General features: G+C 41.8%; 1 protein-coding gene across 2 annotated transcripts; it reads right to left on the bottom strand.

Annotated features, from left to right (window-relative positions):
* Positions 1-33,281: 33,281 nt before the first annotated feature.
* Positions 33,282-61,074, bottom strand: LOC144938201 (zinc finger protein Helios-like). Of its 2 annotated transcripts, XM_078866130.1 has the most exons (7): positions 61,062-61,074; positions 57,014-57,067; positions 50,390-50,689; positions 48,712-48,879; positions 41,230-41,349; positions 34,655-34,786; positions 33,282-34,126 (listed from the first exon to the last, which is right to left on the bottom strand). In XM_078866130.1, exons 2-7 carry the CDS (start codon positions 57,057-57,059, stop codon positions 33,351-33,353), a joined length of 1,542 nt encoding a protein of 513 aa, XP_078722256.1. In that variant the 5' UTR covers positions 57,060-57,067; positions 61,062-61,074; the 3' UTR covers positions 33,282-33,350. The 2 variants fall into 2 exon arrangements, with proteins under 2 accessions (XP_078722256.1, XP_078722168.1); XM_078866042.1 differs by lacking the exon at positions 61,062-61,074 and having other exon boundaries at positions 57,014-57,095.
* Positions 61,075-72,089: the final 11,015 nt, after the last annotated feature.

Raw genomic sequence — 72,089 nt, 5'->3', positions numbered from 1 at the left:
CAACCGGCCAGACGTGAACATCGGAGCATAGTTGACTCCGCAGGGAAGAGGGCACCACCAGTACTTTATGGTTTACAGTCGCATCCCAGCGCATCAACAAGCCTTCCCACATGAGGAAAAACTTCCCCGATGTGGGGAGATTGACAGCACATGCTGCTTCTGACAGCCGACGAAGCGGTGCTAAAGCTGCGTCTGCCTGCTGCCGATCCCTGCATTCCCGCAGGGTGAGCCCCAAGTCATTATCAAGCAATACCAGCGGCCCCGCCCGGTTCGTGTCTCCGACGGAAACCAGCGCCACGATCTCAGGTTGCGCCGTGGCTGGCAATCTACAGTACTCGGATCCGTCGCCGCAGGCACATTTAACGGAGGCTGGCAACCGGGACAATGCCTCGGCGTTCGTATGCCTGATTCCTTTCCGATGCACCACTTTATGCATATACTCTTGCAGCTGCTCCAACCAACGGGCCATCTGACCGGTTGCTTAGTCAATGCGGAGTGAGTACTGCAATGCCACATGATCTGTCCGAACAGTGAACTCGCGGCCATACAGGTAGGGCTGAAACTGCTGAACAAAGTGGACGACGGCGAGCAGATCGCGGCACGTAACACACTATCACTGCTCGGCCTGTGACAAGACACAACTTGATAATTGGTTCTTTACCCTTCTATCTGGCAACAAAACTGACACCTTTTTACAAGGAGTCATGTTTGCATAGACCGCAATACCTGCAGTCATAATACAAACAAAAGAACATAACTCTGATAATGTGCACTGTCCTTAAAGTTGATTGATCCACACCCGAGACAGCTTTCCTTAGAGCCTAGTCTCATATGGGTTGGACCAGATGACGCCAAAAGGCGCACAACTCAAAGACAATGCACCATCAGAGTATGAGAGCTCGGGGCAAGCATCTACACTATGGGAACCTCATTTGCCAGTAAAAATAAGGACAGTGCACATTATCAGAGTTATGTTCTTTTGTTTGTATTATGACTGCAGGTATTGCGGTCTATGCAAACATGACTCCTTGTAAAAAGGTGTCAGTTTTGTTGCCAGATAGAAGGGTAAAGAACCAATTATCATATTTTTACTGGCAAATGAGGTTCCCATAGTGTAGATGCTTGCCCCGAGCTCTCATACTCTGATGGTGCATTGTCTTTGAGTTGTGCGCCTTTTGGCGTCATCTGGTCCAACCCATATGAGACTAGGCTCTAAGGAAAGCTGTCTCGGGTGTGGATCAATCAACTTTAAGGACAGTGCACATTATCAGAGTTATGTTCTTTTGTTTGTATTATGACTGCAGGTATTGCGGTCTATGCAAACATGACTCCTTGTAAAAAGGTGTCAGTTTTGTTGCCAGATAGAAGGGTAAAGAACCAATTATCATATTTTTACTGGCAAATGAGGTTCCCATAGTGTAGATGCTTGCCCCGAGCTCTCATACTCTGATGGTGCATTGTCTTTGAGTTGTGCGCCTTTTGGCGTCATCTGGTCCAACCCATATGAGACTAGGCTCTAAGGAAAGCTGTCTCGGGTGTGGATCAATCAACTTTAAGGACAGTGCACATTATCAGAGTTATGTTCTTTTGTTTGTATTATGACTGCAGGTATTGCGGTCTATGCAAACATGACTCCTTGTAAAAAGGTGTCAGTTTTGTTGCCAGATAGAAGGGTAAAGAACCAATTATCATATTTTTACTGGCAAATGAGGTTCCCATAGTGAAGACACAACTTACATAGGCAATAACAACCTCTCTACTCTCCTGAATCTGGGAGAGAACAGCCCCGATGCCCATGTCGCTAGCATCCGTATCCAGCAGGAAGGGAATAGAAAAATTTGGGTATGTTAGGGGCGGCGCTTCTGTCAGACACTGGTGCAGTGTCAAGAACACGTCGGTCTCGGCCTGGCCCCAATGAAACGAGTGCCCCTTCGCCGTAAGCGCATGCAAGGGCTTAACGATGGTAGCAAAGTTCTCGACAAAACGGCGGTAATAGGACATAAACCCCACAAATCCGCGGACTTCAGGCACGGATGTGGGTGTTGGTGAATCACGGACGCACGCCGTTTTGTCGGGATCAGTCGCAACACCTGATGCATTAACGACATGACCCAAGTATTTTATGGAGGAGCGAACTAGATGACACTTGGAGGGTTTTAACTTAAGGTTCGCGTCACGAATTTTCGAAAATACCTGTTGCAACTGGGTTAAGTGCTGCTCGAATGTGCGAGAGAATTTGATTACATCATCCAGATAGATGAGACACAGCTCCCACTGCATCCCCACAAGTTCCAACTCCATCAATCGCTGGAAAGTGGCGGGAGCCCTTTGTAAACCAATCAGTAAACAATTAAAATGAAAGAGACCTTGAGGCATTCTAAAAGCCATTTTCAGTCTGGATTCGGCATCTAGTGGTAGCTGCCTGAATCCCATCAAAAGGTCTAGTGTGGAGAAAATGTTTGCTCCCGCGAGTGCATCCAATGGGCGGGAGCGGGTAGGCATCCTCCAATGTAACTTTGTTCAGCCGCCTGAAGTCTACACAAAACCGCAAGGATCCATCCAATTTCTTAACCAATATAACCGGCTTCCCCCATGGACTCGTAGATGGCGATATGTCAGACTCCATCATCTCCTGCACTGCCCGCTGCACATGCCCCTTATCACTAGGACTCATTCGATAGGTGTTCTGCCGAATGGGTGGTGCATTACCCATATCAATGTGGTGCTCCATCAGCGTCGAGCAAACCACCATTGTAGGGACCCTCACTGAACACATCTGTGAAGTCACGTAACAAAGTCCTGAGCTCCCCCAATTCCTTTGCCGACAGATTGGTGTTTTGCACCAAAAGCGCATCTATCTATGACATATCCTCTGCACTGACCGAGGGACCGTCCAAATGCATATTGTTGATGGTTTGCGCCTCAGGGTCCGAATGCATGGAACTAACATTTGCAAACAAGGTCCCTTCCTGAACTGTAATGGGTGTTTCGGCCATGCTAGGACCTGCAGGAACAGTAGCTGATTCCTGCGTTCGAGCGTGTCAACTGCTGCTAAGCAGTGGTGACCAACCACCGATGTCACCGCGGAGAGAATGAGCTGCGCATCCGACCGGGAAGTGACAAAAGGGGTGCAATATCAAAGCGGCACCAAGGCCTGCACACCAGGTGGGATTGAGACCGTAGTCCCTAAGAGTGCCTGAACTCGCGAAAGCTGCTTCCGTTTCCCGTCTGGATGCAAGAAATACAACTGACCCCCCGACAGGGATTCGATGCAGCCTTTGTCCATCAAAATGCGAAGGAGCATGGGACTCAACAGATCCGTGCCCAGCAAGCAGGGAACAGTGAGCACACTGGAGATCAGTACCGGTGCCCGTACCTCCAGCTCCCCGATGCAGACCGGCACTACCACTTGGCCTTTGATCCTTATACTTTCCCCTTTCGTGGCTCTGTACCTCGCCTGAACCAGCATGAGACGATGCTGTCCCTCCGATAGCAAGTCAAAGATGCACAGGGATATGATGCTGGCCAATGCAAACGTGTCAACCAACACACGGACGCTAACCCCTGCCACCAAGCCTACCAACACAGACGTCCCAGCTGTGTCTGCCACCACCCTTCTGGCCAAATGATGCCAATAAGTAACCATGTCCGGCCACGGGCCCGGACCAGCAGCGGGAATCCTAACCGCCGCCCCCAAGGAATGAGATGCGTGATGGGATGAACATGGGGTGGATGGTTCTAGCCGGGTGTCCGAGGTGTCAGCACTCGCCTGAGTCGGAATAGCCGTGGACTGAGGCTGACGATCCCGGCTGGTCATCCGCTGTGCACTCGTCCTGCTGCGGCATCCACGGGCAATGTGTCCCTCGCGGCCACAGCGATGGCAAATGACTTATCCCGTGACCAGAGGATGCTCTCCTGCCTCGCGAGGTGCCCAGCACCGGGGTCGGCACTCCGCTTCTCGCGGGATCCTGGGATACCACCACAAGGCCGCCACCATCTCTCCCTCGTCCTCCTCCGCCGGCGGCGCGTGTCTGGTTGGGGGACGTGGCAGCCCCTCGACGTCACCGAGATTTCCTGCAACGTGTGCCACACTTCACGCGGGTCCCGCCATTTCTTTATAGGCACAGAGCTGTCGTGCGACCCATAGCGAGGTGCGGGTTTCCTCCCCCCTTGGGATCTTGCAGCAGCTGAGGCGAGACATCCCACCGCTGCCACCAGATGAAGAGGAGTCGGAGACTGGTTAAGCACTTCTTTATTCTTCAAACCACAGCCACACTCGTTCCTCAAACCAACCTCGAACACGCGTTTCACATCCCCTTTTAAACCCTCCATCTCCACCCCCCTTCCGAATCCACATATCTGTCTCTCGCGCCCGTGCATGTGACGTCAGTGTCCTTTAACCCTTGTGCCCAGTCTTGTGTATTTCCGTGCGTGTGATTGGTGTGTGCGATGTTGAGTGCGGAGATTGTGTATCTGTGCGGTGCAAGTGTGTGAGGATGGCTCGGACATCCCCTACACGTACACGTATAAAATCAATTAATAACAAGTGTAAATGTAATTAATGACAATTCTGATTATATAAAACATTACATTACATAGCATGTTTTTCATAACATGTATAATCAATGGATCATCTATTAAACCACTGATTCAATGTAATTGAATACAATGCAGGCGCCTATCAGTAAGCAGCAGAAAAGCTTTCATGTCGCAAATGTGACCACATGCCAACCAATACCATTATATATCTTAACATTATTGATTCCGAAAATAAAGCCTTTACGTTTTGTTCTAGGCTCTTACAGGTCTTGGTTGTGGGCGGCTGAAGGTAATCCAGATAAAGTACTGTGCTGCGCTTACATGTCTATGCATCCGACCTTTATCATCCTCCACTGACCAGCATGGTGAAGTATCTTCCAATAATCCTTGTGAGCTGCATGGTGTGGGGTGGCCCTCGTTCAGCAGTGGATTTACACAAGGGCTGTGCGTGTTGTTAAGTGCTTAGCCGTATTGAATTTATCGAAACATTACTCATGCTTCTGTCTGATCCCCGCAGACCACTCTCCATCACTGGTGACTTTTGTTGTGATGTCATCTTGTGGTACAATGGTCACTGGCCAAAGAAGATGAAATATATAACATTTCAGTATTGGAATGACAATAACACTGGAAGTAAAAAGTGCCATCGGTCGAAAACTTCCTCATGATTTTTAAAACTAATATGGATTGTATTTATGAATAACAATGCTGATTATATAAAACATTACATTGTTTTAAATAATATATTTTATCATATTTTTCATAACATGTCTAATTCATGGATCATACTATTAAATCACTGATTCCTTTCTTTATTCGAAAAAAATTACATTTAAAAAAATTACAGTAGTGCAAATGGTTTACAATATGTCCTTTGAGTCTAAAATATAATAATAAAGAACATGTTTGGTGTGGAATCTGCTCTACATGGATGCACATCTAGTTGGGTGTCTGGGTGCCATCGCTTTGCAAGTTGTGGGTGTCCGAAGAGATAGTATCTGCATAGTTCACCCCCCACTTTAGAATTCGAATTCAATTATATTACAATCTACGCAACTACAGGCGACTGACTGGAGTAAGCTTAATGTTTCTACACTATTGTGTATTCAAAGGTTCCGCCATTAGTATTTTCAACATTTATTTCACATTATTGAAGAGATAAATAAACCCAGACAAAAAAAAATACCATATTTTTTGTCAAAAATTATGTGGGTTGCCTCAACCATATACGAGGCGCAGCCACGAACAGTCACTAACAATGGCTGTACTCCCAGTAAGCAGATACATTATAGTGTAGAGTAAACATTTAAATGCAAATAATTTTTCGAAAAAAATGGATAAGCAGACTGGATCAAGGATGGAACCTTGATAATCACCGTAGCAAATTATTCTAAGAGGATTGAGACTTGCAGGGAACAGAATGGCAAGAGTGGAACCAGGAGAGAAGTGGACAGATTCGCCAACAGTCATGCAGGCATTCAAGAAGGATAATTGGTGTCAAACATGGCAATGAGATGTATTTCTTTTTCTGTTATGATGGGCTTTCTCATCATTTACAGATTTGATTAGTGTGATTCAACAAAACCAGGATGGATAGAGACGGAAGACCATTGACTACTCACAGAAGGGTTTACATTTACAGTACTGGTATCCAAATGCCCGCTAAAAGCGTACAATGATGATTTTGTGCACCAATTATCCATTACGACATGTACCACAAATACTTCCAGACAATTGAGTCGCACTTTATATTGATCTTACCTGCATCATGCACCTTCGTTATTATTCACATTAATAATTTTAAAATTGTGCTTTGTAATAGCAAGAGCTTCAAAGCCTATACTTACATTTGTAATATGAATACATTTGTAGGGCTTGAGTATAGCGCGTCACGCATCCCCCGCCTCTGTTGCTATGCAAGCAAGCACAGTACAGTGGGGTGATGTGAGGTAATGGTTGTTGTTGTGGTTTTAGGCGAAGTGGGTCGTTAAGGGTTGAAACAGGTGTCAGGGTAGCCGGGAGGACACAGGCCAGTGATTGGCTGGAAAGGTAATTGGGCATTAGCTGGCGTCGCTCCGGCGGCGAAAACAAGGCCACGTGCCCCGGGGGGCCAGGGGGCAAGCGATAAGCGGGGGGGTAGAGATAATTAGGGAGATTAATTGGTGTGGGGATATAAGCCAGAGTGCAACGGAGAGAAGGGAGTCCTGTACGAGTCGGCGTCGTGGATGGACATGCAGCAACGGTGCCCGGGGAGTCGCAGAGCAAGTGATAGTAGAGTAAAGCGTAGAGAGACAGTGTTAGTAGAGTAAAGCACGGAGAGACAGTGGTAGCGAGAACGCAGTGAGCAACCAGGGTAGCCATGCATCGGAAGGATGCAGAGTAGGAGAAACCGTAGAGACGACAAGCGTAGCGATAGTGAGGTAGAGAGACGCGAAGCGACGCGGAGCGGAGTGAGGGCACGGAGAGACGCGGAGCGGTGGCGCAGCAGAGAGACGCGGAGCGGAGCGAGGCCGCGCCGAGACGCGGAGCGGTGGCGCGGCGAAGGTGGACTCTAAGAGGAAAATAAAGAGGAGAGAAAGACAACCATTGTACGAGTCCTACAACTGGTGTCAGAAGTGATAACGGACCTGCACCGAGATGTCCAAGAAAGTCATGAAGAAAAATAACTTACTGGCAGCCTCGTCGGCGGAGAGCAGCGATGCGGACGTGATATCTCCATCAGGAGCGGAGACCCCCGCATCGCCGGAGGACGTGACGGAGCAAGTACCGCCGCACGACGAGGTCGACACGCACGACGAGGAGGAGCCGAGCCCGCCGCACGTGTGGAGAGCTGCGATGGCGGCATGGGAGGCCAGGATGGCGGTGCTCACGCAAGAATTTGATCGAGTTCTGCGGTCGATGCGGGAAGCGCCGACGGGATTGGATCCGCAGCCGCACGACCTCGTTACATCTGCGGGGGCTGACGGCGCGGCTGGATCTCCCGAGGCGCCAGGTGCGCCGCTGGATGAGGAGGAGGAACCGAGCTGGTTTCGCGAATTGTATGAAGGTAACGACGATTTGACACCCGAGCAGCGGACGCGGTTAAGGGAGTTGCTTTGGGAATTTAGGGATGTGTTTAGCTCGGGGAAGTTTGACGTCGGTCGTACGACCTTGTTGCGACATCACATTGACACTAGAGATGCGGCCCCTGTTCGATTGAATCCTCACCGGGTGAGCCCGCTGGAGAAGGATTGCATTCGGAGGACGGTTGACGAGATGTTGCAACAGGATATCGTATCCCCTTCGTCCAGCCCATGGGGAGCCCCGATCGTGTTGGTAAAAAAAAAGGGATGGCTCTCTGTGATTTTGTGTAGATTACCGGAAATTGAATAAAGTTTCGGTGGCGGATGCTTATCCGCTTCCGCGTATTGACGACTCATTGCACGCATTGTCCGGCGCTAAATTTTTTTCCACATTAGACCTCTTATCGGGCTTTTGGAAATTGCCCTTGGACGAGGCATCTAAACCGAAGACGGCTTTTCGCACGCCGCAAGGATTGTTTCACTTTAATGTATTGCCGATGGGGCTGCACTCCGCACCAGCCACTTTTCAACGACTGATGGAGCTGGTGTTGACGGGATTGCAGTGAGAGTCGTGTTTGATTTACCTGGACGACGTCATTGTGTTCAGTAAAGATTTCGAGGGACATTTGCAGCGGCTGCGAGTTGTGTTTGGCAGGGTAAGGGGCGCCAATTTGAAGTTTAAACCCCAAAAGTGTCATCTGTTGTGAATTTCCGTTAAATATCTTGGTCATGTGGTCAGCGAAGCGGGGGTCGCAACGGATCCGGAGAAAACTAGTTGTGTTCGTGCGTGGCCAGTGCCTAAAACGGTGTCGGAAGTACGCAGCTTCATGGGGTTTGCGTCATATTATCGGCGATTTGTTAAGAATTTTGCTACGATTGCGAGGCCACTGCACACGCTGACTGCTAAGGGTAAAAAGTTTCTATGGGGTGATGAGGAGCAGCGTTCATTTGAAACGCTCCGGGACGCGTTGGCAGACGCACTGCCGCTCGGGTATCCAAATTTTGCGGAAATGTTTACGTTGGACACGGATGCCAGTGATACGGGCATCGGAGCTGTGTTGTCGCAAACGATTAACGGTGTTGAAAGAGTCGTCGCGTATGGCAGCCGGGTACTGTCCCCGGCGGAACAAAGGTATTGCGTATCGCGCAGGGAATTATTGGCGATTGTTCATTTTGTGCAGTTGAATCGACCATACTTGTACGGGCGACAGTTTTTGGTCCGCACCGACCACGCGGCATCGCAGTACTCCTTGCGGATCGATCAACCCTCGGGCCAAATGGCCCGCTGGCTTGAGGTCCTGCAGGGATACTCATTTACGGTCCAGCACAGGAAGGGTACGCGTCACGTTAACGCGGATGCTCTGTCCCGGTTGCCTCAGGCATCGGGCTCGTGTCGGTGCTCCGAGGGATCGCCGCGTTGTGGGCCGTCGCTGCAGAGCGAGCCGAGAATGGCCGCTGCAGCTAATTCAAACCGGGTTGACGAGACACTGGATACTGAGCCTGGGTTGTTGGGTTTGTCACGGGGGCGTTGGGTGCGGTTGCAAATAGACGATCCGTCGCTTACCAGGATGAGGCTACGGACCTCTCGCTCAAAACAGTCGGATGATTGGCCTTTTCTCCGACTCATTGACGACCTCCTGGTCAGATGGGATGTCGTCTTACAAAAATTTTGTATAGTGGTGCCACTGTGTTTACGAGGGAAACTCATTTCCGACACGCACGTGCGGTTGATGCACTTGGGGGAGAAGAAAACCGCTTTGACTTTAAGTAATGATTTCCATTGGCCGGGGTTACAGAATGACGTTCATTTGTACGTTAAAGCTTGTCACGAGTGCGCACGGCGGAAGGCGCCAGCCCAGCCATATCGGGTATCATTGCAATCGATACGTGTTTCGCGGGTTAACAAAATTGTGGCCCTTGATATTTTGGGACCGTTCCCCGTTACCCCGCGGGGTCACAAATACTTGCTCGTGGGGGTCGAATACTTAACTCGGTGGCCTATGGCATGGCCGTTAGTGGACCAATCAGCGGGATCAATTGTGGAGGCCTTTCTGCAGGGTTATGTTTTCGATAAAGGGGCCCCGGAGCACCTGCTTACAGACCAGGAAAAAAATTTTCGTCCCGCCTTTTGAAAGAGGTGTGTGACGCATTGGGTACGAGAAAAATCCGGACATCCCCATACCACCCGCAAACCGACGGGATGGTTGAGCATCTTCATCGAACATTGACATCTATGTTGTGCCAGCAGGTTAATTCGGCTCAGACGGATTGGGATTTACATGTCCCGGCGGCTTTGGCCGCTTATAGATTGGCCCCACACGCTTCTACAGGATATTCGCCCTTTTATCTGATGTATGGGCGTGAACCAGAAGCCCCGGCCTTGGTCAGGCTGGGTGTGAAATCTAAGAGCAAGTCGCCAGTGGTGGCTGTCCCCATGCGCAAGTGATTGGATCGGTTGAACGAGGCCAGGGAGGCCTCGCTGTGGAATATTGAACGAAGGCAGGCAGCTAATGAGCGTCTGCATGGGGGGCAGCCTCTACGGGAACCATGGCAAGTGGGGGACAAGGCTTGGTTACATTGTCCGATGGTGCCGGTGGGCACGTCACCAAAGTCCCACCGGCCCTGGCAGGGGCCCGTTGAGATTGTGGAAGTTCGTCGGGATCAAAGTGTAAGGATTCGCTACGGTCGACGGTTGTGGCACATTCACCCGTCACGGTTGAAAAGATATGTTGTGCCATATGATGCGTCATCTCTAATCCCGGAACGGCCTGTATTGGATGTGTCCGACGAGTGTCCTGGGGGGCGATGGGAAGATGCACCTCAGCGGTTTACCCCCCGTGTGCCTGCAGGAACACCATCTTTGAGGCGACGGACACGCCGGGACGCACAAGGCCGTGGGTGGCTCTCGTCGAGAGATGGACAGGGGGATGGAGATGGACGCACGGTTCGGGCAGCATGCTGCCCTGTGGTCACGGACGGGGATGCCCTAGCCCCTGTTCCATTGAGTCGGGGTGACGGACCGGCCGCGGGAACACGTTCACGACGATTAACTTTTACTTAAATTTCTGGGACTCGGGGTTGTATATATATATTGTGCATCTGTTGAACTTTTCGTGTACTGTGGGTTTCGCGTGTCGCGTTGTTTTAGCCTTGAGTATAGCGTGCCACGCATCCCCCACCTCTGTTGCTATGCAAGCAAGCACAGTACAGTGGGGTGATGTGAGGTAATGGTTGTTGTTGTGGCTTTAGGCGAAGTGGGTCGTTAAGGGTTGAAACAGGTGTCAGGGTAGCCGGGAGGACACAGACCAGTGATTGGCTGGAAAGGTAATTGGGCATTAGCTGGCGTCGCTCCAGCGGCGAAAACAAGGCCACGTGACACGGGGGGCCAGGGGGCGAGCGATAAGCGGGGGGTAGAGATAATTAGGGAGATTAATTGATGTGGGGATATAAGCCAGAGCGCAACGGAGAGAAGGGAGTCCTGTACGAGTCGGCGTCGTGGATGGAGCTGCAGCAACGGTGCCCGGGGAGTCGCAGAGCAAGTGATAGTAGAGTAAAGCGTAGAGAGACAGTGTTAGTAGAGTAAAGCACGGAGAGACAGTGGTAGCGAGAACGCAGTGAGCAACCAGGGTAGCCATGCATCGGAAGGATGCAGGTAGGAGAAACCGTAGAGACGACAAGCGTAGCGATAGTGAGGTAGAGAGACGCGAAGCGACGCGGAGCGGAGTGAGGGCACGGAGAGACGCGGAGCGGTGGCGCAGCAGAGAGACGCGGAGCGGAGCGAGGCCGCGCCGAGACGCGGAGCGGTGGCGCGGCGAAGGTGGACTCTAAGAGGAAAATAAAGAGGAGAGAAAGACAACCCTTGTACGAGTCCTACACATTTGTTAAGGAACATGTCCTGTTCCATATGGAATATGTAGCCGAATTTGCGTGATAAGTCTGTTTTACATCTTTCCCCCTTAAGCCCCATAGATCCCGTACCTTCGACGAGTATGGTTGATTACGTTCGGTGTGAAAGAAGTTCATACATAAATCAGTGGCATCATTCTTGCCAATGTAAATGATTATTCCATGTAGAATATTTTTACAACAAATATGTTTATTCTACCCCGAAAGGTCTACTGAAATACATTTTTATTTCTTAACTCCTGTGGGGGTGTTCTCTTAGACATGATAAAGCATGATGTGTAATGTTTAAATTGCATTCAAGTAAGTTTGCATTCACAAACAAGGGTAGATTCGAGTAGTGGGAAATACATTTTGTTTTTAGATGCAGAGTGAGAAAGTTTTTAACTGGATGCTAAGTCAAAGTATTACAAAAAGGGAATAAGATACTCTTGCATCAGGTTTCTGTTCTGAATTTGTACTAATAACTATAATTCAAAATTCCGCATTTAAGGCTCACAATTCACAGAAGTGCTGCCTGTAGAAGTATATTTAATCTTAAATATGTTGCCCCTATAAATATAGAGGAATATGTATTTGAAGAAATATACATCTAGAATGTATTTGTTTTTATATAAATCTACGTGTTATTTGACGACTTCATTTGATCTATCCTAATCAACACATTTTGTACTCAATGCGTTGTTCATGTTTCCCTTACAAATGTGAATAGTTTTTTAAAAGTAATGGAGCATGAAAGGCATGTGTTAGTAATGTTAATCTCTAGACCAAATTCCAATTTTTATTTACGCAAAACCCCCACTTCAGGGAATTCCCTTAATTTGTGGGTGAAAAGACAACAATGACGCAAACTCCTTAATCCCACTGCAGACCATCACAGAGACTTTTCTGAATTACTACGTTTCATTTATGCTACATTTAAATATGTATGTTGAACTTTTTTGGCACCGTACATAGTCAACCGTGTTAATTGGAGGTGCAGGGGAAGGACAATAAACTAAACACAAAAAGCAGTTTCAAAGAGATATGTTTCCAATCTTGATTTAAGAGTGCATAGCTCCAGTGACTTCCGAATATCGGAATAAGAGCGTTCCAGACGGTCGCAGAAGAACATCCAAATGTTCCCTTGCTAGTAATTCCCTGAAATGTTAAGGGCCCTCACTGTTTGTTAGCACACACATATCAATGGTGGATCCTACCAAGCTGATGTAGACATCAGATACTAATGGCCAAGCATTCATTACTGCTCTTAAATTCTCAAAAATTGCATAGGTACACTGTTATCCTCTTGTAATCACAATGTTTGTGAAGTATTCACCTATAAATCAATATAAATAGTATTCTCCCATTATCTTCACAATGTATAATTTCTGTAATAGTATAAACATGTTTTAACGTTACCTAGCACGTTTTACAATACCAGATTGTGTTCTTCTGTTAAAAATACGATATCATAACTTGCCCTTTTGAGCCTTAATAATGGTGGCTTCTAAAATTTCCTCAATGTCCCAAATTATGATTTATGGTTTAAAATTTCTCTTGACTTACACTTTAAAATTGCCATTGTTATTTATTTGAAGGTGCAATTCGTATCAGAGGGAAATCCCCTAAAAGTAAATACACCACCGCAATCTTATGAACAATCAAGTTTAAATGAGACTTTGTAAACAGCTACTGCTGAGAATTACCCGTGGAACAAAGAACTAAACCCCCGTAGTAATGAGCACACATCATTATTAGATCATCAGACCATCACACTTTCCACCAGATTATGGCTGGCACTGCTTATTGATTGGTTGGCACACTTTCAGAGTCCACCTACTGAGACCTCAGCACGTGGTTGCGACTTATGGAAAGAACGCTTTGCTGCTGGCCCGCTATCGTTGCCGTTGTTGGCAAGCGTACACTGGGTTGCCCCACACATTGGAGCTGTCGGGGGGCGGGCTGGTGGGTTCCGTAAATAGAATGGGCAAGTCACATGGAGGCTGCCCGCCGCCACTTCCTCTTGTTGGGAAATGCCAGGGAGCGGGCAGCCCGATGGATTGAGGGGAAAAGTTGACAAACGCAGTCCGCCCCCTTCTTCCACATTAAGCGGGCCCTACAGGAGTTCCCGCAACACTGGAAAATCTGTATCAAGGAATTCTGTAAATAGCAGTGGCAGTAAAGCTCATTATTTAGGAGCTGTTGCTTTGACATTTATTAAGTACTTGTATTGCATATAACTGTGTCCCTTTGAAGATCAGCCTTGAGAGTGGTTTCATAATCATACATGGATGTATCCAATGAGGCCTAAAAGGCAGCTCTTGAATTACGTTTTTAAATAAGTGTGTGTTCATATGATACGCTATATGTCTTTAAAATACGGGTTTTTACTTGTTTGCCTAAGCGTGTATAATACATTCTTTAAAACGTTACATGCGAAGATGTTTCAATATATAAATTTACTTTGTTCTAGTCATCTAACCGATGTGGGTGTGACTTGAGTAAAGATTGTAAAGTGAATGAGGAATGACCCTGGTACTCATGAAGCAATTTTTTATTCTCCAGTTTCTGCCTCGATATGGCAGACATATCACGTGATCAAAGATGGGGGTAACCTTGCCCAACTGCACATGAGAAGAACAGTGAGCTGTTATTTTTCTCCTCTGCGGGTATACAGGCAAGTGAAATGTATTGATGAATTAAACTGAAATATTTTGAAAATGATATTATTCATAAAAATGGGTAAATTGGCAGTTGTCAGGAAATCACCATCTTTGTAGTTAGGGGCCGTCCATAAATGACGTCACGCGATTTTGGAAGATTTTGACCCCACCCCCCCTCGTCACACGGCGTCACAAAAAGTCAGACCCCCCCCCCTCAAATATGACGTCACAAAGCTCTGCCCCCCCCCCCAAATAAAACATGCTTCAAATCGCTTTAAACTATTGTCATTGTAGTGTGTATTTAATGTGGCGCTGTACTGATGTTGTAGGAGAAAACATTTATTAAAAAGTATATCAAATTAAGTAGAACGTGTTTATATTTATTTAAAGTTGCGCATTTTGATGTGACGTCACATTTTTCACCCCCCCCCCCCTCCTCGTCACACATCGTCGCAAATGTCTGACCCCCCCCCCCTAGATGCGTGATGTCATTTATGGATGGCCCCTTATGGCATACGTGGTAGTGCAGTTGATGCTTCAACTCCAACCAGCATCACTCGTGTTCAGAGGTTCATTTGGATGATAGGCAAGTGTGAATTTTGCACATGTTAATGGTTGCAGAAGTATTTCTGGATGTAAACATAAATAAATAGGAATGTTATTTAATAAATTTGTATTCGTCCGATTAAGATGTGATGGCAATGCGTTTTGTCCTAAAGCAGCCACACCACCCATCTGTAAATGTTACAATGATTTATGCGGTTATCGGCATGTTGCAGCTTCACGTTTTTAATCTTTTCAATTGTCTTTACACTCTAAGAGGGCAAAACTCGCCGATCTTTTAATGTGAAGTAGTGCTAGTGCGCCATATTTGATCACATGATACATCTGCCATCTATTGAGACAATCTCGACACAATATTGGGCATGATTACCAGGATTTATGCTTCATTCACTTTGGAAAGGTAATGTTAACGATGCAGCTCTGATTACTTGCTCACACCAATGCTGGTGGAAGGCCCTCCACTTGAGGGAACTCTGCAGACCCTCTATAGAGGATGTCACGTTGCATATCCACGGAGGGCTGACGGTTGGGGTGTATCACGTCGAGCTGGTGTTAGACCATTCAGAGACCTGGCTGTTAGGGACGTCAGATTTTATTTCTACCCGAGCTGACACCGACCACCCCAAGCAGAGAAGTTATAGCCTGGGAGCAGGCTACCACAAAGAACATCAAAACGAATAAGAATCAACACAAGATCACTCACACACATCCAATCACACCTAATGTCCCTATCGCTTTCCCGAGACTCACACAGAAGCATTGGGGGAAGGGGGGGTCATTCACCTCCCCTACACAACTCTGCTTCACAGAGTGCCCGTGTTCCTCCTCCGGGGTTTCCACACCTCGTCTACTAACCCCTCTTCAGACAGTGGGAGTTGTCCGTGGGCAGCCAAGCAGCAAAACTGGTAACCAGATGGCTACATACTTCATTCTTGGCCAGTGCCAGGCTGCAGCCAGCTTGGTTCCCCACTCCTGCCACTCCTGGCATGCTCTTGTGATCCCAAACGTCCCACCGGCCCTGGTTCAATCCCCAGGTCGGCCGCTAGAAACAGTGAAGATCCCCTGGTCCTCACTCGTGTTGCTGCTTTAGGCTGGGAGCTCGCCCAGCCACTTCTGCCGCCACCGCCGCCGCCGCCAAGGGATTAAATAAACATTCTCACTGTTTCAACTACTGGACATATGTGAAAAAGAGCTTCTTAGCTCATCGTATTTTTCCAGTATAAATAATGGTCACTGTCTTGCTGAACACTTTTATTTCACCCGGGTAAGAGAATAAATAGCATTTCATCCTTGGCAACCTGCGGTACTCGTAAATTAAAAAGTACAGGATTGTGAGAAATCTGGCATTTGAACATATTTTATAATGTAAAATATTGCTGTTATGCTACCTCAAATGTTAATGGAAAGTTGCACCCATCAGACAATTACATAACAAGCTGGAATTCAAAGGGAAAAAATACATATCCATGAATTGAAGGGTGTTTACATGCAATAATTCACATTTTGGGGCTCACACATACAGGTGTAGTATTTTGGAATCCTGTTCAAAAGCAATGGTCACACGTTTTAAGTAAATTAAAATAACTTCCAATATATTACGTATATCTGTATGGCACCTCAGGCATAGTATTATTTTATATGCTCTACAAATGGAAATATTGTTATGATCATAACATGAAAATTGATACGCACAAACTCCATACCACCTCCAAGGAGAACCATGGGGTGAGACAACCAACTTTATCTTGTCTTGCCAGTACCACTGGCTTCATCTTGATATGAGGCCACATTCCAGGAAAGACCTCCTATCACAGACAGGAACGGCCTCCATGGTCTGTGCCTCTTTCCTCCTCAGCACCGTGGGGGACACAGCATGTTACAAAATCTTCCGCTTGCCTCGACCAATGTGGACCCTAGGCCCACAGTGAAGCTAAGAAAGGAAGTGGCTGTCTCTTTCTCTCACTTTCTCACAAAAAGTGCTAATGCTTGCAATTGAATTTTGCTGTGGAAATGTGTTTTAACTGGCTGTGAGAAACCAATTTTGTTCATATTTTAATATAATTGTAAGATTTCATTAATGAGCAAAATATATCTAAAGTGGCCTTAAAATACAGTGCTGAATGTGATACAAGGCCTGTTGACATGAACATCTAATTTTTGAAAACGCGATTTGCTCAAATGACGTTAGCACAAAATATACCCTTTTCTCCAAAAGTTAGGTCTTTTTTTAATAGTCTGAATTCAGATAATAAATAATTTTCTCAGATGACTTCTTTGACAATCTTATGTGCACGCCAATAAGCACAATATGATAATTATAATTGAGCCTGCTTGGGAGACATATGTGAAGGGCCCTCTTGGTATATTCACAATTTTGTCAGTAATATTTTCACTTATGGAATGTTATAAGCTTTTGGTAGAGCTATATCCTTTCCACACATGGAAAACCCCTGATAACAATGCTCTGCAGTCTTGTATTGTGAAGGATATACTGCACTTTAAAAATAAATAAATTTACAGACGTCCTTGACAACTGAAAATTCAATAATTTATAAACTGAATTGTAGAAATACACAGTGCTATATGTTCAACATCATCTTCATCAGCAGCAGGAGATGCAGCAACAACTCAATAGCCATAATTTTCATTGTCATTATCTTTGTTATTTTAGTAGCATAACTGTTTTCACTGTGAAACAAATGTAATCCTTGACCTCACTATCCTCAGTTGGTTTGGTCATGTCATCAACTATTATGATAAAACCTGCTTAGATAAATAATTGCCAATGCATTAACATTCATTCGTTGATAACCTCTTTGGGAAACAGAGCTTCTACTTTATGCACTGCCTTATAGATATTTTACTATTTTAAAGTCACCCAAAAATTCCCATTGACACATCACATGCAGTGTTCCATGATTTAATGTTTTCCACATCTGACATTCAATTTGGCTGGTCCCCTGAAAATTGTTATATTGAAATTTTATGTGTTAAACTGCATAAAAAAATGGGCTGAGTAAATTATTTGGCACAAATATAATATTGTTTTATCTATTGCAATTGCATGTACGTTTGGACAATGAAATTAGAACAACAACAGCATATGCTTGGGAATTATATCACAATAACTTGTCAAGACAACGCTACCTGATTCACGGTTTCCCCACAAACATATTGAAAATCAAACTTTCAGTTTCGTGGAAAGTTATTGTCAGGTGCTTGATAACTGTTAGACTCTCTCAGCCTGGTTTCATCAATCATGAAATGTCTATATATTTTCAAGAAATCAACAATGTGTAGATATATAACCTTCGTAACTGCAAATAGTATTGAATTAAAATAATAAACTCAAGGTCATTGTTGTCTATAAGGGAATAATCAGAACATTACATTTGTAGAGGAGAGAAATACGCGTTGCGCACAGTTAAGTGCGTGCAACTGAGGTCGAACAGATGTGTGTGTTGCAACATGAGGTTAGCACAGACAAACCGCCAGTAATTAAGGGAAGAAGCGGGTGCAACCGAGGTCAAACAGGTGCTACGCTGTGACCGGAGGTTGGCGCCTAGGAGACGGGAGATGGGGGGTGATGATAAGGGATTAATGGGACAACTGGCGCCGGCCTGGCCGCAGCCTAAGTGGAAGCACGTGAGGACTCTGGATGAGCAGGGGGATATAAGCGGGAGTATGTGTGAGCGAGGATTGTTGTTGCCGGGAACCAAGAGTGATGATATCTCGCCGCTGCCGCTCCAGCTATCAATGGGACCTCAACTCTCACGCAGTCGCCGGGCGGGTGTTGGTTGAACCCCCTGCCCGGGACAGACAGGTGAGCGGGTCTGAGGGAGCGTAGAGGTGAGGGCAGCGGTGGAGATGCGAAGACGCTGTGTAGAGTCGCTGAGTATGGAGCTGCTGTGTGTAGAGTCGCTGAGTGTGAAGACGCTGTGTGCAGAGTCGCTTAGTGTGAAGACGCTGGGTGCAGAGTCGCTGAGTGCAAAAACGGTGTGTGCGGAGTTGATGAGAGCAGAGCTGCTGAGTGCAGGATAAGTGAGTTGCAGAATAGATAAGAGTGGGGAGAAGTTAAATATATGTGACCATACAGATAGTTATAGGAGTGCCTATAACTGGCGCAAGAACAAAGTGTAAGCAGGTGACTTGTTACAACATGTCGGTGTGAGTACATTTTTAAGACACTACACATTTGTAATTGGCCAATTTTTATTTATTTGAATATTGTGTTCATTGCCACGAATGTCATATGAATAAGACTATGATCATTGATTTCTTCACGTGGCCATTTGATGTTGAGATATAGATGCTAAAAATACGAATTAACTATGCAAGAAAATATGACTAATTGGGCCTAAGTCAAGAACATAGCACTGTAATAATTATTGTGACACGTTGTGGTACATGCATGCATTCCACATTTGGTTTGTACAGCTTCCTTGTTTTTGTACTGTTCGCCTGAAGTGTCAGAGGCCAGGGGGTTTGCAGACCATCTGTTCTTTTCTATTCTTCCTCCTCGCCCCCTGGTGCCTCTTTACCACTCACCCCACCGCACTTCACAAATCGGGCCTCTGTCATTTGAGACGCATGTACTATTGTGGAAGGGTGAAAAACAAGCATCACGCCGCTGTAGAAGTGTGGCATATGTCAGGCGAACACAAATGAGCTATGTTCATGGAATTTCGAATTATTTCTAAAATATGTATGATCCCTGATTGTGAAATTATTTTAGTTGTTCTTCCCCCGCTCCTCCGAATTATCATGCTTGGCTACGTATGGTGCGAAAGAAGTTCAACATACATACAGATATCTAAAATAAATACATTTCTATGATTGTATTCCAGGTATGAACTTGACTATTTAAGATATTACATTTATTTTGGTTTCCTTCGCACTCTCCTGGAAATTATTGCACACTTTTACAAGAATAAATTGCAATCGCTCATGTATTATGCTAAATTAAAATAAATTATTTTACCAGGTAAGGGCCACTGAGCTATATATAGCTATTTTTCAGACTTGACCTGGCCACAAATGAAGTGCGTTTTCACGTGGAAATTTATAGCAGCCAAATACTCGAAACTCATGTTTCTAAATGTGGCGGGAAAAATCAGAGGATAGGGACAAAAATCCACTTGAGAACGTGCAAACTCCAAATATCCAGGCGTCAGGATCAGGATCGAACCGTCGACATCTTGTATACCAGGCGAGGCAGTTAACCATAATCTTCAGGGCTCAATGATTTGGACATTAACACAATTCATATTTTCCAAATACCCAACTATTTTAACATCAACCACAGTTCATCTGTTTGCCATTGACCATCAATAATGAAGTTACAAATTTGACTACCAAAAGAAAGAGTACTCCACTTGCCACTCCCATTTTATATATTTAAAAAACCCAGCACAATAGAAGAAAATAAAATGATATGGTCGTATGGTGATCGTGTCGTTCTTATAGCGCTAGGCTATCACAAAAAAGCTTTCTTTAACATATGTTTATAGCCTGCAGTGGTTTCACGGGTGATGTTCCTCCGTGGTTTTACCCAATTAAGTCCTTCGTGAATCATTTTCAAATGTCGCCCGTAACACCGGCACACATTTTTGAAATTATATTTTTGGTGAATTTGACTGCAGTATTAGCCGGGGTGGCCGCTTAACTCGAACCGTGAAGCAATCGGGATGGGACAATCGCATTTTTATTGCAATAAACATTTCTGTCATAAAACATAAATTACAAACGTGTCGAGGTACATTTATTGACGTTTCAACTGTCCGTTGAATGTTATATAATATATTATAGATTTTTAAATATATTATATATATTTTATTCTTAAACAAAATTCTTTCAGTTCTATATAACAATTTCCACATCTGGTAACAAAACAAAGAGCGTGTGACTTGCATATCATCAGAATGGTATTACAGGGTACGATGACGAGTATGTGTCCTCATAAGAAAAAATCCTGGTGATGAAAAGTTGCAGAGTTTGTCTGCTTAGCAAAAAATAGCATTTAAATTAAGCTTAACTATCATCTTACACCCAATCACAATCCTGCTAATTTCCATGCGCATATTCCATCTCACCAGCAACAAGTTGACAAGCAGGTTCTGACTTGATTTGGAGCTTTCGTGACTGCAGGAAATACTCTTTGGTTCTTTCGATAAAGTCACTTAGAAAGAAAAATAAATAATAGCATACAAGCAATCATTATCAGGTGCAAATTAAAGAGAAAACAAACCTAGTAAACATATAAATATAATGCAATACAACATAGAGAGTCGGCTAACATAACAGTCAATACCCTACCTGGTTGATTACGTTCTTCCAAAGATTGCTAAATTTGAGAGAGAGACAAAACACAGAATCTCTCAAATTTCACACTTAACTTATAATTTAGCAATCTTTTGAAGAATGTAATCAACCAGGCTATGCGTTAATTGTGTGTAGACTGACTCTGTGTTGCATTGCATTACATTTCCAAATTTTACTAAGTTTGTTTGATTAAGTGTGTTTTCTCTCTCAGCGTGTGTCCTTGTGGTGTCACTATATTATTTCCTGCAGTCACGAAAGCTCCAAATCTCTCATTGACATGCTAATTTCTCTATCACCCCTCTTTCTCTGCCCCCCTCTCTCTCTATTTAAGGCCTGCCCTACCTGGCTAACAAGCGCCATGACCTCGCCAACTTCGCCTGTGCTCAGGCGTAGATGGCGGTGTACAGAAAGAGGAAAAAGATGCTGGAAGGTGACACTGACGCCTGCTCTGTGCTTCCAGTGTTCAGGGGCCTGCTTAAGGCGCGGCTCCGGCTGGAGCACGCATACTACACACATGTCGGTGATGTGCACGTCTTCTTCGAACGGAAACACCCTCTGTACCAGCGTGGACGGCACCCTCATGTTCACCTTCTGGAGCGCTCGCTCGTCACCGTGGCGTACGCAATGACCACCACCACCACATGACTTTTCTTTTGTGTTGTGCGCGGTGCATTTATCGCCACAGCGCGTGGATTTATAGCATTTATTTGTTTGCTGGTGACTGTGTATTTCATATCGGAATCGCCTCCAGTGTTATTGCTGCTGGCGGAAATAAATGTTGTGTAAAAGTCAAAAGTCTATTCAAGGCCTCGACACAGAGGCGTTGTTTCTCTGTGTGCCTATGTGTGTGTCTCTCTCTGTGTGTCTCTGTGTGCTTTATTGACCTGGTCAAGGCCTATGATACCATCAGTAGGCCTGGGCTTTGGGTTGTTCTTCGTGCTTTCGGAGTCCCTGACCCTCATTAAGGACCTTCATGATGGTGAGCGGGCCCGGGTAAAACTACGCGGCCGGGAGTCAGAGCCTTTCCCTGTACACCTTGGGGTGCGACAGGGATGTCCTTTGGCTCCCACATTATTTTACATCTATTTTGACCACGTAGTTCGTGAAGCCTTCAATAGCTGTACCGGGGGAATTTCCATTTGGTACAGATATAATGGGAGGCTGATCGATGCCCGGGTGCGATCAAGGGATGGCTCCCTATTGGTCAACCACGTTATGTATGCCGATGATTTGGTAATAGCTGTTCATTTGGAGGAGGAGTTGGAGATGCTGCTGCTGAGACTGGTGCGTGCCACTAAGAGGTGGGGCCTTACCATCAGCCCCACCAAAACTAAGCACCTGCCTGGGTATTTTGTACCATCGGACACTCCACCCCCACAACTCCCAATCGGTGATGGGGCAGTAGTGGAGAGAGTGGAGAGTTTCCCATACCTGGGCAGTGTGCTTATGACCGGCTCCAGTTTAACAGCAGAGGTCTCACTCCGAATTAGTCGAGCGGCAATATTTTTTCATCGGTTGCGTAACGCTGTGTGGAAGCTACCAGGTCTGTCGCTCCGCACGAAGCTCCAGGTCTTCTCGGCCACAGTCATTCCCTCCCTTCTTTATGCTTGCGAAACGTGGACCCCCCTAATAGAGCATATTCGCCGGTTGAAAACATTTAGGCTGGCCTGCCTACGATCCACCCTGGGTTTAACCAGGCTGGATTGTGTGTGGAGCTCACAAATCCTTGAAAGATCTGGGCAAAGTCCCATCGGTGAGCTCCTCCGGCAGGCAAGGCTGCGTTGGCTGGGTCATGTAGCCCGCATGCCCAGCCACCGCATGCCTAAACAGCTTTTGTTCGGCCGGAACGGGGGGGATAAACGGGCGCGGCACGGGTTAAAGAAGAGATGGAGTGATGTGGTACAGGAGGACGTGAAGCTGAGTGGACCTGCCGATGACTGGTACCAGCGGTGTCAAGATCGGCCTCAGTGGAGGAGGCTCGTGAAGGACGCTACTGGGCAGTTGGAGGCAGTCGCCCTCCAACAACAACGGAGGGCGGAGGAGCGACGCTCACAACAACGAGCGGAGCGCCGGGTGGCTAAAGCACAGTAAGTTGGCACAGTAGGGGGCACAGGTGGTGCATCAGCCAGTCATCTCGGGCATCTCAGTCAGTCGACCCGTGGCACCTGGGTCTGCCCCGTGACCTCCTGCCAGCGGGCGTTCGACACTTCACGTGGCCTCAAGGTGCACATGGCCTGACACAAGCGTCGTGGTGACGTCACCGCCACTTAGTGGCGAATGGCGATTGTTGGTGTTGTCTCTGTGTTATCTCTCTCTGCTTATGTGTCTGTCTATGTGTCTCCGTGTCTGTGTTTTGTCTCTCTCTCAAATTTAGCAATCTTTGGAAGAACATAATAAACCAGGTAGGGGTATGCTATTATTTATTTTATTTTTCTTTCTACGTGACTTTACCGAAAGAACCAAAGAGTAAGTGGGTTCTGCTATGCAATAGAAGCTGACGATCCTGGAGCTGCCTTTGCTTTCATTCCCAACAACGGGCCACTTTAAAAGGATTTGTCCACGACAAATGTGTATTCTACAGTAATTCGATTGTTTTCGCAACACCTGCTAGTGACACCGCTACAATATGAAAACAATTACACCACGTGTTTTGTTTGATTTTTTTATGGTGTGGTAAATATGGGCCCAATCACCAATAGTGCGTTTGGTGATTACGCCATTCTAATAGCGCAAGGCTGCCTGGATGGAAGAGCTCTTTCACAGTCTGCGGTAGTATTTGCAGTTGGGGGGTGATGACTGTTACGTCTTCTCCAAAACCGAGCAATATACACTTTTACACTATACGCAGGAACAAACAAATTTTTTTATTAAATAATGTTGCCTTGTTGGGAATCAAATGACACACTCAAACGTTCTGTGAAAACCAGTGTTATCGCTGTTTCAACACAGTTAAACTGTTGATATGTTTAAAACTTTGGGCACGCTGTTGTGTATGCATAAGAATCTGTCTCCTTGCTTATTTACAAAATGCAACCGTCAAGGCCATGGTAAATATGTCACAGGGCTGCCTCGTACATTTGAGGCAGTCTAAGGCTTTTTCCAAGCCGAGCGAAAATTATAGATTAATATACTGTATTCAAGCTGCTTAATAACATTAATTTCAAACATTACAGTGTGTCAATCAGATATCTCACCTTAGTTAAATAGAGTTTCAGTTTATTTTATTTGTTAAAGTAAATGTTCAAGATCACATTTGAGTTTGAGTTTATTTGGTTTGTTACACGGATGATCCTATTTAGCCAGTTGCCCGGCTATTCTGCCAGGGAGACCCATGGTGTGCGAGCACAGCAGCAACAAAACAAAGTTACCATTCTTGGATTTTTAATAGAAAGGAGACCAGATGGCTCAATAGGACACTGTCTACAGGAAAGCCACCCATACGGATGCCTACCTAAAACCTGACTCCCACCACCATTAATCCCAGAAGAATTCCCTCATCAAAACTCTACACCATAGAGCTCGATGTATTTCCGACCGTCATCACCTAGCCAGTGAACTGGAACACGTACACCAAGCTCTCAAGATGAATGGATATTTAGACTACACAATCCGTAAAGCTATCACCCCAACCGTTGGGAAAGAACCATCTAAGGACCCAATCAAAACCATCGCCATACATAGCAGAGGTCACTCAAATATTTCCAAAAATCATGAGCAAACTCAAGATCCAGTTTCGATTTAACACAGTACATGAAATTCGTGAACTGATCCCATCTGTGAAGAATGTGATCCCTGACATGCAATACCCTGGCATCTACAAACTAAGCTGTGTCTGCGGCAGTAGCTACATTGGGGAAACTAAGAGACATGTCTCGGACCGTGTTCGTGAACATAAGGCAGATCTGAAACACGATAGGACCAATACCTTGGCCGTGGCTGATCATTGTTTTAATGCGGTGGACTCACGCGAAATTGATTTCTCTAAGACGAAGGTACTTTGCAAGCCCACTGGCTATCAACAATAATTCGTTCATGAACCCATCCATATATATAGACACAGACACAATTTAAACCAAGAAGATGGGTACAAACTGAGCAATCATTGGAAGGACGTTATCAACCAGTTTAAGTCATAATTGGTTATGACGTTCCCATCCTACCACCTTCTGATGTTGGTCGTGCTTTACGCCCATTTCAAACTTGCACTTTCATAGTCACTTCGCACGCCGACCCCTTCGTTGCGGCTCTGCGATCTTCCATTAACATGCTAATTTCTCTTTAACACGCTAATTTTCACCTGGCAGCCCTTTGATTGGTGGAAAACCAACCACCGTCTGGTTGGCTGTCCACCACTTACATTATCATTGGCTGCTGACATTTGGGCTACGCCCATTTAAAACCCTTATAAACAGTTTGCCTTTTTCCTAAAGACGACCGCTTGTGTTGCGATCGAAACGTCACAGTTTTTGGTTATTTTTGTTATTTTCTTTGAACCTATCTACATGACTTTACCGAAAGATCCAAGAATATGAATTCCTGCAGTCACGAAAGCTTTAAGTCAAGATTTAAAGACTAAAACATCAATCTTGTAGAGAACGAGTAGAGGGGTCTTTGAGGAATTCTAGATTTGAAGCTTTCGTGACTGCAAGGAATCATATTCTTAGGTCTTTTCGGTAAAGTCACGTAGGTAAAACATCAAAATTAATGAAAATAAAATAAAATAAAACAAAAATCACGACGTTTCGGAGGCAACACAAGTCTCCGTCATCAGGTGGGACCGTCACAGCCGAATTAGCTGCATCAAGTGAGGCAATGATTCAAGATGTAATCCCTTATAAGCAAGTTGAAGGGGGGAGGAGAGGGGGGGGGGAGCTCATCAGAATGTGGTAGCCAATGAATGGAACGTATCGGGAGGGAGGGGGGCGGGGCTCAAAGACAGCACGGAGTGCTAAGTACAACGCATCGGGAGGGGGAGGGGGGGGCCAAAAAAATGGACGACGGCTTGGACGCGGTTGCTGCTGCACACGCCAACACAATGGACAGAGAGGGGGAGGGGAGGTCTGATACACATGATAGACAAAATAACAAAAATGCCCATGTTTATACCAATGCTGGCTGAACAATGAAGAGAGTACTGTTAAAAAATAACTGGGGATGTTAACACTCGGTAAAGTAAAGTAAAATAGTGCCTGTCAGATAAGATGGTCCAAAAAAGTGTAATTAAGTCTTTTTTGCGTGGTTGATAACATCTTTCCAATGATTACTAAGTTTGTACCCATCATCACGGTTGAAATTATGTCTGTGTTTGTATATTTGTATGGCTTCGTGTATTTTTTTGAGGAATATTTCACAACTGACAAATTAGGTATTTAGCAGTCATAAATGAAACAACAGTGAATTAAAAATACTGTGCAAATACAACATGACTGCAAGAGGTGCCAGAAATCGTTCGGTACAGTTCCAAGTGATTATCAATATCTTGTCTAACAGTGACGTAAACACACGCAGCAAAAATAAAGACAGTCAAAATATGTGGGAGCTAGAGATGTCATTCGAAAAGTTAGCTACATGTGCTAGTAAGCTCTGCGTTTTGGTTTAATATGGGATATGAGCAGTAAGGGTATTCCAGAAGCGCAGAGCAGTGACATGGTAAATACTTTTTACAAAACAAGGTTTTGGCAAATTCATTTTTTTAGTAGGAATAACGAGGCACTTTTGGAGGTTACGGCAGGAAGTTGTAGGAACTAAATGGTCCTTTAGATAATTGGAAGATTTGTTTAAGATCACTTTTATGATGAAGACAGCCCAACTGGTGGTCTCTTCAGATATTCGTGGGGGGGGGGGGGCAGATTTGAGTGAATGTCCAGAGTGCAATGTTCAGGTTTCAATGATGACTTCTACAGGGGGCGTCAAGGGTCAAACGGAGAGTGGGAGTGGTGTCATGGGATGATACGTTTTAAGGTAGATTTAGAAGCTACATTAGAAGACTAAGTTAACACAGTTTAATATTTTGTGTTAATTTATTACACAGAATAAAAAAATACTTGCCAATGTGCATGACAATTCATGAAGTGTAAATATAAAATGATTACTTTTGAATGGTATTGCAATGAACTTGAGAGGATTATGATACAATTCTCACCTGTAAATATGTATAATTGACCAATAATACAAAATGAAATGGATAGAGCTTCACGTGTTAACACATGTGTAGGACTTGAGATAACACACGCCACGTGTTTGGTTGCGATGCGAACATGCAGCGTACAGTGGGGGCAACCGGGGACACGGACAGTAGGCGCACCCATAAAGTTGTTGTTGCGCCAATTAAGGGGTGAGGTCATTAAGAGACGCCACAGGTGTTAAGGGTAACTGAGGACGCAGGCCGGTGATTGGTCGAGAGGGTGAGTGGTCGAGACAGGCGCCGGGGTGTCTACGATAACAACATCACATGAGGCTGGCAGGGGATGACATAATTAATTGGGGCTAATTGGTTTGGGGATAAAGGCAGAGAGCGTATGGAGATACGGAGTCATTGTGAGTGTTGGAGTCGCAGTTGGAGCTGGCGTTGGAGTTGGTGCCTGGGACAAGAGTGTAGCAGTGGACAAGAGTGTATAGTATAGGGTAACAGTGGGCAAGAGTGTATAGTATAAGGTAGCAGTGGACCAAGAGAATACAGTATACGGTAGCAGTGGAGAGAGAGTACGGACGTAGTAGCAAGGATGGAGCGAGTAGAGCGTAAGAGCAGCGGAGTAACGGACCTTGGTTTTAGAGAGAGAGAGCGAGCGAAACGGCGAAGCGGCGAAGCGGAGCGAGCGAACGGAGGGACATTGAGTGGGGTTGATGAGGAATTGTACATTGAAGAGTATGGAGGAACATTGAACTATGCTGTCGGAGATGTGAACTATAAGCGAAATAAAAGGAACGAGAAAGACAAAGAAGTTGTCGCGTCAGTAAGAGTCCTACACATGTAATATAAAGTGTTGAATTAAACCTGCTCTAGCTTCTAATTACGTTCATAATAAAGGTTTTTGGGTTAGATCGCGTTATTTATAAATTACGTGTTGCTATATTGTATTTACCTTTAGGGACCTGTCATTATGAATGATCAAAAACACATTCACTTCAAAATAAACACCTCAATGAAAAAATGTTGTCACCGGTTTCATCATGGAATGCTTAATCATGCAAAACCAGTGACTGCGAATAACGGTGTTGCATGGTGCATACAAACATACCGTGTAAATGAAGTTAATAATATAAAATGGGAGGTTAATATTAAAGCTATAATATTGTGCTCATGAGTTATCATTATATTGTGATGAAGCCATTTTTGGTCTTCGATTTCCATATAAGGTAAGCCAATAACGCATTAAACTTAATAATTTGATAAGTTGTAACTGTTAATACAAACGTCATATATAAAACAGTTAGATTAATGTTGTATCTATATATACAATACACATTTTAATAAAAGTATGACGTGATTTATTTCATGTTCGTATACAAAAAATGAAATGTATGAAAATATTGAAGACATCATTGCAATCAATGGGAGCATGAGAACAACAAAAAGGTCGATGATTGGAAATTACCTCTTGGGAGGAAAGTTGGAACTTTAACTCACAATACAATCTTAAAATTGGAGAGATTTTCATACAGATCTCTTGCAATACAATGCACGTAGTTCAAGAATCAGACTGCCTCTCAGATGAAGAGGACGTTGCAGATACCATACAAGAAGTGAACTCTGCCCCTTGCAGTGTGAAAAAGGGGCAAAGTTCCCAGACCAGATTTTACTATGGATATGATCAAGGAGCCTCAACCAACTGCTGGAACAATACGAACGTGTGGGTTCGTGAAATGTTTGAACGGAGAGATATACCGCAGTCACCGCTTGATGCCTCAATAAACCCGTTATTAAAAATGCCGTGATAAAACCGACTTGAAGACTAACTAACGTATTATCCTCCTATTCGTGTGAATACATGCTTTCTAAAAGATTAGCGGGAACAGTATAACAACAAGCTTCATTTGAAGCTTTCGTGACTGCAGGAATCCATACTCTTTGGTTCTTTAGGTAAAGTCACGTAGGTAGCAAAATAAAAATAACAATTGAGGCCAACAAACCATGGACGCAAGTACATACAGTACATACTCTAAATCGGATTCAACTATTTATATTAATACTGTAATGTGCCTAACATTGGAGACTTCATCAATGCAACCCAATTATTTTATTGCATAATCTCCCTATATATAAAAGGCAAAGTTGTGATTATGTGTCTGTTCAAAATGTTTAGCGTACTTCCCGACATGCAACAAACTTGAAATTTGCCATGTGGGTACTTTCCAGACTGTACACCATGCAAACATTTTAAAAAGACACTTAATTTTTTTTGGGGGGGGAGCTCAATAATGCATATATTTTTTGCACGGCAAGTGAGCTGTGACGTCAAATCTGCCACGTGACCCGCGCATGTGGAAGCGTAACGCATTGTAGTGTAATGGTTAGCGCGCTGCGCTGTGAACCCGGCGACCAGAGTTCGATTCCTGCTCACGGCCACCACCGGTGACGATAATTTGAACCAGTCCTGGGCCTCCCCTAGGTCGACTCAGCCTCAAACGAGTAACTGGTGTGGTGTGTGAACATCGCCGATGGGGAGACAAAGGCGGCCGGGTGTGGTAAATCCAAATCCCGGGCGAAGCCGGGGTAGTACAGCTAGTAAGTGTATATGTGTAAAATGATGTGAATACTCTTGTCACGGTTGAGGAATTTATTTCAAAGTATTTTTTGGGAATATAATTTCAAAATTAAAAAAGCTTCGTTGATTTTGGGAAAAAATGTTTTTCAGTAGTTGTATAATGTATAGGATCATGCACATCTTGTGTCCAATGGAAAACATATTGCAGTAACCTGTGAGTTGGAAACATGTTATTGCACTTACAGACTGTACCTACATCAACATGTCCAGTTAGCATAATTATTTTAAGTAACCTTATAATATGACACGTAATTACAAAATACCGCACAACAAAGAACTTGTTAGACACATGTTCCAAAATAATTCAATTGTAAACATTTATTTCATTCAATTCATATAGCAACAATAATGGGCTCCGAGACAAGTGTTTCCCAAACTGCACGTTGATCAATAAATGTGTCTTAAACGCGAGTGTGTACACAGGCTCCCAGGCATCAGATGCACAGCGATAACTCGCCGCCACCACAGCCAGCAGCAGAAAGCTACGGAAGCAGCAACTTCCTTTAACAAACCCCCCTTAATTTCCTTTTGGAGCATGAATCAAACACCCTTAAAGGACAAGTAAAAATCTGCGTGTATATTTTTTTTGTTCCCCATTCAGTGTGTATACAACGGCCTCTCGTATCAAATCTTGTTAAATGCAGATATTTCTGCAGCTTCCGATCGACGGGCTCAAATATTCACGGAGTGAAATCCTATGCAATCTTGCTGCATATAACAGCGAGACGATGTGAACTCCAGACCTTTTCAAACAATGTAGAGCCTATAACTAGTTTGTAGGTCATCCCATTGAGGCTACTTCAACATTCACTTGTGGAAATGTGAATTTGAAAGCACAGGGCACTGATACTTTACCACCATTTGTCGGAGCAGAGGATTCTGAAGCAAACATTGCTCTCACACAGTTGATGCACATATTGCTAGAGAACTGCTTTATTCCTGCTTATCTTGATAGTGGTCACCCTTTCACATGAACCATTATGGCAAATCTCCTTCACAGATTACATGTATTCTTAAATATGTTGCTAAAGTTCATTTAAACAGGAAGCCTGCATTTAGTTCATAGAACAGTTTTTTTACAATATATTTCGGGTAAAACCCCGGAAGTTACGTGAATGTTTTTATGTTTCACATGATTATTATTGATCCTTTAAACATAAACTATTATACGTATTCCATTCCTGTGAAAATTAACGTTAAGAGCGTTATTTCTATTTTCAGCTGCTGCGTTTAATGGCAAATTGACGAATAATAAACTGTTTATAACCTTTTGCATAAAATGGTGGCTTTAAAAGGAAAACTGTCATGAGCACGATTAAAACTTACTGTGCAAAATCCCCTCAATACTATAATGAAATCAGACAATGTAAATGTAAGTCTTGAATTTGTTTCTAAATGCATCAGCCATGAGTTTAGTGTGGCATACAAAATTAGATAAATGTTGCACACAATCCTAGAAAATATAATTTTTTGATCCTGTCAAAATATTGAAGTCAACCTCCATACCACGTAATGCACCTCAGAGGTAATAAAGTGTTTTTCATGGTCTGATGAAACGTTGTTAATTTTATCTCCTGCTCTAAGAACTGATATATCCAATGTTGCAAGTGTGTTTTATCTAGATATCAATGGTGGTGTGGTATTTTTAATTTACTTTTCATTAATAATTATTTTCCTATGAATCGTTCCTGTATCTGTAATATCGGCATACCAACGCAACAAACTGCATATGTGGAACCCTGAAAACGTTATGCAAACATACACTTTTAATTTCCTAGCTTTGAACTGCCTAAAGCGTTACTTTACAGACATTGGTTAGGTACAGTGGAAGAAAGTGTGAACGGTGGTTACTGTTTTGGTTTGGCATTTGAAGTTATTGAGAAATTGAGGGCTTGGTCTTGGCTATGGTTAAGGGGCAGCTTGTGCTTTATATCAAACTCAGTCATGAATACCGGATGTGCTGCATACAATACACGAAACCACATTTTAGACCACCTTGTAAGAGGCAGCAACACGTTAAAAACGACAGAATAATTTTGATACAGAAGTATACATTTCATATGCATTGGCTACAATCTTAGGTTTCACAATAATAATTGTACCAGGGAATTAATGGATGGTCTTTTAGTGATGGCAATGAGAGTTCGCTCATAAAAGAGAAAACAACACATTTGTAAAATTTGGTTATAATTAGGCAAGTCAAAAACTTTAGTAAAAATGTTAGCCCCTAATAACATATCAATACTGAATATGGATATGATGAATAAAGCCAATGTGCATATTCCACGGCTTTATGAAAATACACCTCAGTTTTCATGCTTTATATGTCAACCTGATTCTCATTCTAACTCATAAGTATTTTTATACACACACCAGAATGCCAGTCTTGATAAATGGTCATCACAAGAGGTTTTCAAAACATTAGTTTCACTGTATACATATATAAATACGTACATCCATGTACCTCACTATATATAGTAGTATCATTACTAGAATATGGATTCCTGCAGTCACGAAAACTTCAAATCAAGATAGTATCATTACTGTATTGTATATATACATATAAATTCGAACAGTTCTGAGCAAGTTATTTAGCAAAAAGTCCACTGGTGAGGCAAACTTTATTCCTGTGTTGTCAGCCATAACCAGTTTAAATTATATAAAAGAAAATGCATGCAACATTGCCATCGATAATGGAACACATTTATATTCTTTGGTTCTTTCGGGAAAGCCACGTCGATAGAACAAATAATACAAATAATAGCAAATAATATTTCTTATTCTATTTGCTCTATCTACGGGGCTTTACCAAAAGACCCAAAGAATATGAATTCCTGCAGTCACGAAAGCTTTAAGTCAAGATGGAACACATTTACAAAAGTGATAATACAACCGAACAATGAGGACCAAAATATCACATCTGAGTTCCATGTTCTAACATGAAAAGTATGGAAACAATACAAAGTCATGCAATAACATATTAATGCTCAAACAAAAGCAGTTTCAGAAACCTTTAAAAAAAACAGGCTGTGAATTATAAATGGATCAATGATGGCTCTCTTACTGTTAGGTATCCAGAAAGAAAACTAAATAACTGTCCATTAAATGTAACTCCTATGAATTAATATAATAGTTTAATATGTACACTGAATAAAATTCCTGTTTTAAAATTATGATTACGTGCTATTTTACATTGACAGTTATGTTTATGTGACAAGCAGTGTTATGATCAAATTTGCATGAAAGAGCCGCATACAATATGTTTAACATTACTTTAAAAGGTATGTTTTACCTCAATCCTCATTACGTACAGAAGAAGATGGGTGTCAAAGATATGATGCAAAATGATCCATAACCACTGTGAAAAGAGTCTTGCGTTGCAACAACCATTGGTTTAATACAAAGGTAATGTACACATTTCCCTACTCATTCACCAGCTGGCTACATAGACACACACCTCAAAGGTGGGAAGCACTGCAGGCATGCACATACAGTATAACCATTCTTGTGCAAAATAATTTGTGCATTGAAAAAAAACCCTTTTTCTTCTTCTATAAAACAGAATGCTCCCCTCGCACAATGTGAGAAGAAAACTCATAGCGGTCCTGGCTGTGATAGCCACACATATTACACTCAAATGGGTCTCGAAAGCCGTGACATCCCATGTGAATTGTGTACATGACGTGGTCTAGGAAAAGCACACGGCAGTGCTGACACTTGTAGGCCCGGATTTTCTCCCCGTCACTGTTGACTACGCTGAATGTGTCTTGATCTGCCAGCCCATTTAGCACCCTTCCATCATCCAGGGGCTTTCCGTCCTCACTGCCCTTCTCATCGTCCATTGCCTCCTTGAAGTCTGTTTTGCTGGCTTCCTCCGCGCCCCTCTCACGCGATGCCAACGAGTAGTCTGTCGGGTGTCCTGTCGAGTTGTGTTCCTCTGGAATGCTCTCGGCGTCTGCGCTGTCCTCCAAGCTGTGGCTCGGCGAAGTGGCACGGTCTGGCGCCGGACGTTTTTCCCTGACCTGGAGGCTAGGTGGGCGACCTGCACCCGCATAGCTGTTGAGAGCTCTATCGTTGGCGGGGTTCATGTCTGCTGTGGGAAGTGTGTAGAAGTTGGGGTAGACCCCACCGACAGCATGGGGCAGGTCTGACACCGCACCCATCGGAGGCTGCACAAAGGGGCGCAGGGTCTTGGCGCCGAGGTAGGAAATGGCGTTGTTGATGGCTTGGTCCATGACGCGCGTTTGTATCAGCAGCGAGTCCTTGTCAAAGGCGGCGCTCATGTCGTACTGCAGGTGTGGCATCGAAAGAGGAAGCTGTCTGTCACCTGAAGGTTGGGTCGCAGGTATAGAGAATAATGAGCAAGAGGTTCTTGTGGTTCTCTCTGAGACAATCTAAGGCTCGTAGCAGAGGCATTGCACATGTGAGGATTCATAGGGGACACAATGCTTTGCCCAGTGCATTCTGTGCACAGTCAAATTAAATGTCGAACTGTCACACCCTGAATTTTATAATTCTACATTTGTTGTAACGTGCAATATAAACCCATTAAAAATGGTTACACGATGAACGTGAGTGAATAAGCAGGCTTGTCACTATATAGTCATGTCAGCAATACAGCCACTAACACTGGGGTTTCAGCAACATGTGTTTGAAGTGTGCTTTTTGATGCTCGGCAAATTAGGAATATCATCACGCACAATAAAATGCAACTAAATCATCGATATAAAAACAGTGGTAAAGCACTTACAAATACATTTGTTTCAGCTCCTGTGGCTATCATGCAAAAATAACAAATTGCGCTATATATTGCATATAATTTCCACTACAGCGGCACGAACAAGATGATTCTTACCGATAAATTTCTGTGGCACGCTGCTCTTTCTCTTGGCAACATTGTACGCCAGCTGGTTTAACAGCACTGACCTGTCCAGGTTCTTATCAGTTGTATACACTGGCTCTTTGATTTCTCCACCGCCTGAGAGAGCTACATGAAAGAAAAAAAAATTAGTATACAGGCATAGCTACATACAATACTGGAGGCATACTTTTCAGCTTAAAAATACTTTCATGTTTAAAATAGATAAGCAGACAATATGTCTCCTTCATATATGTCTCTCCACGTAATATTTTGTATGCAACACGTGAACCCTCCAGCCTTCTGGCAGGGCATAATTTCAACAGCATTGATTCAGTATAAGCAAACTCTGTTTTTTTATATTCACGGGTCTCACCAGTCAGGCTTTCCTCAATCAATATTGGCGAATTGTCAGATGTTATAGGCAAGATATGGGTCCTAGTTGGACACAACATTTTATAATACATAAAACACAATCATCATCTTTGTAAATATGCATAAAAAAATAAATAACAACTGTCATTCACTAAGTGGTGATGACATCATCACGATGCGTATGCTATGCTTGGTGCACTTTGAGGTCATGTAAAGTGTTGACCCACTGGCAGGAGGTCATTGAACAGACCCAGGTGTCGTGGGTTAACTGACTGAGATGACTTTCAGATGCACCAACTGTGCTCTCCACTGTGCCAACTTTCTGGGTTTTAGCCACCTGGCGCTCTGCTCATTGTTATGAGCGCCGCTCATCTGCCCTCCGTTGTTACTGTAGGGCGACTGCCTCCGACTCCCCAATAGCATTATTCACGAATCTCTTTCACAGAGGCCAATCTCGACACTGCTAGTACTATTTATCGGCAAGTCCAACCAGCTCCACATCAGCCAATCTCTTCACTAGCCAGTGCCACGCCTGTTTAGCCCCATCTATCTGGCCTACCAGAGGCTGCGTGGGCATGTGGTGGCTGGGCATGGGGACTACATGACTCAGCCAATACAGCCTTGCTTGCCGGAGGAGCTTAGTAATGGGACTGTGTCCAGATCTTTCAAGGATCTGTGAGTTCCTCACACAATACAGTTTGGTTAAACCCAGGATGGATCATATGTAGGCTAGGCTGGATGTTTCAAACCAGCGCATAGATGGGAGAGCATAACTATGGTTGAGAACTCCGGAGCTTCGTATAGAGTGATAGACCATGTAGTTTCTACACAGCGTTACAGTCGGTGATGTAAATATAATGCCGCTCGACTGATTCAGAGTGAGACATTGGTTGCCAAATATATAAGTAGACAATGTTTCCTTCGTATATATCTGTCTCTCCAAGCAAGGCCGTAGCCAAGGAGTCAACATTGGGGGGGACCAATTCTTCCAGGGGGTCTGGGGGTCCTCCCCCAAAAAAAAAAAATCAAAATTTGAAAACTAATTTCCTGCCATTTCCTGCCTAAAATATAAAAAAATTCACTAACACATAGGATAGACTTTTAATTTATGTTTTACAATAATGTCTAATAGTGTATTGTATTACATTGCTCTGTTTTTTTCTTTTTTACATTTTCTTGTTTCATTGTATGTAATGGCAGAGATTAGGGATTAATAAAGTACAACCATAACCACAATCATATAAAAATAAAATCTATACTCTTTGGCAGACTGTTTGCCTCAGCAGCAGACCATGCTTTCCCACCTGATGATGGACGCTTGTGTTGCGCCCGAAACGTCGTGATTTATTTTATTTTATACCTACGTGACATTACCGAAAGAACCAAAGTGTATGGATTCCTGCAGTCACGAAAGCTTCAAATCAAGATAAAAAATTAATATATTTTATAGCAATATATTGGGGAGGACATTTTGAGCATATTTGAATATTGGGGGGGATGTGTCCCCCCAATATATATTATAATTACGGCCTTGTCTCCAAGTAAAACATATTATTTTTAATGAGTGCATAAATTCAGCAGCAATTACTCTGTCTACAGCTGAGATCCAGAAAGCCATGTTAGAACCACGGCACAAATGCTGCATGACACAACCAGACTACCGGCTTCCATCATTCACGAAATAAATGGGCAGTGCTTAACTAAATCCACACAAACCACAGAAGACGGGAAGGTGCGGATACCTAATGGACAAGTAGAATATTAAAGACTATCTCCTGTGTGCGACTCCAGCTGCGAACTCCAAACCACAGACCATGTAACTTTTCACTGCCCAAAACATAAATGCAGTATCCTGTGTCTGAAATTAACGAACTCTCCAGCAAAGCAACTGAATGGCTAAATCACTTCTAACTGAATCTCTAAAAGTAGATCTTCATAGGCCATACTACAGAAGACAGTAGCTCTAGAGAAGCTCCTCTAGTAGGCACCTGCCTATTTGTCCACCACGCTGGGCAGACGCGGGAAGGGATGGGAGTACCCACACTTTACCCCACCACACGTGACCTGTTGATCGACCAACTATGATTGTACCCTGTTGTTCTGCTGTGTGGACAGAGGTGAGGGGTAAGGTTAAATAAATATGGCCATTGGTTCATCCTCCACGGGGGGGAGATTGAATCGAGTCGGCACACTGTGCGTTGCAAGTTAAGTGCGCTGGCCACGATACCATGGCAGCATGTTAAAGGTAGAATGTCTTAAGACACATTCTAGATGTAATTCTCTGCTTTTATCACAGCAGCTTTTGGCTGTGGAATTTCATGCTGGATTTAACGTGATATGACCTGAAATTACAAGGCACATGTAATGTACACAAAAGATTACTGCTCATGTGCATAATGGCACTCACTTACTTATTTTCACGTGCATTTATCTCATTACATATATATATCAATTATAGGGTTTAATCCATATTAATGTATTGCCAAAAGTATGCAATAACAGTTTTACAGTCGCCTCTGGATACAGCTAAGGACTTTAATTATTCTTCATTGTATTCATAGTTACATTTTACATCAAATTTCCATATTATATATGACTTGCAGATACAGTGAAAGGTACAACATATTGTCACATGGAAAAATAATTTATAATCAGCAATTTTACAAAGATATGCAGTGTTTCATAAATGAACTCAGATTTACATATGAACTGTTTGCAGCCACCAAGCTTCCGATGTGCAGCATCGCGTCAAAATTCTTGAATTGACAGTAGCTCCACGCAGCAAGCAACAATGTGTGAAATGTTGGGTTCAGTCATTCTCGTGGCCATTAGTTTGCAGGATTCAGGGGCGCCGGATGCAGGTGTGTGTATAGTCCACCAATTACTATGAAATAGAGTGCGTGTAATAATTAATTAGCCTTATTTTATTTTAGTGAGAGTCCAATCAGATGGATTATCTTCTCAATATAAAAAAGCAGGGTCATCATATTTGAAGCAGAGTATAAATGATTATGCAAGTTTTATAATTCAGGTTGATTTAGGCTACGGGCACTAGCACACAATGGCGCACTATTGAAAATAATGTTTAACACGTAGGCTTTCGCGACCAATATCATCCATGATAGAGGTTTTTAAATTAAAAAACCCTCTAATATGGATGAAAATAATGTCATAAAGAATTTACGGTCAGTTAAATAAAAATAACCGTCATATAATGTTTAATTTAAAAAATTACAGCTTAATTTTTTTTCTTCTGTATTATGGTAAGTATATATTTGGTTTTATACTGGAAAATATTTAGAGGGGTTAAAAGTGAAATTGTATTTGGCCAACATATGGTATACAATGTGATGTGTTTTAATTACGAATTTTAATATAATAAAAACACTTTAAACGGTTAAAAAAGCTGACACTGTTTTCTGTTTGCAGGGTCTTTATTGTGAGTATGTATGTTGAATTTCTTTCGCACTGTATGTAGCAAACTATGCCATTTTGAGATGCGGGGGAAGGACAACAAACTTAACACAAAAAGCAGTTCCAAAAAAATGAGTTTTCAATCTCGATTTAAAAGTGCATAGCTCTAGTAGCTTCCTAATATCGGAAGATAAGAACATTCCAGATGGGTGCAGAAGCATATCTGAAAGCGCGCGATGCAGTGACCGTCTTTGTTCGATGGCTAGACAAAAGCTGTTGCGTGGTGATTTATACTCCTTGACGAGATCACCAAGGTATTGGGGTTTAATTGTGACAATCGCAGGCATGCGTCACTAAGTTAGCGCCTGTTTTGTTTTTACTGCTTTGCTGTCTCTTTAAAAATTAAGAGGTGGATGTATAGAAAAAACTCAGATTTTCAGATAACCATCTTTATAAACATTAACTTTAATAGTAAGGGGATGTCTTCTGCTCAGGATTTGGTATACAGGCTTTATTTAAAGAAGGACTCAAGAATACATGTGAACATCTATTTTATCAGAAAACCTGCAGGTGCCTGGACACTCACAAACACACCGTGTCCATGTGTGATATTTAATTATTTTTCCACTATTCTTTTCGATCGCATTATGTAGAGGAAGACAGCTATTTTTTAAAATATATTTAAGCTTTATTGTGAGGACAATGCATTGTGCTTACTGACACAGTCTCATCGTAAATAACAATACTTTACAGTAAAACTAAGTACTTCAGTAGCACTATAATTCGCATCTGAGCCAGTCATGGACCTCCACCAGATTAATAATCTAAAATGGGTGGCTTACATCGCATGTGAACACTAGTAATTGTGAGAAAAGATGGCTGGGAAATCGTATAACTTGCCTATCCCTCCACACAGATCCGCGTGTCACAACAGGAGCTTACTAACTGAATTGTCTTCAAGAGTGTAACGATGAAAACAACAAAGTGGATCTTTGTTTAAATGTGTGTATATATATAGGTAGTAGTGGTGAATGTTTTGCCCAGATTAGCAGGAACAAGGTGCATATAAAATGAGAGAACATCACCCCAATTCTTCAATCCCTCGACTGGCTTCTACACTAATATCATATAGAGTTCCAGATAGCACTCACTGTCATAGACTTGCCCCTTGCCTACCTCTCCCCTCTCATCTCACTCTACTCCTCTACACATTCTCTCTGCTCCCGCAGTCAAGGCTTTCTGTTGGAGCCTCAGTCAACCTTCACTCAGTGGGATGTTGCCCATTCCTTCTCTGCCATTCTCACCATCTGAAACTCCCTTCCCCAGTCATCCGTGACACCAACTCCCTGCCCCTATTCAAAACCTTTAGTTTTCGTCTGCCTATTTCTCTCTGTGAGATATATATGTATGCCCAATGTTATTTGGAGTATCTTTAAATGTAGTTGCATTCAGAAGATATGTACAATACATGCATATTGTAAGAAAGGTATGCTGTTTTTTCACATTAACAAACAGCCATTAAGGCGAGATATCTAAGTGAATTAATAGTGAGAAAAGTCCTCTACTTGGGGGAGATTTGTGACTCAGGCTATGAGTATATATTTACCAGGGCACTGTATTGTGTCATGGTGTGTGGTATTACTCTGTGTGTGCATAGAATAGTGCTTTGGTACAATTTCACGTGGTGCATGTGTATTTTGCATCAGACTGTGTGGGTGTATATGTAGGTGTATTCATGAAAGATTCCCATTGTCTGAAATGACATTGGTATTTTCAGTCGGTAATTTCCGACAAAGTACAGTTTGTGAAATGCTGAAGAGCATGGTTAATGTTTTAGAGGCACATTAATGTTTATTAAATTTTATTGCATATTTTAAACAAGCTCCTGTCAAGCTTTTATTGTCAGCATATAGTATAAAGTAGTGCCAGCCAAAGCTTAAGATTGCATGCTCATGACCTAGAGCAAATGGTAAGATTAGGATTTATCGGATATATTAACAAGAGCATTAACTAATTATACATCGTTTAAACTCTGTTACCAATAGTTAGTGAATTACATGCAGATAGTAAAATCAACAATGTGACTAATTATATACAAACACAGCATCGAAGAAAGATAATCATAAAGGGGACTAATTAAAAAATGTTGTATTCACTGCTTAATAGTGAAGAGTGGATTGATGGATATTAAGATGATGAATAATACACATTCACCTAAACAACACATGTACGCAATGTTTTGCACATGTTCATAATGCAACAGTCCTCGTTTTTAATCTGTAAATAATGACAAAACACATCATAACAAAAATAAACAGGAAATATATTAGTCTCTCTGTCTCACTGCTATCAGTCGGTCATGTTTTCTCAAATTTATTTTGATAGTGACCTCAGACCTTAGACAAGAGGACCACAATGCAGTTCTTCAGGAACTGATAATGGATTTTACACAATGCACAAAAGCTGAGTGCATATTGAACACAAGTTTCCGTGTATGTTTAAGCTGGGTGCTAGTTTCTATTGCAATGCAGGTGCATGAATGACACATCATTTAGTTATCCATAGGTTTTATTTTATCCATGACCCTTGCAACCACCATGTCCAGTCAATGACCCTGCACAGTTCCCTGTCAGTAATTAGCAATTATTGGGGGGGGGGGGGTCACCTTCTCTACCGTGTCTACCATGGCAATTACAACCGAGAGAAGGATGTGGCTCTTCTTCCTTTCGTGCAAATGAATGTGTGTCGTGTATACATCCGCGTACGAGCGTGACAGCCCATGCCTGGGAAGTGGCCGGCCTGCAGGCCCTGTAGGTACGAGTGGCAGCGCTCCTTGTGCTCCTCCAGTGAGCTCCTCTGCTTGTAGCTCCGCCCACAGTAGCAGCACTTGTGTGGCTTCCCCACTGTGGGATGCACACGTACGGCATACACAATCGATAAATAACCTTTGGGGGTTTTTTTCTGGGCAGTTTAACCAGTAAACACTCATCTCTCTATTACCTTTGAATGCAAGGTCCGGTAAAGGTGCAACCCTGTGCTTACTTGCTCACGCCCCTGTTGGTGACAGAGCCTCGACCTCAAAGAGCTCCAAAGAGCCCGTCTTGAAGCTATTTTGGCCTTTTCTTCCAAGCTGGCCAGACGTCTTGGAAGTAGTAAGAGTACTGTATCCTCACCTTACTCCACCACATGCGACCTGCAGATGGACTGTGATGTACTTATTTATACTTCTGGATTGACAGAGGCATTTTATAAACTTGCCCAGTGTTTCATCTGCCACGATGACAGATTGAACAGGCAAACTCTGGATTGCACCAGCAACCTCTCAATTGCAAGTCCAGGCTGCTAACCATTACTACATTACAATGTACCCTTTGCAAACAACACGCCCCTGGACAAATGGTATTCAGTGAAGAATATAAGTTTCTCTACAACTGAAACTATTCCAGAATGCAACAGGATAGTAATGCAACACTGTAGGGCAGCATGAGAAATAAATGCGTGTCGCAAGAATTCGTACATAGTGGAAACTTCATTGTCCAAATTAACAAGAAAATTCGAAACCTTCATATTTTTAGATGTGTGCGATTTAATTATTAATAAAGTCTGACCTAAATAACACCGAACTGTTGTAACTAAATTTGGAGGAGTGCTATCTTAATTGGGTAACAAAAGTACTGCATATGTTTACTGTGTATTGCGAGGTTCCCTATATTCAGTTAGAATCTATCTCATATATATATAAAATAAAATCACATTCAATGCAACATTTTGAGACGTTGATATACGTATGTAAAACACAATGTTATTTATACACCTTTGAGAGTTTCAAATCTTTAGTGCTCTCAATATAAATTTAGTGTTAGAAATTTTCAAAGGGTCTCACAAAAGTGGGCCATGGTCATATTAGTCCATCCATGTCGACACAGTGCAACGTGACATTCACATGCTCAATTCTGCAAACTTAGCATTCTTAGAGTCAGTTAAAATGCTTGAGACTTAAATGTCAAATAAACCTTCCAAACTGCACAAGGAATATGGACATGTGACACACATGCCACAAATGACACGGTTAACAAGCACAAGCTTTTTTTTTTAAAGATCGTTCGCGGTGGATTTGGAGAACAGGAGGGCAGACGTTCAATTCTATTGGTACACAGTACCGTTAAATAGTCCTGAAATTTAGCCGATGCTATGATTACTGTGATACGTCATCATCATCATCAGACATGTTCTATCCACTGCTGGGAAGGGAGAGAAAAAAACGTGGATGTGTTCTTAACTTATTTTTTGCAGGGTGGGGGGGGGGTCTCATCATAGTGAAGGGATATTTTTGTTTATTTTACTGATTGTGATCTTGAACTACAAGACCGATGTGCTAAAGCGTGAATAGTTGGAGTGCGACATATGTCTACGTATATTACCCCATCAGATGAACATTTCTGGTGAAATAGTAATAAAAAAGCATGTTCTCTGTAAGTAGATGAAACAATACATATGCAAAACATTTGTTTGTATTTCCAATGATCGTCCACTGAACATATGATATTTCTCGCAGGACAGACTTTATATTTTATTTCACGCTATTCTGTAGGACCTAAACATTTGAACATTACAAATGTTAATGTTGTTCCATTCTAGTCATTCAACGGTGTCAAATCAGCTGCTCGTACTCATATTGTTGTTAGTGTTGGAAAAGAGTCATAGTTTTGTTGAATAAGCAATTGTATATTTAAAAAAAAACTAACTTGATTTTTGGGGAGTAGTGTGCTTTTTAAAGAGGCATTGAAAGCATAATATAATTAAGGGTTGTCTAAAAAAAAACCACATTGCATATTTATGAAACCCAATCAATTCCTTCTTCTCGTGATAACAAATAATATAGCAACATTATTCCATTGTCCAATTTTAAGTGCGCACAATTGTGCTTCCAAGTATAATCACTCAAATATAATTATTTTAACGCATTTCGACATGTGGAATATTGCTGTAGCACAAGGTTTACAGGTAAAACTCGGTGATAAAGTGAACATTGTGAAAATGCACACAAGGAGAAAAGATAAAGGTACAGCCCTGCAATTGCTTGTTTACACCACGACTAGTGGAAGGGCATCCACTAAAGAGAGCTCTTATATGGTGTTTGGCCGACTCAACCATGCTGGCCATACATCTTGCAAAAAAAGTGGGTGTACCCATTCTTTCCCCCACCGTACGTGACTTTCCAATTGACTGTGGTGAATCCATTTTTCTCCTGCTTGGTGGGCAGTAGCGATGATTTAAGATAACTTGCCCATTGTTTCAACTGCTGCGCCCAGAGATCAAACCGTTGACCTCTGCATTGCACGTCCAGTGTGTTAACTGTTACACCACGGCAGAATCCCTGGCAAATGTTCCCAGTGGAGGTACAAAGTCCTTGCATGTGACTATACAATGCATGGTATATTAAAATAACTCATAAGAAATAAGCCAATTATAAGTCTTCCAGCAGATATGTTTCAGAGGGATATATCATATACATTTGTTTTTTTGTATTTGCTGAAACATTTTATATTTGTTCTTTGAGCTTTGGTAGAGGACTGCAATGGTTTATGCATGTAGATTTAACATGTTCTTGTTATCAGGTGGCATGGTTTAATGGTTTTCTGCAGTAGTCCTGAGCAGATGTCGTGGTATGTGAACCATAACACCAATACAAATTGCCTCAATGGTAAGTGTGCGAAACAGTAGCCTACACACGGTATATATGCATATATTATATCTAAGCAGTGTTAAATATATGCTTGAGCACATATATCACTTTTTTTACTTTAAATATAACAGTTTATTGGAACTGCAAACTTGTTTAAAGATAGGGGGGGGGGGGAAATAAAACTTGATCTATTAAGTGTGATAGCATAGAACATTTAATTATTTTCGCGTTATATTGATAGTGACATGCAAAGAAGAAATATTATTTGTTTATTATCAATGATTGCTCTCTCTATAAGCCTATACCAATTACATTTATATATTGATTCTGGTAGTGACATCCACAAAGATAAAATCACGTAATTAAAATGATTTAAAACAAAGATTCCCCGGCCTATACCACGATGAGCCAATTAACCAAATATAAATTAAGGTAATTGAACACAGTGCAATAACACACAAAGTGGCACTTACATTTGAGATTTACTTCATTTTCTTTCATTCTCATTGTTTTTCATTCTTTTTTTTTAAATACAATTTAAAAAAATGTGCACTCTTCCACTTATTTGTTGAAGATAACTATATTTTTTGTACATTAAAATTAGTATTTGGAAAAGGCCATATTTAAAGGCACAAATAAATAAATAAACAAGACTTGCGATCTTCTTACACTCCCTATTGAGCACCCAGCTCGCCACTAAGAAAAGCGCGCGCGCACACACACACGCACACACCCTTAACAGCATAGGAGAAAGAAGGGTGCGTACACACACGCACAATTAACAGCACAAGAAAAATAAAGATGCTCACAAACACACACCCTTAACATCACCAGAGAAAGAAGGGTGCGCGCAAACCCATACACACACCCTTAATAGCAACGAAGAAGGGAAAACACAAGCATGGTTCTACAATTAGAGGTGATCGGAGCCAATGAAGAGGTCCATGGATTGTACCATAGCCGAGTATTGTGGGGTTACCCAAACAACCCTGAAGATACCGACTAAAAACTTAGTAGAACTTTCTGAAACTTTAAAAACATATTTGGGTAAAATATGCAACCTACCACACTCATCAAATCCAGTATTGCAAGCTCCAGTGTTCTTCATTTTAAGGTTCCATCCTGACATGCATGACATTATTTTGTTGTTTTCGTAACTTTTGTTTATATTCTAATTGTTTTATTACAGGAGCTTTACTTTCAATTTAACTTGACAATAACCGGTGGAGTGGTCTCACAGTGGTTAGCTCACTGTGCTATTAACCTGGTGACCTGAGTAAAATTTGCAGATGTGGCCAACATCAGTGGTCAGTGACAACCTGAGTGTAAAGTCCTTCATCGAGCAGTGGATTGGCTTAAGGCTTGAAATAATTTTGATTATTTTGATTATTAAAAAAAAAATCAATTACTATATTATTATCAAGGTGGTGATGCAAGGCACTGCACTATGTGTACATAAACTTAGAGTTTGATTCCCTTATATGGCTAACATGAGTGGTTATTGATGTCTGAACCGATCTTGCGTCTCACCCTTCGACAACCCACATTAACCAGTGTGGCGAGGTATGGTTAAATACATTCCATGAATCATGGTATGGGGTGGCCTTTATCCAGAAGTGGCTTCATAAATTGCTCTAAATTATTTGTGGTTAGGATAATTCCTGTTTATAACCATCACTAAAACATTAACTTGGTTAAAATCATGTACATTTGTTATCACAAGTGGTCATATAACAGTGCTGTATGTGTTTCTTTTCAAAATCTTAATCTGCCCCCTAACTTTGAATCCCATTAAATTGTTAAGTAACTCATTATACTCTACCGTCTCATTAATTATATCTGTTTCTGTATCTTGTCCTCAGTATTCCCCACCATGAATGCGATATTCCCTCTCATTCCCATTTAATAAGAACCCGCCGAGACCTTTCTTACGTGATAAATGGCTCCTGCATTGACTACAATTACGAGCAGAGGACTCCTAAACCCCCAATTCCGTTTTTCCCCTGCAAAATATATAATCACGAACGGCGATTTAGCCGCTTATATTTAACTCCTGCATACTAGAAGTAGCGAGTAACGTTGTCCTCAGTCGTACATGCATGTGTATGCTTGGCTGTGTGGGGATCGGGAACTAACCCAACGACCCAAGTTCAATACCCGCTCACGGACAACACCAGTGACGATTATTTGAACCAGTTCTGGGCCTCCCCTAAGGTGATGCAGCCTCAAATGAGTACCCTGGTGTGGTGTATAAACATCGCCACTATGGAGACAAAGCCTGCCAGGCGTGTTACTGGCCACCCACCCCCTCATGTGCCTTGTTGGGCCTTCATAGATGCTCGCTGACAGCACTTGCTCCAACAATCTGATAAAGGCTATATTGGGGGTATTTGTCTTTGTATGCTTGGGTGTGCATATATGTATGTTGAACTTGTTTTGCACTGTACATAGCCCACCGTGCGAATTGGAGGTGTTGGAATGGTTGCCATTGATGGCGTGTATGACATTTTTTAGTTGTATCTTTGTGTGTCATAGGACAATAGGGCTTTGATTAAAATTTTGGAATAGGTTTATTTTTTTCTCATGTTTGGTGAAAACACGTCAATGTGTGTCACTATGTGAATCTGGGCCATAGTTTTTACAATTATAATTATTTATAATCAAAAGCCACATGTTTGTGCTGTTTGGTGTCAATTGCAGGCCTCCTGGTTTTGGTATTTGCCTTTTAGTCCATTTAGAATCGTACAATATAATGGAAATGCATACAAAGCTGCATTTAATTCAGTTTAACACGTAGGCTTTCATGACCAATATCATCCATAATTGTTTTTTTTGGGTTAGATCGCGTAAATATATAAATGTGTCGTTAAAACCCGCCACCACCCGACACAGCCAACTAGTAAGGGTTGTCACGTAAACAGAACATACCAATTCGTCACTAGTACAGCACACCGGTGTGTCGAGTGGTGGCGGATTTTAACGACACATTAATATATTTACGCGATCTAACCCAAACAAAATTATATTATGGATGCATTTAATTAAATTACAAATACTAAGCAATATTGATGCCAGCAAGCCATACAACAAATACCAATTGGTGATTATTAGAGCAGCGAAAGCTTCTGTGTCCATTCTGAAAACTAACTTAAAAAAATGTATATTTAACACATATATATAACTTGGAGCACTATGTTTGATACATATCTAGATTTTTTTTTATTAAGTGCCCAAATGATCTGCTGCAGATCATACATAGGTGAGGAATAAATACTATAAAATAACCTTCAGAACAACATGAGAAGACATGTGTTTTTTCTGAATACATGACCGCATTTATATTTTTAATGGCGGCAATATTATGAAATATAAATGTATAATGTAATGACATATACAGTATAATCAATGTACATATCACTGAAGAGGAATGTAAATTAAAGATATCTGTTAGAGACACAACGGGAAAAAAATGCAACGGTGTACACATACAAATGACATATGAATCAGAACAAGACATTGGAACAAAACCTAAAAAGTCTCTAAAAAAACATGAAGAAGCACATGCCTGGAACTACACTGAGACAGGAATATGAGCACATGGATTAGAGAACATATGCAAGTTTAAGACATGAAGTTGACTTTGAAGTGGATCTGCGTGTGATACGTTGCTAAAAAGGATGACGGCCGGTGTTCGAGACGGACAACAGAGTTGCAGTCAAGTGAGGGGATATGTCTGAGAGCACGTCCGGACAGAGGGATGATATCAACTCGTGTGCAGGAACTAGACTATTCTAAAAGCAGGACCATAATAGATAATGACGTCTTGGGGTGGCCTTCATCCAAAAGTAAATAGAACATGGCTGATGATGAGTGCTGAATATAAACACATAATGATATATATTTGAGTACAGAAAAATAAAAAGACTGGCACTATTACACTCACTTCCATTGACAAATGCATGATTACAAACACACAGTGAGTAGTAGGGGGTTCCTGGGAGCAATGGTACCAGTGTTTGGGCATGGCTTCCATGTGCCTGCCCTTGGCTACCCTTCTACCGACGGTCACTGTGAGCGAGCACAGCTGAGATTTTGTCTGGCAATCTTCACGAAACAGTGGTGCGCCACTGCAAACGTTGTCAATGTGATAACTGAATATAATAGGTTCAACTAACATTATGCCCGTTCACATATCCACCAGACCTGTTCAGAGATTTAATATATTAACATTATAATTATACCAATAGACACACACACAAAATACCAGGATTTATAGAATCAGGAGGAGGTGTCGAATATTATACCAATTGTAAATTGAATGCAAAATTGACAAAGTTCAATAAAATGAGCCTTTAGGCTCGTCCTTTATTTCCTCCCAATTAGCTAAATATTTAGTAATTGTCTTACAGGGTTGCCTAAGACTCATATGTCATGCAAGCTTCTAACAGCGAACAGGAGCGATCATCTTTCGTGCACGAGACACGTTGGCGCTGTCGTTGGGTCCAGCGCCGTGCGCCCTGTGCTCCCGCTGGTGGTTCTGGGGGTTGGGTGGTGGTGTGTATGTGTGCGGCGCGCGTGCCTGAGTGGGTGCGGAGGTGACCGGTGAGGGCGTCCCTCCGCCGGCATGCGTAGCTGCACAGGTGGCACTTGTAAGGCTTCTCTCCCGTGTGCAGCTTGACGTGGCGTAGTAGGTTGCCCTTTTGGGTGAACGACGCTCCGCACTGGTTGCAGTGAAAAGGCCGCTCGCCTGGAGCCGCGGGAAAAACAAAGCGGTGGCGTGCATATGTAACGCAGTGGAAAGCAATGCTTTCGGATTGGCGAACCGAACAGAGCCTCTTTTATTTATACACCACTTAGTCTTTCTCAAGCAAAAAAAACGGCATCATTGCAATAACTGCATATTGCACTTCAGTCTTGCGTCCTTCATTTTACCTCGATAAATGGTGAACGTTTAATTGATTCACAGGAGTTTACAACGCACAAGATATTATTACGCTTACGTTTGTACATTTAGGATATAACGTAATATTACATGAGGAAAATTCCACCAGCTTAATACGTAAGTATGTGTGTAAATTTACTTCATATTTCACGTACATATTTCTCCTTTGTTACAAAGTATAACTTTTCCGTAAATACAGTATATCCGCAGTATCTTCGAGCTATGCACTTTGCGTGAGTTGTCATTTGCAGTGTGTACCATACTTACAGGATAAAATAACCGCTTGGATTTTCCAACGTATTTAGCTTGCAATTTTGACTAATGTAAGACATTATTAGCATTTAATCTACAAGTCAAGCACACGTTTATTTGTTTAATCAGGTGAGAAGTCAAAAGATCAGGATAGTCTCATTTGCAAGAAAGGCCTGGGTCACCAAAATAACTTAAGCAATGAAGCGATTAGAAATCAGAGCAAAAAACAACCACGTCACATGATAAATAGACAATATTGCACTCAAATAAATTAACGTTAAACAATCAATTCCCTGTAGTTTAAGTTGGCTCGGCCAGATGTATTATTCAAATCTTACTGTAGTTTAAATTGGCTCTATCGGTAGTTGCTGGTACATAAACCTTTCAAAAACAAAGGCGTTTGTATCATCTGAATGGAATCATTACATATGCCGGCTTCCTTAAAGTTGCTCTCCCCTGTTTTGGCGCAGGGCGGAATCAAAGTGCTCCTGCAGCCATGTCAATTATGTCTTTAAATTAAGAGATCTGTGGCCAGAATGTCACACAATTACGTCCTACAACAGCGTTTGCACCCCATGTGCACATGCGCAAGAGAACGTGCCATTCACGTGCAACAGAGAGCTACATCGCTCAAATTATTCATAACAAATGGTATGTTTCGTGTTCCAGTATTATAGGTTTAGAAAGTACATTTAACATTGATGAAATAACCACTATTTAAGCTATAGTGTTATGTTTACATACATTTTTACATACATTGGTTAAGCTAGAAAAGCCATTGTATGCAAACCATTATTGTAGACTTAGCTTACAACCTTGACAAATATCAATGACTGTGTAGACAAAATGGAATGCTGTGTTTCCATCGTGGTAATATACATAAGTGTCGTGTAGTCTATAGGGTAGTAGAGGGGTATACAACACTTAAGCAGCAACACACTGAAAAATTATTGAACATTACACCGCCACACCACGTGCCATATTGAGGATCATTATGATACATCACCGACTACAATTTATCATTAATTAATCTTGGGAGCCAGCGCCGTTGCGGGTGACTTACCTGTGTGGCTGCGTTTGTGCACCATGAGGACGTTGGGTCCGATGCAGACCATGCCGCAGATGTCGCACTTCAGCTTCCCATTGGGCAGTCGGATCCCCCCAGAGCAGGACATCTCCTCGTCTCTGGCGCGATCGTCCATCTCTGTCGGCGTGCCGAGTGGGCTTCCATTGCGAGCCATCGGCACGGTGGGGAACTCCTCGAAGGGGCTCTCGTCATCACCGATGCCCACGGAGCCGAGCAAGCCGGAGCAGTCGGCTGGCTGCGCGCCGCCACCATCGCCCTCCGCCTTGACGGGGCTGGCTGCGGCAGACAGAGCGCAAACACATGAGCCCTCCTCTCTCACCTTTGTTTCCATAAACTTTGTTGCGTGGTTTACATTTTCTTTGGAATGAGAGGTGCGTGTGCTTAAGACCAGGGACCCAAAAAACCTTTATCAATAATATTAGTTTCAAAAGCCTACGTGTTAAACATCGTTACGTGCATATTAGTTCCTGCCGATGTGGCTGAGGTTTGATGTTAAAGTTATCGTTTGGGCATTACGGTGAAAATCAATATTTCACACAAGTTGTGAAAATGTTATTTTCTAGTTAATACGTAGCACTGGTTTGAATCTAATTGGCTTCATTGAGTGATAGTGATGCAAACTCAAAGCAGAAATGTTGTTGCGAAAGTAAGGTTTGCACCAGAATATATCACTGTGAGAATAAGGACAAAATATTTAGTTACATACGAAAACCAATCTTCACAATCGGTGTGTTGTTTGTGGGTGTATGTGAATAATCTTAGTTTGATATTGCACGTCCCATTAAAATTTTTAATATCATAATTTTTTAAAAATTATAAACTAGGTATTGTTCCAAAAAGTGCACAAAATGTCTGTATTTATTGCGTATATAATAACACTTACGAATACTGATGCCAAGTTTAGTCATTCCTCATTACACTTGTAATAAAAAAAATATACAGTGAAAGAAATAATATTTACATCAATGAGGCTTTTTCATTTTTATAGAAGCGTTAACAAGATAGTGTGCCAATAGAACTGTTGAATTGTATTCCAATGCACACTGCAACATTAGTTTTTAATTATAATTTTAACTTATCTTGGAATCTCTGAAGAATATGATTTTATCACCCTGCCAGGAATGAATCGTACAAGTTATTCACACTAATTGTGTAGAAGGTATTAGATATCATACATATGCAAGTGATAATTGTGTACACGATAGAATACTCAACTATAATTGTATGTACTATAACTATGATGAAGGTATATTTTATGGTTCTTTCGGAAAAGTCACGTAGATAGGAAAAAAAAATGAAACATATTAAAATATCATGACGTTCCGATCACAACACAAGAGGTCGTCATCAGGAGCAGGGCTCCTTCCTCACGGTTGGGGTGATGGCCATCTGAAGATCCAATCAAAACCATCACCTTACCTTACATAGCAGGGACAACCAAAAATATTTTTAAAATCTTGAACAATCACAATATCTAGGTCCGATTTAACACAGTGCATAAAATTCATGACCTGATCCCATCTGTGAAGAACAAGATTCCTGACATGCAATATCACGGCGTCTACAAACTAAGCTGTATCTTCGGCAGCAGTTGCATTGGGTGAAACTAAACGACATGTCTCAGACCGTGTTCGTGAACATAAGGCAGACCTGAAACACGGCAGGACCAATTCTTCTGCCATGGCTGATCATTACTTTAATGCGGCTGGCTCACGTGAAATTGATTTCTCTAAGACGATGGTACTTTGCCAGCCGACTGGCTATCAACAAAGATTCGTTCACGACGCCATCCATATATACAGACACAGACACAATTTCAACCGAGACGACGGTTTTAAACTCAGCAATCATTGGAAAGCCCTGTTCCTGATGACGACCGCTTGTGTTGCGATCGAAACGTCGTGATATTTAATTATTTTTTATTAACTTAAATTTTATTATTTTATTTTCCTATCTACGTGACTTTACCGAAATGATCATAGAATATGAATTCCTACAGTCACGAAAGTTTTAAGTAAAAAATATGATGAAGGTATGTTTTACTAGAAGCATATGTAAGGTTTATATATATTAAATTATATTTAAGATTACATTTTGAAGAGCCGAAAATCACATATTAACGTTGTATTTTGGTATTTTACACCTTCTCTCCTCCAATTAATGAGCTCACAGTCACGGAGAAATTAACAATTGTAAAGCATTAAAATAATGCCAGCGCTTCCATGGGTCAAGCACTCTAAACACCAGTTAATCACTCTCTAGTACAATAACATTTCATTCAACTGATAACAACTGACAGCTCAAATGTTAAAATCAATTCAAGCTACCCTTTTTCCATTTTGCCTGGAAATAAATGTATACATTTAGAACACTCAACACAATTGCACATATAGATATTTAATGAACATTGAAACGAGGTGTTTAGAGAGGATAATAATCACTTTTATAACGTTGGTTTTTTTCATAGTCTATACACACACGTACATACAAAACGTTGAAAATACTGAGTTCAACTGCGAACGGCTATGCACACTTCGGAGCAAAGGATCCCGATGACATTGGGTGTGACGGGCAATGTACAAGAGTGTAAAATGTGATTGAACCAGTTTTGCACCTTCACATAGGTCTTACCTTCGGATGTACTGTAAAATTCCTTAAATTACTGCATATCATATTTCAATGTAGTGAGCTAATGATCAAACTGGCTTGTTTGCTTCTGTCATGTTCCACTGAGCTGGGCAGATACATCTAGAAAATGTGGCGGACGAGGCCAATTTTAAGTTCTGATACAATACTGTAATGATGTTTTGTTAAATTGTTTTTTAGACCACTGTAAAGCACCCACACCCCGACATTCCAGTGCTGTGCTCTGCAGTAAATGAAAATTCACAAGGGTAACTTTTTTAACATTATAACTTACCAGCAAAGAACATACAGAATGCCTAACACAATTGAAGTGTAATTGTTACCTTTTCAAAAACCGAAAGCACCTCAACGCCACTTGTTAACGCTGCCTTATGCTGAAACAGAACATGTTGGAAGGTAATAGTTTTCGGGTGGCCCTTCTTAAGCGCAATAGAATGACCCTTGCCAGTAATGTTTAATCTGTTATGTACTTTGTTACAAGGCAGTCTACATGATGATAGTCATGATGTGGGTTTCGTTTGTTTTGTGTGCACTAATGGTAATGCAGATTTGTTTTTTTACATTCTCCTTTTACAGTGGCTTATGCAACGAGGTAAACAATATACAACACTAAAACATATCACACTCACTCAGTGTTAGGCTATATTAATCATGCGGCCGTCTGGAACACTCTTCCTTCTGATATTAGGAAACCACTGGAGCTATGCACTTTTCAATCTAGATTGAAAACTAATTTCTTTTGAACTGCTTGTTGTATTTCGTTTGTTGTTCCCCCCCCGCACCTCTGATTAGCACCGTTGGCTACGTATGGTGTGAAAGAACCTCAACAGACATACATTTTCAACAAAAATTGCAGTTGTAATTTGTGCATAGATTTAATGCAGTCCAGTACTATGTTTTCAAAATGTGTTCACTGCCTCATATTTACTGTACTATATATATAATTTACACTAAAAAGAAAACAAACTGCAACAATGTCTTAAATGATGGCATATATGTTGTCACGAGTGACACTAACGTTAACATTTTCTGGTAAATTTACATAAAAATCGAGTCCATTCAAATTGACATGAAGTCTTAGTATGATACAGAAAACATATCAGGCAAGTAGTGCTGCGGGACATTTCACATTCCCACATAACTCAATATTGGGGCAGCCTTCTAAGGTCACTCATAGCAACACGTAAAAAAATACCTTCAAACATATTTGTGATGCACTCAGTTTACGAAGCTATCTTTTTTTCATACAAATGCAAACCAAAAATTTATGCTGTTAAGGAATCTGAAAGATATTTACATATCTATTTATATGAATAAAAACCTTTACCTATATGTCTCAAAAACCTTTTGGATACTTCTCGACAAGGTAGAAAGCTGACATTTGGTAATTAGGTAGCTTTAATGACACAAATATGAAAAACCGAGTTACATTTAAAGGCCCCAAAACCTCGATTTTAAGTGCCCCATAAACATGTTTGTGCGTGTCATTCAGAAACCGTTCATAGTATAAGAGTCGTGTTTTCGTTTGGTAGAGCGTTAAATAGCATATAAAATTAAAACAAGAACCATTTTTCTATCTATTGTTTTTGAGATATTTAGAATTCGAGTGATTTTGAACGAAATAATATGCACTTTATGATGTTCAAATCTGAATAATACGAAAATGGTAAAAAAAGGAGCTTCCCCTCTTAAGAGTATTTAGTTCATACATTTTTGTTCTTTTAATTAAAAAAGAACATAATCTTTAGATCGAACAGTTTCATGAGTCCGTCTTTAAATATAAGAAGTTGAATCAAGTCGTCAACAATTTTATTTTTTTGGATTAGTTGTTAGTGTATGATCGTAGATACAAATTTGAAAAAAATCATATCAGGTTAATTATTTTATTTATGGAAAACCTTTACCTGGCGAAGAAAGACTTTATGAACTAGTAGGACTATAATATGCTGGATCCGAGTACAACAATGTAAAAAAACAGGTAATTTCAGACAATGCCACAGTCAAATTATTTGAATTGTAACAGATGCTCCCAGGAGGTTGACACTCTCAAAATATGTTTTTTTACAAGCATCCAAAGTCCTACATTTGAATCTAATTAGTGTTTTATAAGTGCAGTAATTATGTTTGGTCTGTCAATGTAATTTAAATGAACGATAACAGAGACACTTAACCTTACACATAGTGTGACATATTTAGTCCCTTTGAATGTTTTTTTCCACGAATTTTAACACCATTAATTTCATGCAATGTGTGTTATGGTCATTAGCCTCACTTTGATATTCTAAGAAAAACTAGTTTTTATTGAGATAAACAGTGGATGGTAAAAACATAACTGTTCATAACTTTTTCAAAATAAGTGCACTTCCAAATTCTGAATAGAACTTGGAAGTAACAAATAACAGCACATTTACAATCCTATGAAATAAGATAGCATTATTCTACAACATATTGTAATGCCATTATTACGACGACATGCATATCTCGCAAAATGGCGAGACATTAACGTACGGTATTTGTTTTTCATAATTGCTCAATTTCCCTCCAAATGCTACCGTTTGCAAACCGCCAATAGCCAGCGTCTGAATATCCCACGAAAAAAGCTTCCCACACAGTAAGCTCGCGCACACACACACACTTTTGCCACGACATTTACCAAGAAGAGTCGGTGACTCACGTGGGACTCCCTGAAACGTACCGGTTACAGCTGCCCCGGGGGCTGCCCCCCTCACCCAAGCGATTGGGCACAGAGCCTCTTGGCGGCAGTGCCGGCGTGCGTCAGACCACATGGCAGGCGGCTACTACGTGGAGGCTTGAGCCTTCTTAATACAAATGTTTATGAGTTTCAGTCCTGAAGAGCTATATTATTTACTGATATTACCTACTACTACTACTACCACCGTTGCTGCTGCACTACTACTATGCAGACTTTGGGAAAGTAATCGTGAGAGTTTTTAATATTGTTTCCTGAAGCATGTACTTGATTGTGACAGCGCTATGAGGAAACATAACAAACACAACTTATATTTTCCGATCGTCAACACAAGTTAAAAGGTAAAAAAAAGATGTTAGCATTAATGTATTTCGGAGCATCATTAAGGTGTGCAGAAAATATTAAAGTTATCATACAAAACACCAATATAAAAACATCTTAAGTAAAGATAAATGATTTTCGTAATGGTATGAGCCTTTGCCATATCAATACTGTACTTACAAAAACCACCAAGTATTTATATTATTTCTTATAACCAATGCTATGATGACAGTTCAGTACTAATGTAAAACATGATGAATTGTACTTTTCCTGAGCGTAATTATTTCAAACGTGTACCGTATGTTTTGACATAGGTCAAAACGACCTGAAAAAACATCAAAAATGCTATTTGACATACTGCGTTCCTTTAATATACGTTCAGAGATCTTTCTCACTTCACTCATGTTACTGCCATGGGACACTTAAACGTCCCATTATGACCATTTCTTAGAACCATACACCATATCCCACTCCATTCATAGAGACATGCAATATTTGTACAGTCTCATCCGAACATATAACTATGAATTTAACTTAATTTGTTACCTTCGTTCGACATAAATTCAAATGTAGATTTTTCACTTTAAAATAAATCTTTCTTTTGACTTTAATGCACTTCAACATATGAAAAGAAAACAGCTCAGCAGTTGATACCTGTTAGTGTTATGCAGCATGGCAGTTTCAACATACCTTCTCAAAATCTGGATGTCAAATGAAACTTGTCAAGTTGGTCAAATTCAAGCCTTTTAAGATGACACGTGAAATAGATCGCACACATTTTCTTGCGGTCTAGCGATGCCTAAATCATGTTTTCATTTTACACTTTAGCTAGCCCTTAGGAGAAGTACATTGAATTATACTCCAATCTGAGGCTGTGTTGGCACTGAGTAACAAATCACTCATATCTAAAGCTCTAAACTCACCTGAGTTGCGCATATGGTCAAGGGAGCCCTCTGCGTCCATCTCCATCCAGGGTTCTGCAAGAAATCCCCAGGTAAACAGCATCACTCTTAGGCGTGGGGGCCAGACTGCGTGGGGCAGCGGGCTGGCTGGGATCTCTATCTGCACGGAACCACTGTGTGCGTCTCTTGCATGTTCCTAACACACCACCCGCCTGCCATTGAGCTGACAGCCAAGCATTCACAGGAAGCGCGCAGTCATTTCCAGAAATTTAATTACCGCCACGGGTATGCAAAGTTTAAAACGCTTTGTAAAAATCTTGCCGCCATAATGACCGCGCGAAGGCAAACAAAGGGCGAGAAAAATTAAATGGAAAATTAAATGGCCCCGGGGTCGCCGTGTAAAATTAAAATTATGCCATTTCGCTCGCTCCTTAATCTGCAGTTATGTAGCGTGTAATTTCCAGAACAAGCAGGCGAGAGGCGAGGAGTCAGCCGCCTGCCAGTTGTACAATCAGCGGGGCCCGAATGAAGCTAGGCGCAACAGAGGGCCCATCGCCGCAATTTACATCGTTCACCATTAACTCCTGTCATTGTCTGCCAGCAGGAATGTCAGAGATACAGCCCGGCAGAACGAGGCTTCAGAAAAAAAGCAATTTATTACATATGCAACTCGCCCCAGCATTAAACCCTGCCTGCCGAACCGCATTTGCACTTTGGACCTGGCTGCAAAAATCTTGTAGCTCATAATCGGGCAACAGTAATGGGGATTTTTTTTTATATTTAAACTAAATTTAGTTTTTATCATTTGCAACATGTTGAAGACCTTATAATATTCAGATACTGATTCAACTTCACCCACTGTCACAGCTTGGCAAGCAAGTTTTAACCACACTGTAGAAGCAATGTATGTTTAGGCACATTGCGATACTATTAAAATATTCTGTTACACATTTTTTTAATAACACCATGGTGTGCAGCATTGAGTTATTTTAAACTTTTTTCACGACTTTAATCTGTATTTTTTACCAAAAATACAAATGGCCAATTGGCCATTTGTAAAATATATATTAAAAATATTTTTTTGTTATATTAGTTTGGGAGTCGTGGATTAGTGGCTAGTGCCCTACACTATGAACCCAGTTCACCTCGGCTCCATTTCAAACAAAAATAAAATTGGAAGTGAGTGTTGTCTCAACCGGTCCCCAATGTTCACCAACCTGCACTGATCAGTTGGGTGCAGTATGGCCAAACAACCCCATGACTGACAAGGACATGGGGGAGGCTTTCATCTAGCAGTGGATTGACACGAAGGACGATACATTCTGAAAAATATTGTGTAAGTATTGAAGTGTATGGCGCTTTCATGTGCTTCCTTTCAGTCATTATCAGCTACGCCTAAAACAGTGAAACAATAGTTAAATATAGCACTATGTTATTTCACCATAGTTTATCAAGTGGGTGCAATTAGTAAAAAGGTAGGTTACATTTCCCTACAGTACTCGTGAGTGTCAAATGACGGTGCTTCGTAATTTCTGAATTAATGGACAATGCGGTTTTTTTTACTTCTTGCTTTCACTTCTTTAGCCATGGAAATAACGAGACTAATACTCGTGTTGATGTAGGCACCTAATCGAGCCACTTTCCACGTGCAAATGTTTTTCAAAAAGGTCAAACGAGAAAATTAAATGCGCATATTTTAGGAGAGAGAGAGAGAGAGAAAGAAAATACATGTAGCTACCTTTTGAAATTTAATTAACTCACATTTGACGGGGGGGGCGGGAGGAAAAAGTCTATGTATGTACAACAAAGACACTGCTCTAATCCCTTTTTTGCCACGAAAAAAATTCGTGCATTTGCGTTCCATTTGCCGTACAACCCCGGAAGCAAGTAACCCGACCATTGTTTTCCTATTTTGCTCCCCCGTGTCTTATTTGCATTAATTTATACTCATCGACGCATCTCAGTTGCATAATAAACCACCTTGCTATCTACACTACCACGGTTTCTTTGGAGGCGGGGGGGGGTGATGCGATTTAGTTGTCCCACAGCCCCCTTGCATTTCATGTAATCTCTATTGACGGGGCACTCACTCACAAAAGCTACAGCACCATCAAAGAAAACAAATTATCACACTCTGCCACTGGGGACGTGGGTTTGAAGAGCTTAACAAAATATTCGCGAGAAAACAATGCGTTTTTGCTAAACATCAGCAATTACTCGCGTAAACGTATGCACAGTGCAACTAGCCCCCAAATCACACATTATTACATTAAATTGCAATTCGTAATTATTCAGCGTTTTCTAAGCGTTGACCATTTGTCAAGTTAAGTTTGGCCCATGCTCTCGAGGTATTTGGGGATTGTAATCCTGTATAATACGGCGAGAAGAGCCGGAGACACCTTAAACGCAGCACATTATTTATCCAAACCATCACGATTGTTTTCCGATAACGCAACCTCACTTACCCACAAGAATACCGCATATAGAAGTAACGCAAACCACACGGACACGTATATTTCATCGATCACAATTGTTTAGCTATTTGGGAAGACAAACAAAGTCGAGGTTATTTTTGTTCGCTCCCAAGTGATGGGGGAGAGCGGCGGGGGGGGTCGATATGCAGAGCAGCACCGCCGCGGCCAATTTGCACTGCCCCCCCCCCCTTGAGGTGCACTGCGAAGCCAGGTAGCGTATACACGGCTCCATTCATTTTCTAAAGTTAACGACGGCAATATGATTACACCAAGAACACATACTGTATTATAAATTACGGTTTGCGGAGCATCGGCTGCACAATTGACGTTGTAATAAACACGGAGTTGCTCATTGAACGAGGTTTGTAAGTGCTTTGGGAGAAGCGTATAGGAGGGAATGTGCACTGATTCGCAGTGAAAGCGTTTCTCGTAACATTTTGTGCAGCTTTGGAAAACACGTGCGCCTTTTTATGTTACTGCGGCTTTAGCGGAACACATTTTGACAATTCCTTTCCAATTTTCAGCACTGCGCTGGCGTATATACGGCAGTACACATGTTGCAGTCCAGCCTACACAAGTTGTCATATGCTACGGTACTGTGTATGCTCTACAATAATTGTACCCTTAGTAAATATACAATATGACCGCTACCACTGTTAGAGTACATTGCACTTATTTGTGCATTTAAACGTGGACAGAATGTGATACACAGTGCATTGAAGGATAATGTAAAACAACTTTATATTCGCATATTTGACATTTCTACCTAACTTCCAAATATACGGTGTATTGCATATATGTGCGTACGGTATTTGCGCATACCGTACATCTTATACGGAGCTGCCCATTTGCACACACCGCAGAGCAGTATTGTGCGCGTTACACTAACCAGTACGTGTACATTTGTACACTACGCATGCACGAGCACACTTCGTGATTTGGGCCAGGAATCTCAAGGCAGGATCCTCTTCGCTAAAAGTCTTTAACACAAAAAAATATTCAACGAGTACGCACCGCGTCAACTACAACAACAGCGTGAAGGAATGGTCTGCTTTTGAGGACTCCACATCAACAGCGTTACACCATACAATGCCGTATGACCCCCCTCCTCCCCCCGCTACGTCGCAATCGCTGGGAGCTGTAGCGCCGGCCCTTGTCTACCTGTGCTGCACCACCACTCTCCGGCGCTCACCTGTACGCGTTTGGGGGGAGGGGGGCGAAGGGCGTTCGGAGTGAGGGACTAGGCGATGCCTTCTTAGTGTAGAACACCTGCGACTTTGGGGAGGAGGGGGCGGTCAGAGGTGGGGACAGGTGGAGGGCTAAATAGACGGCAGGTGTCACGGGGACCCCGGTTAGTCCACCTGCATTGCCACGAAACCACTCCCCCATCGGTGCAGCGCTCGACGCCGGGAAGACGTTGTCATCTTAACTCTCTGCGGTCCTTAGACGCTTGGCCAATGTTCACGTGTTCAGTCGCATCCGTGCCGCGCCTCGCCCCACGCTTAGCAAGTACATTGTAACTAATGCCTTTACGACAATACACAGGACAGGCCACGCGCGCAGACGGAGCGGTGGTGAGTGTGTGTTGTACTCACAAGGAGAGTTTGTTACAACAGCGTGTGCCGAGAGGTCGCGGTGGATCTCCCGGAGTGGCTGGCAGGCCGCGTCTCGACTACATGTTTGGCACGCATGGCCTGACAGCAGCAGCCATAGCAGCAGGAGCAGCAGCAGCTGCTGCAGGCGGAGTTTGCGAGCGGAGCGACCGATCCCTGATCCCAGGAGTAGCGACTCAGCCCCTAGGGCAGCCCCCGGCGCCCGCAGGGCGCCCCCAACCCCCCAGCCACGTGGGGCGGGACGATTTCGAATTCCCCCTTCCACGGGGTTTGCCCTTTTAGAGGAAACCACACGGAAAAAAATGTTAAACAATCGCTATCGAAACTATGTTTGCCGTTATGACGCATGCATGGACAGGGTGTCGTGTTGCGAACAGTAAACTGCAGTTTTGTTTTATATATATTTGTTCTTAATATCGATCCGGAATTCTCAATGAAAGGAGTGAGAAAGATTGGTTTGTTGAAGCTACTACACGAAACTTACTGTAAGATCTCCGGACCGTTTCAGCGACTCGGGTCACTCATTTTTACTGAAACATAATTGTACTAAGACTGGCACTGGATTTTAACTGAAATGTTAAATTAAGCTAACGTTTCGGGCAAGTACAATTTGATTTGATGTCAAAAGATGTGGGATGAGGACCTTGATTGGTCGTTAGCACTGGTTTCGTTTTAGTTGTAAGTCCAAAATCGTGCTATAATTGTGTGTTGCCTCTTTCGTAACGAGTCGCCTTTTCGGTCAAATATTGATCGTTTTATAAACGTTTTCTAAAACTGTTACTCATATTCTCCACAACGGCTCAATTGAGCATTATTGTAGGAGTGTCTATTATCTGTAAAGTGTTGGGCTAGCTTTATGGAGTAAGGCTATTTAGTAGCCGTATGTTTCCAAGGACTGCACGTTAATGCATGGTTACTTTAATCACTGTGCCTTTTACCCCCAGTAACAGCTCATAAGGTATGTTTTACTTCGAATAAAGTTCAAGGTGTACCGAAAAGGCAGCTGACCTGCACTTGTTCTCTAATTGATGTCTTGACTTCTGCGCCCTCTACTGGACTTGTCCACCCTAAACTAAAAACTAAACTTTTTATTTTATTTTACCAGGTAAGGCCAACTGACATATAAAGCTCTTTTCAGAAGCGACCTGGCCACAAATGATAGCCCAATGAAGTGGCTTATCATGTGGCAATATATTGCAGCCAAATACGCTAAACGCACGTTGATTCGAAATTGGAGGGAAAAACAGCAGCCTTCAGGGTCGGGATCGAACCCACGACTAATCTGTATACCAAGAGAGGTAGCTCACATCTTGCCACCGCGGTGCCTGAACAACGACTAAACCTGACTCCTTTGCGTTGCTGCATTGGCACTCGACCGTGACCCATCTTAAATGTACCCATGGTGATACTGCGGCATTCGTGTATGCATTTCAGCATAACATCACATCCCAGTATAGCACAATAAAGGCTGGGTTTGTTATACTGTACTAATGTACATACTGAGCGCCATGGGCAATCAACTGCTGTATGATGGTCTTAATCCCACGCCGTGTCGATCAGGGCTTCACAGCGCTGGTGAGTGCGGGTTGCCGGGTGAATAGCACCAGTGCGTTAATCACTGTGCCACCGCTCCTCCTCGGGGCTTGATGTAATGAGGCTTAACTACCGTGTGCATTCATTGTTACCGTCATGTACCCCGCACTCGGCCTTGTGTTCCCACGTGGATGTGGGGGTTTTTAAGAGGAGGAGTTGGTGGTGATGTATTTGTGTTTTCCAGCCCCGGGTGTTGCAGACTACGAGATTTACCCATGAGATGCTCTTTAACTGGCGGCGAGTAGCTGCCACGGGCAGTGTGTCACCACTTGGAACGCTTTCAAAGGAGTGACTTCCTGGGGTAACCCAGTGTATCAATTTTAAATAAACTTACGGGAAATATATGGTATGGCATTTCTTAACATCTATATATATAATAATAAAAACAGCAAATATCAAGCCATAGAAATGCCCCGTATTTGCATAACAATTGACGTCGCATATCTGGTAAAGTAGATCCCTCCTTCTTCCACTTAAATAATCAATTAGACCTCAACACATTCGTCAATAGCACTGCCACAAAAAGGATATACGTCGGTCGGCATGGTATTCTCGAGGTTAAAAGGAAGTAAGACCCCCCCCCCCCCACCGTGTGTCTCGTGTCAAGTCACAAATCTGGTCACACACACAATGGATTGTTATTAGACGCCCACCCGACATTTCAAACTTATGGCGGGACCCCGGGGTCCCATAAGCCCCCGCGGCTCTCGTATAAACATATAATGTAAACAAAAACTTTGCTCTTTTTCACCAATGGGTTTGAAGGATGGTGACAAGGGTTGTCTTGTTAAACTATGCCTTTATAACTGAAAACTACTTACCTGCAGTACCTCTATTTAAATACACTATCGAAAAAAATCTTAACACTCCTCTGTCAATCATCGTGTTTCTCAGTGTGGATCTGTGAACACACTTTGTAAACAGTACATGAAATAGTACACGTTTTCAATGCGCTGTTCATATTGTAACAAGCGTTTATACCAATGTTACTCTACAGAGTAGTGGGTCGCAGCTCCTCTTATCCGCATTGATACGAGAGGTATGTGGGGACTATGGCTTAACCGCAAAAAAAAACCTATCTGCACAGATGCATACGGACAAGAGAAGTATTATCAAAAAGGAGGAATTAACGGTGTAACGCATCTCGTGTGATAAATATCTGTAGGTAATAGGATTGTCATCGATTGAGCCTGGCTGCAGACATTCGTAGGTCACAAATAATAATGAAGATAAGAGAGTAGTTTCACCAGAGGTGTGGACTCGAGTCATGTGACTTGGACTCGAGTCAGACTCGAGTCATGAATTTGATGACTTGCGACTCGACTTGGACTTGCATAACAATGACTTTGTCCCACCTATGAGATGTGGACACGAGTCATGTGACTTGGACTCGAGTCAGACTCGAGTCATGAATTTGATGACTTGCGACTCGACTTGGACTTGCATAACAATGACTTTGTCCCACCTCTGAGTTTCACTGTATTATTTATACCGTTATGACACATAAAGGACTTAAGTCGTGTAGGCAGTTTGAGCAGCTTTGGATAAGACTTATGACCCTGCCCATACCCGAGCATGGAGAGCATTCGCTTGTTCAGCTCTTCTGCGCATTCGTCCTCGCTGCGCTTGGACGACACGACAACAGAATGATCTGCGCCAGGTGGGTCGCGGCGTTTATGTGCGCGGTGGGACGGAGTCGGCAAATTAATTAATTAATTACGATTTTGACTTCCGTTTATTCGGGACACCAGGGTCCCGCCATGAGGTTAATTTTCTGTAAAATACAGGGGGCGGGGAAAGGGGGTATAGTGTATCTTATAATCAAAATAATACTGTAATTGGCAACTTGTGAGGAAATGGTCCTTCATTGCACCACTGCTATGAATTCGCCCAAAAAGTGCCTGTTATTATTACATATGCAGTCATGTTTTATTTTTCCTCTGAAGGCAAAGTTATTGATGAATGTGTTGCGTTTTTTTTATTTTGTGCTTATGCACCACTGCTTACCGAGAACTATCACGTTTGGTTTTTAAATATCAGTGTTGGACAAAAAGGATTTACCCGTTTTGTAACAGGTTTACATTCGTTGTTGTTATTATTAAAGCACTCCGTTCATCATAGGAACCCCTTTATTATATGTAGCACATTTTAGTTAGGGCACATGGTTAATCCAACAGTGGGAATTTAATCAATGAATAGGGCTGCAATCTGTAATCTGCTTTTGTAGACTTTATAAAACATTAACTGCTTATGTAGGACTGTTTCGTCTACAGTGTCTGCCAGCTGGATCTTCAAGTACAAAACAATAGTTATTTTCTGCAGTTACTGATTTACACTGTTGGTAAATGAAATATTCATACAACCATAATGTAAAATATAAAATAAAAGTGAAAAGTGACAAACAAGCAAGTTTGGGATTACATTGAGGCAGAAAGAGTAACACATGGGTTAGATAATATATTTGGGTTAATGACATAGTTCAAACTGATAGGAAAATTGGGCTTGGGCAGGACATGTAACTAGAAAGGGTTATGGGCAATGGTCAAGAATAATAATAGCGTGGCAGACAAGGAATTTAATATGTCCAAGAGTACGTCCACTGAGGAAATGGAGCGATGAAATTAGTTTATATGCAGATGGTAGGTGGATTTTTACATTATGGATTGTTACATCCTGAAAGGTGGAGATGGATTGGCCATGCGGATGATGATGATGAATTATAATTAAGGTCTTTGCACCCAGGCACACCTAGAGTATGGATTTTGAAGCTGCCGATTCATTTTGACTTTTGTAAGCACGCATGGCATGACACTGACACACATGCACAGTAATGTTTAGTTTCCATTGGCCAATTAGTTGTTCCCCTAAGCTACTGTAACATTAATTTTCCTTGTGCCCTACAGTATAATACTTTGTAAATTGAGGGTAGATCGCCACTTATTGTGTGAGTCATATATGTTGCTGAATTCCAAATTTGTGCATTGCAAAGCTATGCAAGCATTCGCACCTCAGATTAGCGTGGTTAAGGATACGTACGGTGCAGAAGAAGTTTAACATACATACATTTAAACATAGTACTGTACCACTATGAAAAAGGCTTTACCCTTTATGGCAAAATACAGGTGTTAAGATATTAAAACTACCAAATAGACACATATTACAAGGCATCAAATCTGTGGTAAAGCATGCAAATATATATGCTTCAATAATGTATATATTTGTCCTTGAAACTGATTGTTTCAATGCCTACACCAGAGACAGCCTCCTCTATGGCTTTGTCTCATTGGTGTTGTAGAGCAAAGGCCGTCAAAAGGTGAACAGCACAAGGACGATGCAAACGCCGAAGCATTAATAGCGCGGGCTGAGCAGTTATATCTATGAAAGAATAAAGCTTTTTTTAAACATCTTAATACTGTAAAAAGCGTCCCATATATATAGCACCATCACTTAGATCCAGCAACTATTTGATTAACACAATTCCATCAATTCTACTACGAATAGAGTATAATCCTATGGAAAAACCTCCTGCAGTCACACGGCCTGAATGCCAGTTAATACAACAGATGGAAACAGCAATAATGGAAACCACAAAACAGTTATAACATAATTATTGAGCATATAAAACCAACTAAGATCACATATGGGTGCATCGTGTGATCACTGATGTTTCACTAAAGATAAACCTGGGTTCTGGGAATTCGGCCACCTTATAGCACGATCACATGCAACAATGGTATGTGTCTTGGTCACGTCGATTTTTGTAATCTAATGAAACACGTCATCTTTTTATGAGGCTTTATTAAACTTAATTGCAGTATGAGAATACACTTTCTTATAACAGTCTGCATTTTAAAATCATCAAAACGTTCAGTTGTGATATGCATCCATTCCCTCCTCTGCAGCAACTGATCTAATGTGTAATATGGTGGAACTGTCCTCAGAACCGGATAGATGCTAATATGTTCCAATCTTTACTTCAATTTCGACACCCATATGACTGAGCAAAAATTTAACACATACCCACCTTAACATATAACGTAGTGCCCTGCTTTACAAGTTATTTGTGCTCAATAACAATTCCTGTTCATTTTCGTGAAGTGTGAACTGCACCTCAACGTTTTTAGGAAAAATATATTTGTATATATAATATTTAGCAGCAATTGCAGAGTACATGCCACATAACGATAGCAATTAATCAATGTATTCACCTTGTCAGGGAAGATAACGTAAAATGAGAATGCTCTGTTGGACGTATGGGTATACAATAATGTATTAAGTACACATTGGCACACTCTTTGTAGTTTAATTGTGAAGGCTCATAAAGATCAAGGATTGAGACGTAGCTTAAAATATCAACACATTAATCAACTCAATCTGTTAAAATTTCATCAGATTTATAAATTATACTAATCAGACACCAGTCAAAATTATGGGCTCGTTGCAAAAGTATCTTTAATCGCATATAGGCTTTTGTTTAACGAACAATTAGCATGCCCTAAAATAGGTTTATTGCAGTGAGGTTATACGGAAATATATATTTTTTAGTTTAATTAAAGCGAATAATTAAAGCATTAGTTTTAAAGCTGATTTAACACTGGCTGCTCACTTGGTTATGAAGGGAAGGTGTGGCATTTTAAGACATTGAGAACAAAATATTTCATGATTTTATGTGAACCTTTTACAGGTCAAAAGAGAATCAGTTTGCCATTTTGGCTTTCGCGACCAATATCATCCATAATACAGTTTTTTTGGCTAGATCGTGTAAATTTGTGTCGTTAAAGCTGTCACCACCTGACACAGCCAATTAGTAAGTTTCGACACATAAACAGAACATGCCAATTAATTACTAGTGTAATGACAAGGTGACACTTGCTGGCCTGTAAAGGTAATTACGGTTATAGCTGCATTACATAATGCCTTATTATGAAGGGGCATATCTGCGGTAAGGGTCAAGGGCGGAGTCAGTCGAGAAGCTCCGAGAACCAGCCCGAAGGGTCTAGAAGGTTCTAGAAAGGGGGCGTGGCCAGAGGTGGAGCTTGGCCACTCCAGGCAGATATAAGGAGCACCGAACCAGAGCTTCGGGGCTGTAAGTGTGGGGTCTGGGTCCTGGTTGCGTCGCTGCCGCTGTCATCTCTTTATCTTCGACCACGTGGCTGTTCTTCTTCAAGACCAGCTCCGTCGCCGCCGCTAAGCTCGTCAACCAGCCAGCGTAGCGCAGGAATAGAGATGGGCTGTGTGTTTGGACAGCCTAGGTGTAGCCTCTTTACGAAGTGTATCGCTCTGTGTGTTCTTAATAAATAAGACGCCTTCTACTAGACGTGTGTTGGAAGTCGCTCACTACACTAGTACAGCACACCGGTGTGTTGGAGAGCAAATCCACAACATTTACAATTGAGTACGATGTTTCACCAGTAATTACAACTCGCATCATCACAGGGTTTTAGTGTGCCTGAAGCTGTTGCTTCAAAAAACGAGAATGTTACGTCTAGATTTTAAGCTTTCGTGACTGCAGGAATCCATACTTTTTGGTTCTTTCGGTAAAGTCACGTAGGTATAAATATAAAATAAATCACTAACCAAAGAGTATAGAATGTTATGTATTGTGGGTTTTAATAAGCTACAGTGTGATTTGAACCAACGTTTAATTAATAAGTCAGTGTGTAACTCTGTTTAGTGGAAGTTGTGTTTGCTTTGCGAGCCGTGTGCAGTGCCTCAAAACATTTTTATACTTACCACTTACTACATTTTAAGTAAAAAAGTAAAATTTTGAAGACATTGAGGCAACTGCAATACAGTGCTCAAGTTACTGTGTTTCAGATATTTGATGACAAAAATGCACGCTTTTATTTGAGAACCGCTGTCTTCTTCTATAATCGCTGATATTGGGCATAAATTCGCATGGGTATAGAGGGACGTGTAAGCCTGGCAGAGGACTCCAACTGTACACTGATTATATTTCTCATTTTGAAATGTAATTCAAGGGAAGTTGCAAGACAAAAAAACGTCGACATAATGTTTTTGAATGAGTAAATACAACAACGTAATGCTCTCTCCGAAATTCAGTGAATAGACCACAAGCCCAAAAAAACTGTAATACAGTAAATTACATCAAATATATGATTGCATTTTTTGGCTTGCTAGATCATTTTTGGATCGGGACGACACCAATGATAACCTTATTGACCTTATTCAACGAATTAATCTACCTTAAAACTTCCCAATCCATGACACTACTCCCACTCTGCGTTTGGCCGTTGACGCTCCCTATGGGAGTCATCACTGCAACTTGAACATTGCAACCTGGACATTCACTCAAATCTGTCCCCCCCCCCACCGATATCTGGAGAGACCATTACTGGCCTGTATTCATCCAAAAGGTCCTCTTTAACAAATATGCCAATTCTCTAACTCCCTCCCATCAGCTCAGAAGTGCCTTCATATTCCTACCAAAAAAAATGTATTTGCTAAAAACTTTGTTTGGTAACAAAATATTTCCGAGTGTACTCCTCTACGTTTCTGGAATACCATTGCTGCTCATCTTCAGATTTGTCCCCCTTTCTTCACTCTCCCCTCTTTAGTTTCTTATTAGACCAAAACAGAGCTTACGTGCACATGTACCTAACTTTCTAATGGAACCTCTTGCTCTCATGTTATATTTGCACAGTGTTTTTGTAATTGCGTTGTGTTTCATTCATGCCCGTTCAATACCTTATTTGTTAGTTGTGAAATATTACTTCTCCCCAAAATTGATGTTTCAGTCTTTGTTTTGTTGTTGCTGTGCTCACTCACCACGGATTTCCCTTGCAGAGTAGCCGGGGAAATGGCTGAATGAGACCATCCGTGTAACAAATCAAATACACTAAAACTCAATGTGATCTTGAACATTTAGTCTCAATAAGATGGGATGCTTTGTTAAGGCCCTTAGCATTCCTACCGGGCGGCAGTAGAATTTTAACTGTCAAGTTCTTGCAAAGTAACCGGTAAGTGTGCTCACTATCAAGCTATCCAGCTGCACTATGCATATATAGTCGTGCTACATTCTATAAAAAAGGAAACATTAAAAAAATTGGTATGACTATATTCCTATTTCTACATATGTTAAATATAAATAAATAACATCTGGTAATGCGTTCTTCTGACCACCTACATCAGAAAGGTTAAACATTCATTTGCGACTTTAGTGAAGACCCATGCAGCCAGAAGCGTGTAGGCAGGCGGTATAAATATAGAGAGGTTATTACATTCTTAACGGGATTAGCAAACAGCATGTAAATGGGCTCCTGTCAATATCTGATATGACGCTAGCTGGCACTTACAGTGCTTTTTAAATAAACGCCACCCCGCATTAATGAAGAAACCCACACGAAAGAAGAAAAAAATATAATGTAGAATAATAGTATAACATGCATTATAGATTGTGTTCCTGGGGGTATTTTGGAATAGTTGAAAATGTTTTATTTTCCATCTCCAATTTCATTTTTACGTGTGGTAAAAGAATCCAAATATAGTGTTTAGTTGCATTTGAAATAGCGTTATGAATTATACATGTGAAAAAGCAAATGCAATTAATTATACTCATTTAGTCTAATCCAGCTATGATGATCTCACAATTGTTAATATACTATACATCGTGTGCTGAGGTAGGGAGAAGAGAATATTCCTGATTTCACAGTGAAAATCAAACATTCCAAAGCCATTGACATATAAGGCAAACGTAGATTGCAAGACTATGGTAATAAAATACAAATCAGAAGAGGAGTTGTGCAGGAAGATATTCCCTCTCCAAGATTTATTTTACAGGAATATTTAAAGATAACTGCCAAATATTTGTTTGGAGAAATAAAGGCTTAAAAGTAGATATAAGTTTTGCGCAGCCTATATTCTGATTCAAAATATATTTTTGGGTTAGGCCAAGTAATGATCTGACCAAATCTGTGTTGTTATGAACCCTCCCCCACCTGGCAGAGCTAAAACAATTTAATTGCCATGTGTTCAGACGTTTAATGTGTCACTTGTTTCAGCTCACCAGTAAGTTGAAGAACAATCCTCACAACCAAATATAGAAATTATATATGTCTAGTTTGAAACTACATGAAACTTTACCAGGACAAGATCCAAGAAGTCTGAAGAGTAATTCGGGAACTCAGAATGGATTCTGACTTCTTGGATTGTTATTCTGACTAATATTAGTCAATTATGTATTAAATTACTTTGAACAAATACAGTGTTTTCATCAGGTGATGTGTTTTTTTACAGATACCTTTATTCATCTATTGATGTGTGCATTGTATTAAATTATATATATATATATAACGTCTAAGTTGTTACGTATGTGCCCCGACATTTAGCATATTACGGCAATTAGGAGTTAAACTTCAGCATACCAATTTTCCAAGTAATAATTGGTCCAGCTTATTTCTGATAAGAATGGTACATTTTCTATATCACTTGGTTTTAATGAAAATGGAATTTAAAAGGTTGCATTATCACAATAATCTATTTCAGGTACATTCACTAATGTGTGCGTTGTACGTGATATGAAATTGCCAAATGTATGCATTCAGCAATGATGCCAAATCCATTTTTGCAATGACCATTTCTTTCTGCTTGAAATCAAATTGAATAAGCAAGCACATTACATACTTTGCAGAGTTAATAAATTAACCTAGCATTGTGATCATGTGCAGAAATTGGGATGGTAGACGGTCTATCTCTCGATGTTCTGTAACTATGTACAATCAAATATTATATGGGTTTTTCGGTAAAGCCACGTAGATAGATCAAATAATAAAAAATAAAAAGAATAACAATATCACGACGTTTCGATTGCAACACAAGCAATCGTTATCAGGTGAGAAATATCGCAGGAGAGCTGCTAAGAATATATGGTGGGAGTGCTGCTAAGGTAAGGAGTTATAAAGGTTTGGGACGGGTGTCGCCCAAGGGTCAGTGGGAGGTGCTAGAGATTAAATTTGCATGTAAATGTAAGATCGGGTAAATCTTGACAAACGAAGCTGTGGGGATGGCCATTGTATTGTGAGAGATTAGCATGTCAATGTAAGAGATTTGCATGTAAATGTAAGCTCCGAGAGAGCTCGGCAAGAGCATAGCCACATGGAGGTGGACAAGGATGGTAAGCCGCCGTTTAATAATATAGCTAACGGTGGCTGTGTTAGTGAATGTGACTCAGAGAGTCGAAAATAACTGCTAACATAGGTAGGTAGGGAGGGAACATCACAGCCTGTTATGACCTAAACTGGTTAATAACGTCCTTCCAAGGATTGCTCAGTTTGTACCCATCTTCTCGGTTGAAATTGTGTCTGTGTTTATATATCTGGAAGGCTTCATGAACGAATCTTTGCTGATAGCCAGTGGGCTTGCAGAGTACCATCGTCTTGGCAAAATCAATTTAATGTG

The sequence above is a fragment of the Lampetra fluviatilis genome, chromosome 1, assembly GCF_964198595.1.
Source record: "Lampetra fluviatilis chromosome 1, kcLamFluv1.1, whole genome shotgun sequence".
In the NCBI taxonomy this organism is placed as follows: domain Eukaryota; kingdom Metazoa; phylum Chordata; class Hyperoartia; order Petromyzontiformes; family Petromyzontidae; genus Lampetra; species Lampetra fluviatilis.
This window is presented reverse-complemented; position numbering and strand designations above follow the sequence as displayed.

What these genes read in the sequence shown, in the direction of transcription:
- LOC144938201 (XM_078866042.1), bottom strand. Translation starts at nt 57,095, where the DNA reads ATGCTGTTTACCTGGGGATTTCTTGCAGAACCCTGGATGGAGATGGAC. An exon ending in TCACCTCCGCACCCACTCAG is followed by an intron (nt 41,350 to 48,711) that starts GCACGCGCGCCG and finishes TGCATCCCACAG; the next exon opens with TGGGGAAGCCACACAAGTGC. An exon ending in GCAGGCCGGCCACTTCCCAG is followed by an intron (nt 34,787 to 41,229) that starts GCATGGGCTGTC and finishes TCTTTCATGTAG; the next exon opens with CTCTCTCAGGCGGTGGAGAA.